We start from the raw sequence: 72,089 nt of genomic DNA, 5'->3' as shown, positions 1-72,089 counted from the left end.
GATCAAAATCTCACCTATCAACCGGAAATCGCCAAAATACTAACTTCGCCAATTCAAGCCTAAACCTTCCAAAACCACTTCCGATCACACTCCTAAGTCGTAAATCACCCAACGAAGCTAACCAAATCATAAAAATTCCGATCCGAACTCATATACAACTAAGTCAACTCTTGGTTAAACCTTTCAAATTCAAAGCTTTTAACTGAGACTGTTCTTTCAAATTCATTCCAAATTTTCCTGAAAACCAAAAACCAATGACCTACATCAGTCATAATACATTACACGGGGCAAGTCATGCCCGAGAACTAGCGATCAAAGTGCAAAAGCTCAAAACGACCGGTCGGGTTGTTACATGACACATCAATACAATCTAAAGCCACAACTCGTGCAATCCGCGCACCAATAAGCAACAATCTGAACGTACTCAAATCATGAAAATGACTCAAATAAGAGAGTTGTACCGCAAGCTCACCAGTACCACCACAACAAAATGCTGAGAACCCGTCACACGTCGTAGAACCAGAACACGCGAATCTAACCCGAAAGGTCATACCTCCACCTAACTTAGCTGCAATGCGCGACCCTATCCAAATACTGGCCCACATGAGACACCTCCAGTCACTATGCTCAAAATCGACAACCACGCGCAATTTGATGTCTAGAACCAAAGCAAATCATCATAACCACGGCGAAGCAATTGACATAACATTACACAGACCCAAAAGGACACAACCGATACGCCATCCGCCGAGCAATACCCAATACTCTTCCCGCTCGAATTCCACTGAGAGACCCTAATAAAACCGCACCACATGTGCCTATAACCAACAAATCCTAACGCCTCGCAACACGGAAAGGTAAATCATAGATCTCCCCAGATCACTAATAAGCTCAATAACAATCGAATCAACACATCCCTCAACACTACAACTCAGATTCAACCAAGCCGACTCGATGTAGAACACACATCCCTATTGGCCTACCAATGACCCCTTATCAAGGAGTTCCTAAAGCTGCTCCTTCAACTCATTTAACTCCGCCAGTGCCATACGGTATGGTGCCCGGCACCAAATTAATACCGAAATTAACAACCCTGTCCGGTGACATGCCCGGAAGCAGGAAACACATCCGGAAAATCCTCACCACCGAAACTGAAACAATGGTTGGAGTCTCTGCACTGACATCTATCACGAAGGCCAAATAAGAAAAACAACCCTTCCCAACCATTCGCTGGGTCTTCCAAATGAAACCACCCTACTGGGAACATAATCCGTTGAACCTCGCCACTCAATCTGTGGCATTCCCGGCCTAGCCAACGTTGCCGTCATAGCGCAACAGTCCAGAACAACACGACACTGAGACAACCAGTCTATACCCAATATCACATCCAAAGTCCAACATACCAAGCCACAAAGATCCACTCGGGTCTCCAAACCTCCAATAGCTACCACACAAGACCGATATACGTGGTCCAAAACCACGACCTAACCTGTTTATGAGAACTCCCAGTCCCCAAATCCATACAGCACGCGAATCACCATATACGATCCCAACTCCACCGTCCAAATATACAACATATCCCTGATACCCGTCCTCCTATGAGAGGTACTCCTATAATTCTTCTGTGCCACCAAGCGAACTCGAATGTCAGCTGTAGATCAAACAAGAGAGTGCCGCAATACTAATGAAGTATCCTCAATTCAAACACATAGCCCTTTCTAAAATGTATATCCCCATCAAGCCACACTAATCAGTGATCTCATTTATCTAGTCGTCTGAAACTGTCCATGCTACCTAGGAATTTGTGACCTTCTTTTCAAAACTGAACTGTGACCTTACACATGCAAATATCAATTCTACCCAACATACCGCATATACCATACCACCTTAGGATAAACATGAGAACTTCATATCCCTTCCGAGCCACAAGCAACTACGTACTCAACTAGCCAAGAACTTTCCAATGATCCCATCTAGAAGAAAATCACTATACATCCCATGCTCCTCACGCTCGTAGAAAATATACATCGCTAATCGTGGTAGAAACCATTAAGAACTCTCCGAATTCCATTTGCACAAAACTAAACCGTCAGGATTGAATCCTTCTAACTCAACCAAGCTACGCAGGCCACTAAAACCCAAGAGCATTGCCGCGAAACACCTGTAGAAACTCATTACCTCGCAAGCACCCAAAGAACTAATCATATCCTTGCCATGCCGATCTGGCCTACTACCAAGCTATCCTATCCATCCGAGTTTCCTTCTGATTTACCTTCAACTTGATACTCCTTCTTGCTATAACACCACAATTCCTCAACCCAGACTCACCATACGAGACCCAAGCATAAAGCCACACCTTCTAAGGCTCATAAGCCGTTGAATACTCTCTTAACCATTCCCAAAAGCACCACATTCAAAATACCTACCCCGAAGGGACTTCCTGCGAATCTAAAGCCATTACCCTTACCTTCCTGACACTGATATATGGAACCCATAATGATATAGAGATACTACTAGTCTTGACACCTTCTAGTGCAACCTTAGTTTCTAGCTAAATGTACAACCTGAGAATCTCCAATTATTACATGTAAAATCCTGAACCCATTAGAGTATTCTCGAGAGCTATCCACTCTACTCAAACCGCAATTAGACCGATCAACGGACCGGACGACCTGTGCTCCAATAGCACTCCGACACCGCAGAGCGTAACCTCACCTTAATGCAGCCAAGAAACTTCCTCTTCTATGCTTCGTATATCCCTTACCAATAACAACTCAAGTCGTTCCATGATTATCATACACCCATAAAGCATAACACAAACCCTATCAAACATTTCCTTTGTTCGGGTCATCCTCGACCTCAACCTCTGTAAGCCGTAACTGATTTGCCAGTATGCCTCAAACTGGAACTAACATAGCACACAACTGTGCAATCAACTAATCAATAACAGACTCCCCCACTTGGCTCAAAGCCATAGATCAAAGCACACAATAACTCATAATGCATATACTCAATTACTGCCATAATACCTTAGTGAGATTAAACTCAATCCTTCATAAGCTCGTGCAACACGGCCATCTAGTACTTTAACTTTCTGCGAATCTCGCGTTCACCCTCGTACAGTCAAGCCCACTTTCTTAAGCGACCCAAATTTATATTGCAACACGTATACTTCACTGGTAAAGGAGATCTTCCAACAACAACATAAGGATCACACAAACTTCAGAACACTCTGTAGGAGATAACCCACCTGCTTCGCCTCAAACTAACATCTCTTTATACCCTTCCACCGTCATAAACATTACGCGGTCATTTAAGCTTCCTGAGTCTGAACTATATCACAACGTGAAATCTACTTCACTTCCTAACAAGGAAACATGAAAGGATCCCTCATAACACCCACAACTAGGGGCTATACATCAAATCACGATGGAAATCAACACCAAACAGTTCTTGCTGACCCAAAGCAGACCCTTCTCATCTCATTCAATTCATATGAACACATCTCGCTGTCACATCACACTCATCACGTAGCTATCCCATCATCATTTCCCTTAATAGGGACACAATCGAACATATAGATCCAGAAACACGTGCTCGCGCAATCAACAGCTCAAGGCTTAAGCTATAGCAAAATTCCGGCCTCAAGTCTTCCAAACTGGCCCAACATCAACACACAGAGATCACATCTTGCCCCACGATTAGGGAATCACAAGCCATCGATGCACATCTGGTACTGAGCGCTCATGCGCGCATACGAATGCGTGGAACGAATTCAAAGAGTTACATTTCAAGTTAAATCAAGGACGCGCGATAAGAATTCAAAAACGTGGAGTTTTTCCTAAAGGTTCTGCAGCCTCCCGAGGATAAGTACAGACGTCTCCGTACCGATCCCCGAGACTCTACTAAACCTGCTCGTGACTTGTGAGACCTATGTAACCTAGGCTCTGATACCAACTTGTCACGACCCTAAAACCAACTCGGTCGTGATGGCGCCTATCGTGAAACTAGGCCAACCGACACAACTCCCTAATTAACCATTTAATCAGTAACAATCACTTTTAAGCCTTTAATTAACCAGATATATTTCGTAATATAAGTCTAAATGAGCAATGCGGAATAAATACACAAGCCCAACATCGGGGTGTCACAAGTCACGAGCATCTACTAAGGTCTGAACACATCTAAGAATCTAAAATGTACTAAATACAGTCAAAGGAAGACAAGAGGGAAAAAAGCAGTGCTGCGAACGTCGGGCAACTACCATGCTAACTCCAATGACTTTGCCACTGAGCAATCAACACCCACTACCGGGTTCAGAAATACCTGAATTTGCACACAAGGTGCAGGGAGTAATGTGAGTACGCCAACTCAGTAAGTAATAAAAGTAAATGAAAGCTGAGCAGTAAGAAAACTCGTAAGCCACGTTATAACACTACAGCAAATACAGTACAGAAATCATTTATTTTGTAAATCAAACTCAGTTTCAGTAAAACCTTTTTAAAACAACTTTCAATAGTTTCAAACGAGTGATAAAAACAGTGAGTAAAAATGATAGAAACGTAAACAGCCCCTCGGGCAAAACATGTACCATAAACCGCCCCTCGGGCATAATATCAACAGGACCATCTTCTCGGGCTACCTATCAATCACTCGTAATCAGCCCCTAGAGCATAACATGAATCAAGAACCGCCCCTCGGCCAACATAGATCAAGAACAGCCCCTCGGGCTTCAATATGAAACAACAACAGCCCCTCGGGCTACAACACATCACTTACACTGGGTACCCGCGCTCACGGGGGGTGTACAGACTCCGGGAGGGGCCCTTACGACCCAAGCGCAATATCAAGACATCTCGTGGCATAATCAAACAGGCTCTCGGCCTCATATCAATCACAAGCTACCTCGTGGCATAATAAATCTGGCCCTCGGCCACTCATATATCATAATCGGTACCACATGCTGCGGCGCGCAGCCCGATCCCATAGTATCCTCACAACACAGGCCCTCGGCCCCACTCAGTCAGATCACACTCAAGCCCCTCGGGCTGACAGTAAAACTAGTACTCGGCTCAAAATTATTTATGAAATCAAAAGGAGTGAATAAAACCGAGTTATGAAAACACTAAGAATATAGCATGACTGAGTGTAAACTTTAAACCAAAACAGTGAGGTAAAAATAGTAGCAAAAGCCCCTAAGGGTCCAAACAATTGGCACAAGGCCCAGACACGGCATTTAGCCCCAAACACAATAATATTTTCCAAAATACAACAATATCAAATAGTTTTCAAGTAAAATACGCGACTTAATAGTCGTACGGGATGGACCAAGTCACAATTCCCAATGGTGCACGACCCCACGCTCGTCATCTAGCGTGTGTGTCACCTCATGTAGCACAACGATGTGAAATTCGGGGTTCCATACCCTCAGAACAGTATTTACAATCATTACATACCTCTATCCGGTCCAAACTCTAGCTCGCGATGCCTTTGCCTTTGGAATCGGCCTCCGGATGCTCCAAATCTATCCAAAACAGGTTTATACCATCAAAATATGCTAAGGAAACAAAGCCCACTCGAAAATACCCGATTTATACCAAAAATCCCGAATTGGCCAAACCCGGGCCCACGTCTCGGAATCCGATAAAAATTAAACCAATAGAATCCTTACACTCTCACGAGTGCGTACATACCAAGAACATCAAAATCGGACCTCAAATGGCCCCTCAAATCCCCAAAAGAAATTCCAAAACTTTTCCTCCATTTTTCCCCAATTTCCACTCTAATTTCTCAAATTAAATGATGAAATTCAAGTCTAAAGCATGGAATTAAACCAAATATGAGTGAACAATACTTACCCCAGTTGCTCCACTGAGAATCTCCTCAAATTTCACCTTCTCCCGAGCTCTCTAATGGTTTTTGTGATATTGGACTTAAACCCTCGATTTTTAAGCATAATCTGACTGCCCAGTTATTCCTTCTATGCGAACGCGACGGACCCCTCGCGTTCACGTAAGCTAAACTCGCCTGCCTCCAAAAATGCTCTTCGCGAATACGTCCACAGCTTCGCAAACGCGAAGCTTCACCAACCCACTCCTTCGCGAATGCGCCACATGACAGCGAACACATAGACCAAAGGGACCTGGGGTCCCCAGTTGCCACTACCTTTCGCGAACGCAGCCCATTGACCGCGAACGCTTAGAACAAATTCCTCAGCTTCCCCATTTACTCTTCGCGAACGCCGGACTCCACCGCGAACGAGATGAACAATAAGTTTCTGCAACAACACCAGAAAATCTGCCAAGTCCAAAGTCCATAAATTGGTCCGTTTAACCACCCGAAACTCACCCGAGGCCCTCGGGACCTCAACCAACCATGCCAACATACCCCATAACATCATTCAAACTTGTTGCAACCTTCGGAACGCTCAAAACAACATCAAAACACCCAATTCACATCGGATTCAAGCCTAAGAATTCCAAAAACCTCCAAATTCCGCTTTCGATCAAAAAGTCTATCTAACCTCGTCCGAATGACCTAAAATTTTGCACACACATCCCAAATGACGCAACGGACCTACTGCAACTTCCGGAATTCCATTCCGACCCCTATATCAAAATCTCACCTATCAACCGAAAATCGCCAAAATTCCAATTTCGCCAATTCAAGCCTAAATATACTCCGGACCTCCAAAACACATTCCGATCACGCCCCTGAGTCCCAAATCACCTAACGGATCTAACCAAATCATAAAAGTTCCAATCCGAGATCATATGCTAACAAGTCAAAACTTGGTCAACCCTTTCAAATTTTAAGCTTCCATCTGAGAACTGTCCTTCCAAAACCATTCTGATTGCCCTGAAAACTAAAACCGACGATTTACACAAGTCATAATACATCACACGGGGCTAGTCATGCCCGAGAACTGGCGAGCGAAGTGTAAAAGCTCAAAACGACCGATCGGATCGTTACAATAATACTTATAAAAGAACTGACTAAAAATTGAGTGGCTTTCTTTCTACTTTAATACATCTCCAAATTTGTGTCCTTGAATTAATACCAAATATTTAACATTTCTGTATATACTATAGTCTGTAAACAAACTCTGCGCAATGACGTTGTTGGTTTATTCTTCTTTTAGCACTTCTCTATCTATTTTTAGGCATGCCCTGGTTTCTAAATTTAGACATTTTGTTTTTATTTCTGTCAAGCACATTTGGACTTTAGTCACTTTACCATAATATCAGGAAGATTTAGAAAATGGATAGCAGTAACTTTAACTTCTTTTGCAGTTCAAACGAGATTTTCAAGATAATAGTTATTTTTTTTCTTGCATTAGTTATGATGTTTTAAAAATTTTAGTATTTGTTCTGCATTATCTATAGTATCGTAGAATCAAAAAATTGGGTTGCTAATTCATATAGAGAAACTTCAAAATCACTTCAGGCTTGTTAAGAATAGTGATGAAAATCTTGTTAAGAATAGTGGTGAAATCCAATGGAGTGCATTTATCAAAACAACGTCAACAACAACCAAAAACCGATGGATTATTTATCTAACCTTGAGTATCTAGAGGACTTGATAATAAACTGAGAACTTTTTTAGTGGAAATGTGGCTTTTTCGTTTTTTGTTCTTTGTAAATTAAACTAATGAAGCAATATGAGCTTCGAATGACTAATATAATTGTATATGAACGTAGGAGACCTTCGGTATGATAAATTTAAACGGACGTTAAAACTTTTTAAATGACCCCCCCCCTCCCCCGCGGCCAAATGCACACGCAAGTATACATGGTCGTCAAGTAATAAAGTGACTAAAAGTCGGATGTCCAACCCACGAGGACTTGTGATTAACTATTAACTAAATTAGACTATCCTAGCTAATTATCTAAATAAGAATTAAACCTAGAAGTATTTGATTCTAATCTAATTAAAATAAAAAGAAAACAATAAAAGAATTCTGAACAAAAGAAGAGCAGATATTTATGTTATCAATGTTATGAAAACAATCTAGGGTTATGGGCTATCTAACATACCTATTGTATTCTTCAATTGAATTGACTAACTAATTTATCTAGTTTATTGGTTAGCAGGGTTAATATTGCTCATAAGAATCTGTCGAGTTCTTACTCACATATTCAAGCTAACCTAACGCCTATATGTCTATGGAATTAGAACTAGCAAGAACGCATTTGTAATTCCTGTAAATCAACCAAACAATGCAATTTAGTATATGTCTACCCTAACCGCGAATCCGTTCCCCGATGCCCAGGTTCAAGAACTTGCTTTACTCAATCCTATATGCAATCTAGAATTCTCACATTCGAGTTCAATTCTAGATTCGTAGATAGTATTCAATTGGTGATCAAGAAATTAAATAATTAAGCGCAAGATGAATAAATAAGCTAAAATTATAAATCAAGAAATCAAAATCAATATCCGAATAACAATAGTCATGAAAGAACTATAATCCTAGAACGTGAAGATTAGCTCCACATAGACATGGTAGCAAAACAACAAATCATACAAAGAAACGCAAAAATTACTAAGTTTGGTGGAAGAAAAGATGAAACCCGGCCTCCACGGCGACTTTGTACTCTCCCTTCGTCAAAAGTTACTCTAAAAAACATTCACTCCCCTTAAAATAGGTTTAGGTCGGCTTTTATATGAGTTGGGGACATCTTGGGGTCGAAATAACCAAGTCCCGATCGAAATAGGACATGTTCACGTTTTGAGCGCCCAGGGCAGCGTGGGGCGCTGGCCCTGGCGCTCAACTTTTTAGCATTCTGTTTTGAGCGCCACAGGTAGCGCCCCATTTCCTGTGGCCCTCAAATGTGCACTTTTGCCTTTTCTTCCCATTTCGCTCCAATTCACGCGCTTTTGTCCCAAATCACATTCGAATGATTCCTACACATAGAAATACCACAAATTAGCACAAATCATTATATTATACATCCGAGATCTACGAGACATGAGCACAATGTGAGTCAATATATGTAAAAGTATGCATACTTTAAGCAAAACATCAACACCCCACACTTTAACGTTGCTCGTCCTCGAGTCGACCAACAAATAACTCTATCTTTGAGCACTCTACACCAATAACCATAGTTGATAGCAACAATTCAACTCTAGCATATGCAATCACCATACATTTCCCTTTTACTTATGCCATACTTCAAGAATACTCAAACAAAGACAACATGCTCATAACAATCCTAGCCTCACAAACTGACTCAATGTCGTCACGCACTCATGTGAACACCCAACATCATAGAGAAATCTAATAACATTACCTATTCCTCGTGAAACCATGTGCCCTCACAACAAGAACAAGAGAGTCGAATCTCATGATCAAATTTAGTTTAAGGACTCACCTGTATATAAAAGAAATCTCTCACCCTCACAAAGAAGTCACATGCACACAATTGGTACCATAGGCTTGCCTTTAATGTAAATCTCTACTAATGTAAGCTCGCTCGATCAAAAATCAATTAGGACTTTTTCATGGTTGTAATTGATAAGTCGGGATTTTAACATGTTTTATGCCCCTACTTGCCTATGCTTTGTTTATAAATTGCTACAAAATAGTCCCAAAATGCTCACAAGTTGTACTTGATTGCAGGTTTGATCGACAAAGTGACGACTGTCAAAGATCGGCTCAAAAAGGAGTGAAACCTGCTCAAGTGTCAAAGACTAAGTAAATTGAGGAAAAGAGAACCTAGTGCAGACCGCGCAAATGTGAATGCGGCCGCACTAGGAGGTTCAGAGAGTTGGCATTTTCAAGATGGAGGCAACGCGGCCACGCTACTCTTTTGTGCGGTCCGCGGCCGCGCTACTCTTTTACGCGGTCCGCGGAGCAGAGATTCAGAGAGCTCACATTTTGCCAACGCCAAGCAATGCGGCCCGCGCTCGTTTTTGCGCGGCCGCGCTAACTTCCACCGCGGTGGCGGTACACTTTTACGCGGTCCGCGGTCCTCAAGTTTAGAGAAGCATAAATTGAAGTCCAAGAGCCAGTGCGGCCCCGGTCCATTTTGCGCGGCCCGCACTGACCCCGCAGGGTATTTTTGTCCAATTTTTTCAGTCTAGTATAAATAGGACATTTTACCACTTTTAGGTCAAGTTTTATATCCCAGACATAGCTGCGCTCGTGAGACTCAATTTTGTAGCCATTTTCGGCACTTTTGCTCTTCATTAACGATATATTATTGTAGTTTCTTCTTAGTAATCAATTAATATGCTTAGTTCTTCATCTATTTCTTCAATTTCTGTATCTAGCATGAGTAGCTAAACCCATTAGCTAGGGTTGTGGCTCAACCCTAGTATGGGTAATTGATGGGTGTTGCCATCTAGGGTTAGATTGATTATGGGTGTTTGCTATTTGGGTTGATTTTATGTTTTTATTTAAGAATTGGTGGTTGCAAACACTGATTCAAGCTTTGTGGGTTTGACTCTTCTTGAGAAAGAGAGTCTATGACCCCAAAATTGACCCAACAAGGAATTGGGATGGACTCATGAGAAATGATAGTCCCAATTAACGGGTTAAATCTCGAGAGAGTAATCACCCTACTTGAACCCTAGTTGCTTGATCTAATTGGCCTACCCTATTGGTCTTGAGAGAGTCAATTGGGCAAAATCACTCTCTCTACCGAGAGGTGTGAGAGTGGATACAATTGTGCAACAGTTATAGCATAAGCCCCAAATATGTCAATCTATCCTTAGTAACATCTACCCGTCAATTAGCCACCTAGGTAATGCCACGACCCTAGTGTCCTTCTTCCCATTAGATACAACTTAGCAATATTCTAGTAGCATAATTTAGCGTTAATCATTAGTTTTATCATAGTAGTTATAAAAGGAGCACAAACACATCTCTAGACTAGACAGAAAATCCAACTCCACTACTAGCTCCCTGTGGAAATCGATCCCGACCACTATTCGGGTAAAAGCTATTGCGACCCGCTCTTCCTACCTTGGTGTAGTGTCGAGTTGGCAGCTATCAGTAATGTGGGCTAAGGGACGGGTAGGATATATATAGGAATAGTGGTTCACCCTCCTAAGCACTTTAACACATCATCAAATAACTTAAGCACAAATTCTTCAACACCACTTCAATTTCACAAATAATATCACTCCCAAAAACATTCCCTTCTTCTTTAAGTACTACTTTAATTCATACCCACTAGCAAGAACAAGACAACAATTTATTCATCTATATTGTTCTTTCTTTTTTTTCCAGATTTTTCTCTTTTTTTTTCTTTTTCAATTTCCGCTAGTGGTGTATTATTTTACAAAATAAGTGCATCCTTCTTTCTTTCATTGGTTCCACTCAAAAGCCACCCCACACTTAGTCCCTTCTTACTTCTTTTAGTGCTTATTTTACAATTAAAGTGCTTTAAGAGGTAAAAGGATCTAAACAATGTCAATTAAGAACAAAAAAGGGCATAGGCTTGTAACGTGGGTGCCAAATAAAAGTCTATAGGCTCAAAAGGGTAACTATGGATAAATTTTATTTATGGTAAGCAATAAGCTCAAAAAGATCGAAGAAAGCCTAAAATTATTTCTCAAACCGAGCATCACCTAAAATTTCGCTTCAACTCACATACCAGTCAAGTTCTAGACACAAGTACAAAACATGGACTACACAAAAACCTCACCACACATGGCACATGACTCACTAAGGACGGTCCCATTCTGGCTCTCAACTAATGCGAATATTCACAAAGTCATGAGATATTAAGCATTAAGCACAAAGTGAACGTAAGTCAAATAAATGAGATGTAGGCGTCACAAACCGACTATCCAATATATAAAGGCATCAAGATCAATTTCAAAATATATGGAAGATACTACACATGCCAAAGCCTAAATATGTTACTATCAAACAAGTCAAGGCGCCTAGGAATCTCATCTTTCTTCCTCTATTTATCTCCTAAATTCTAATCTACTCTAAAAATAAAAAAAGTTACCCAGTTCAAATTACATCCAATGGAAAAGAATCAAGGCACAAAGAAAAACCACGGGGGATTATTACTACCTAAAGAAATTAAAAGACGTACTTTTGGACTTTTTCTATTTTCTAATTTTTTTGTGTGTTTTTTGTTAGACATTAATCCTTCAAGAAAACTGTCTAGGAAATCCATTATTCGGAAAAGTATAATTTTTTTTAATTTTTGATTTTTTTGATTTTTATTTTATTTTTTTAATTAAGCTGCCAAAACTATTACTACTATACTACACCATTAATTCTACTAGCTATGCAAATTAAAACAAGAAGCTAGCTAACAATAAAAAGATAAGAAACTAATGGTATACTAATATAATACTTTACAAACTATAGAGAATCTTCCACCCAAACTTAAAAGAGTGTAGTGTCCCAAATGTACAAATAAAGCAAAAATAACAAGGGTGGACAAAAAAACTCCCAGAAAGGTCAAAGGCCGAAGCAATAGCAGCTCACGGGGTACTCAGACTTCCCCTAGGTATGGTCCATTGTTATGGGCACCCCACACTTAGTTCCAACCATCTGGCTCGCTTTTGCACTCTTCCAATGGCTTTGTTCCCTATGCTCAAAATCCTACAAAATAAAACAACACTACAAAAATAATACAATAAGAAAAAAAAATCAAAAATAAAAGAAAGCAGTAAAGTTGGGTTGCTCCCAACAAGCGCCTAATTTAACGTTGCGGCACGACGTGAACCACTATTTGCTCCACCTCGAACTTATGAATTGTACCCCTAGTTTGGCTTCAAGTTCTCTGCTATGCTCTTTTAGTGGGGCTACAAGGATAACCAGGCCAAGTAATAAATTTTTCACTCTGTACTTCTCGGCCTTTAAATGAGGAATATACTTTTTGCTTTTTGACACAACAAATTCAAGAATATAGGCACTCCCATCCTCACCCTTTGAATCCCGCATAGGCTTAGATGGCTCGATTACTAACTTACTATCTAAACATAATGTGAAAAAATGGTTCGAATGAGGTCTAATGCGCCCTAAATCATGAAATTTACTACTATTTACATCCTCATTTATACACACACTCAATTCTCCAAAAGTAATGTTATCTACTCCCTCACATGACTCTTGAGCACTCTTCTCAACATTGGCATCCTCAAGAAAAACATGGTCTAATGATTGGTATTCTCGTTTTAGCTCCTCAATTTGGTCTAGAAGATTTTTTTCAGCTTCACACAACTCATCATTAAATTGTTGGGTGTTACACGCATCAACTTTTGCACTCAAATCTGCATCCAAGCTATGCACAACCAAGCCAAAAATGTCAATTTCATTTGCAAGATCAACTCTCTCCTTAGACCAATCATTCACCAACGTTGTTAAAAGACAACGTCGTTCTGTATATTCGCTTAATCGAGAATATCCGTCTCAATACCAAGCCTTGCTCCCATATTCAAATTTCAGACCTCCCAAAGTTCAGGGCATGACAAGACCAAAAAAGGTGGGCCATAAAAGTCTTCCGTCAACCAAGCATCTTCATCAATAACCTTACCTCCGGATACTTCATCCCCATATGTCATGTTGAGAGAACTAGAAACATACTAAGAGAAAAGAATAGATATAAAATTAAAAAAATTTACAAAAAGAAAAAAAAACAAGACCTGTAATGATAAAAGTAAAAGTCTAATATAGAAAAGTAGCTAATTTCAAAGTCCCCGGCAATGGCGCCAAAAACTTGTTGCGGCCAAATGCACACGCAAGTATACGCGGTCGTCAAGTAATAAAGTGACTAAAAGTCAGATGTCGAACCCACGAGGACTTGCGATTAACTATTAACTAAATTAGACTATCCTAGCTAATTATCTAAATAAGAATTAAACCTAGAAGTATTTGATTCTAATCTAATGAAAATAAAAAGAATAATAAAAGAACTCTGAACAAAAGAAGAGCAGATATTTATGTTATCAATGTTATGAAAACGATCTAGGGTTATTGGCTATCTAACATTCCTATTGTATTCTTCAATTGAATTGATTAACTAATTTATCTAGTTTGTTGGTTAACAAGGTTAATATTGCTCATAAGAATCTGTCGAGTTCTTACTTGCCTTTTCAAGCCAACCTAACGCCTTTATGTCGTTTAGTATAGTGGTGAGTATTCCCACCTGTCACGCGGATGACCCAGGTTTGATCCCCGGCAACGGCGCCAAAAACTTGTTTCGGCCAAATGCACACGCAAGTATCGCGGTCGTCAAGTAATAAAGTGACTAAAAGTCGGATGTCGAACCCACGAGAACTTGTGATTAACTATTAACTAAACTAGACTATCCTAATTATCTAAATAAGAATTAAACCTATAAGTATTTGATTCTAATCTAATTAAAATAAAAAGAAAACAATAAAAGAACTCTGAACAAAAGAAGAGTAGATATTTATGTTATCAATGTTATGAAAACGATGTAGGGTTATGGGCTATCTAACATTCCTATTGTATTCTTCAATTGAATTGACTAGCTAATTTATCTAGTTTATTGGTTAACAGGGTTAATATTGCTCATAAGCATCTGTCGAGTTCTTACTCACCTATTCAAGCTGACCTAACGCCTATATGTCTATGGAATTAGAACTAGCAAGAAAGCATTTGTAATTCCTGTAAATCACCCAACAAGGCAATTAGGTATATGTCTATCCTAACCGCGAATCCGTTCCCCGATGCCCAGGTTCAAGAACTTGCTCTACTCAATCCTATATGCAATCTAGAATTCCTACTTTCGAGTTCAATTCTAGATTCGTAGATAGTATTCAATTGGTGATCAAGAAATTAAATAATTAAGCGTAGGATTGAATAAATAAACTAATACGATAAATCAAGAAATCAAAATCAATATCCGAATAACAATAGTCATGAAAGAGCTACAACCCTAGAACGTGAAGTTTAGCTCCACATAGACATGGTAGCAAAACAACAAATCATACAAAGAAACATAAAAATTACTAAGTTTGGTGGAAGAAAAGATGAAACACGGCCTCCACGGCGGCTCTATGCTCTCTCTTCGTCAAAGTTACTCTAAAGCACGTTCTCTCCCCTCAAAATAGGTTTAGGTTGGCTTTTATATGAGTTGGGAACGTCTTGGGTCGAAATAACCGAGTCCAGATCGAAATAGGACATGTTCATGTTTTAAGCGTCCAGGGTAGCTTGGGGCGCTGGCCCTGGCGCTCAACTTTTTAGCATTCTGTTTTGAGCGCCACCGGTAGCGCCCCACGCTGCCTGTGGCCCTCAAATGTGCACTTTTGCCTTTTCTTCCCATTTTCGCTCCAATTCGCGCGCTTTCGTCCCAATTCGCATCCGAATAATTCCTACACATAGAAATACCACAAATTAGCACAAATCATTATATTATACATCCGAAATCTACAAGACAAGAGCACAATGTGAGGCATATGTAAAAATATGCATACTTTAAGCAAAACATCACCCCTCCTCTTCCAAAAGAAAAGAAAAGAAAAACAAACAAACAAACTACGATTTCTAAGGAATTAGGCGTGATGATTAAATCAAGAAGTTACTACATGGAGAATGGCATTTTTTCCTATTTGTCCACGACTTGTGTAACTATTTTATCTATACTATATTAAAAGCACGAAGACCCTTAGCGGAATCTCGTTCACAATTTTTACACTTGAAAAATAGAGATCACTCTAGTAAAATAGTCTTTTTGATTATTTTCCTAATTTAGGAATAGTCATTTAATTAATTTCCTACTATTTAGGAATAATTATTTAATTAATTCATACTTTTTAGGAATAGTCACTTTGTTATTCTCTTTCTATTTATAATATTTATTATTCAATTCCTTTCAACTCTAAAATTTCAAACGCTTTCAATTTACACTAATAAAGTTCCCTTCACTTTCAACTCACTTTATACGTAGGAGTATATGTAGGAAAGTTTCGTTCAGTTTTCGGATTAGGAGGTTTTCAGTACTACTTTATTAGTATATGCAGGAGCTAAATTGGTTTTTAGTTAGTTTTGTATCTATATATATATAACTATACTATTGTAAAATTTTCCTATTACTTATGTTAATTCCAACAGAATATAAAGGATTTTTTCATAATTCCAATCAAATTATAAACGGTAAAGGGTCAAAAATGCCCCTCTACTATGCGAAAAGGATCATGTATACCCTCCGTTATACTATTGATCCACCATTATCCCCGACGTTATAAAAATGGTGTAAAAATATCCCTCTTGTATTGGGAAAAATTAAGTTCATATATAGAATTGATTGAAAAGTGACATGTCACGACACGTAGACTGGTCAAAGGATGACAATTGGCAAAGAATAGTCAAAGAGGCACGAGCTACAACAGGCACAGGCAGGAATTCAAGAGATTCAAGAAAGATAAATGCTCGGATCTCTTTATGATCGAAGGTCGAGCTAAGAGAATGAACCTGATAGCAAAAAAGGAAATAGATACGTATTGTCAATAATCAATAGGCATTAATTACAAAAAACGTTAGGGAATCTGTACTAAATCAAAATATGATTACCATTTATAACGTTACATTAAATGCCATTGATTGTCAATAATGGCTCTATTATGACAGAAACAAAACGTATTACCTAGAGATAGCTATAAAAAGGAAAGCTGATCATTTGTAAGGACACGAAATACTATTGCAATATACTGATCTATTTTGATTTCTTCAGCTTTTTAAAAGTCAATTTCTTTTTTATTTAATTATCAGTAACCCAAGTTCTTCTAAAATAAAGCTTTGACCGAAATTTCAATTTTTGGTTAAACAAATTGGTTCCGTTACCGGGAATCTGATAATTTACTCCTTCCTACATTTATCTTTTTATCAATCATGTCAAATGTCAACGACAACAACAATCAAAGAGACCATCAACTCCAGGAGAATCTGCAAGGTGTTGGGACCCCTATCCCTTCTCCACAAAGTTCTCCTCGATAATCTCGAGAAGGAACCCCTGATGGATCTCAATCAAATGCAAAGGATCAATTGGAAAACGATGAGGCTATCAACGAAGCTTTGCAAAAGTTAATCGCTCAACAGGTTAGCAAAGGTCTTGAGGCTTTCGCCAGCTAGTTGCCGGTTGCACCACCAACACCAACTCCGAACAATAATACTTTGAAAAACCTAAGTTCTGGGCTCATTAATTCAGGCAGTGGTGGAACTACCAGCGAAACTCGTGATGGCGAGCCAGGTAACACAGTTAATTCTGATTTGCAAAATTTAGTATTAACCTTGCAGAAACAGCTTAAGGAGCAAAGTGATCGCATAGAGCAAATACCTGGTGTACCGCCCGTAATCAAGGGAATAGATATGGATAAATATTCGCAACAACCTTGGAAACCCAGTGCTGCTCCTTTACCGATTCCGAAGAAGTTCAAGATGCCTGACATCCCAAAATATGATGGCATAACTGATCCACGAGACCACGTGACTGCATTAACCACTAGCGTAAAGGGCAACGATTTAACCAAACAGGAAATTGAATCAGTGCTGGTCAAAAAATTTGGTGAAACACTCACTAAGGGAGCACTAACATGGTATTCTGTTTTGCCCAAAAATTCTATAAATTCTTTTGCTGAGCTTGCAGATTCATTTATTAAAGCACACTCGGGAGCTCAAAAAGTCGAAAAAAGAATGGAAGATATTTTTAAAATAAAGCAAGGAGATTCGGAGCTGCTCAGAGAATTCGTAGACAGATTCCACCGGGAACGAATGACGTTGCCACGCGTACCTGATAACTGGGCAGTTATGGCATTCACCAGCAATCTAAATGAGAAATGTTCGGAGGCCACGAGATGACTCAAAGAAAGCCTGCGAGAATTTCCAACCACAACCTGGAATGATGTTTACCACAGATACAGCACAAAGATGCGGATAGAAGAAGATACTATTATCCAGTTTCAAAAAGAAGAGAGAGTAAGTTCAAGACGTGTTGAAACTGAAAAAAGGTCCGGGAAAAACAGATACGAGCCTTACATGGGACCAGCGGGAAAAGACTCACGATCGAAACAGGATAACTCAAGGTACGATCATAGGTCGAGAGATAGAGAATCAGATTCATCTTCAAGGTTCAGAAAAGAGCGGGACACGCGGGAGATACGCGGTGATGATAGAAGCTCTAAGGTGATGATTGGCGGTTACAGTTTCAATGTAAGCATTTCAGAATTAGTAGCGGTATTAAGAAACATGGGTGATAAGGTGCGGTGGCCAAAAGAAATGAGATCAAATCCAAATAGGCGTAACCCTGATCACTGGTGTGAATTTCACAACAATCATGGTCATAAAACGGCAGATTGTAGATTGCTACAAGAGGTGAGGTAGACCATTTATTAAAGAAAGGATATCTTACAGAACTATTTAGCAAAAAAGGTAAGCAAGCGTACATGAAGAACAGGCAGGAGCCCCCTAAACCTCNATCCCAAACTATGATGGCACAACTGATCCACGAGACCACGTGACTGCATTCACCACTAGCGTAAAGGGCAACGATTTAACCAAACAGGAAATTGAATCAGTGCTGGTCAAAAAATTTGGTGAAACACTCACTAAGGGAGCACTAACATGGTATTCTCTTTTGCCCGAAAATTCTATAAATTCTTTTGCTGAGCTTGCAGATTCATTTATTAAAGCACACTCGGGCGCTCAAAAAGTCGAAAAAATAATGGAGGATATTATCAAAATAAAGCAAGGAGATTCGGAGCTGCTCAGAGAATTCGTAGACAGATTCCAGCGGGAACGGATGGCGTTGCCATGCGTACCTGATAACTGGGTAGCTATGGCATTCACCAGCAATCTAAATGAGAAAAGTTCGGAGGCCACGAGATGACTCAAAGAAAGCCTGCGAGAATTTCAGCCACAACCTGGAATGATGTTTACCACAGATACAACACAAAGATGCGGATACAAGAAAAACTCTCACGCACTTCGCAAAAAAGCTGCTCGCTACTGTTTAAAGCAAGGCAATCTTTATCGTAAAATGTTTGGTGGTCCTTTAGCAAGATACCTCGGACCTTCTCAAACAGATTATGTGATGAGAGAAATACACGAGGGACAATGTGGAATTCATGCGGGAGGAAGATCTTTAGTGAAAACCATGATTAGAGCAGGCTATTATTGGCCCAAAATGGAAGAAGAAGCGGAAAACTTTGTAGTTAAATATGACAAGTACCAAAGATACAGTAACAATATGCATAAACCCGCGGAATTGTTACATCCAGTCATTGCACCGTGACCTTTTATGAAGTGGGGGATGGATATCGTGGGTCCACTACCACAAGCAAAGGGCAAGGTAAGATTTTTTCTAGTACTCACTGATTACTTTACTAAGTGGGTAGAAGCAGGTGCTTTTAAACAGGTACGAGAAAAAGAGGTCAGAGATTTTATTTGACGAAATATCATATGCCGATTCGGCGTACCAAAGGGAATCGTATGTGACAACGGCCCACAATTTATAGGCGCGCAAATCATGGAGTTTTTTCAAAGTTGGCAAAACAAAAGGATTACCTCAACACCTTATCATCCGGTGGGTAATGGACAAGCTGAATTGTCGAATAAAGTCATTATCAACAATATGAAGAAACGATTGGAGGAATCTAAAGGCAATTGGCCAGAGGTGTTACCTGGTGTTTTATGGGCTCATCGCACAACAGCAAAAATAAGTACGGGAGAAACACCATTTTCACTGGTATATGGAGCTGAAGCCTTGATCCCAGTCGAGATAGGGGAGCCGAGCACGAGATATACACAAGCAACTGAGGAATCCAATGAAGAAGAAATGCGAATAAACTTAGATTTACTTGAGGAAAGGAGGGAAGCTGCGTTAATAAGAATGGCAGCACAAAAACAGGCTATGGAACGATATTATAATCGGAAAGCTCGCCTTAGATACTTCAAGATTGGGGACTTCGTACTCAAAAAGGTTTTTCAATCCACGAGAGCGGCTAACACGGGAAAGTTAAGTCCAACTTGGGAAGGACCTTATAAGATTCACGGTATTGCAAGGAAAGGGAGCATACGAGCTGGAAATAATGGATGGTAAGATTTTACCTTCACATTGGAATGTCGTTCATCTGAAGAGATATTACTTCTAAGGAAAAGAAGTATCCACGAGCAGGTACCCTCATTTTTGAATTTTATTTTTTGAATTATTAAAATTTTACTAACGATTTTAGATGATAGGCAAAAAGCTAACTCGTACCTAATGATGAGTCACGACCTGCAAGACATGCGAAAAAATATAAATTCCCGGTCTAGGGTTACAATTTATTCTGATAGAAATTCAAACGGGTTTAGCAGTCTTCATCTATAATCGCACCTCCGAGTCCCGTATATTTTTTCCTTTTTAGGAAAAGGACCAAATAAGAGGAGTAAACAAGTGCTCGAGATTTCATACTTCAAAGCTCAGACACTTGGGGGACTATATAATACACGGCATACGTATAAAGAAGGAAAAGAAGACTAAGAAGATAGTCGAAAGTACAATTCAAAGCCTCAAAGTCTACTCATCGAATGAGTCAAGTTCAGAGCAAAGTTACGAGCCAAATAACACAAAGCCATTCGAAAAACCTTGTAGATTTCAAAAATTAGGTTAAAGGCAATGTATAGAAGCAGGTTGTAAAGGAAAACCTTGAGTTTTATTTTCTCTTTTAAAATCTGTTGTAAAAGAAAACAGTTACGACAAAAGTTATAGAAGTTACTTAAACACATGTAAGATGTTATTTGAACTTGACAAAGTTTAAATGAAACTTTATCAAAGTTATTTCAAGAAACATGTGTGTTCCTATTTCTTTTATCGTATATTTACACAATTATGAAGTTGAGACGTCTTCTTCATTAAGTGTCGAAAATAAAAAGGGCCCTCTTTTATAAAAATCATGTGTGATTTAAACATCCACGAAGTTAATAAAGCATTTCATGAAACAAAAATGCAAAAAAGGGTAAAACATAAACCCACGAATTAATTAACAAGTCCATAAGTATAAAGGCAAAGTCGAGCAAAACAAAAGTTTAAAATAACTAAGTTTAAGCAGAAAAACTTCTTAAATATTAAAAAATTTAGGCTAAGTATGAACTTAGTCATCAATTACGTGTCATTTATACAAAAAATGCCCCGAAAAGGTCTGGGTACTTATTGATCGCTGCCAACTCGATGCTACACCAAGGTAGGAAGAGCGGGTCGCAATAGCTTTTACCCGAATAGAGGTCGGGATTGATTTCCTCAGGGAGCTAGTAGTGGAGTTGGATTTTCTGTCTAGTCTAGAGATGCGTTTGTACTCATAATGTCAGTTCAAACATTCTTGGTTTTTGATTTTATAACTACTATGATAAAATTAATGATTAACGCTAAATTATGCTACTAAAATATTGCTAAGTTGTATCTAATGGGAAGAAAGGCACTAGGGTCGTGACACTACCTAGGTGGCTAATTGACGGGTAGATGTTACTAAGGATAGATTGACATATTTGGGGCTTATGCTATAACCGTTGCACAATTGTACCCACTCTCGCACCTCTCAGTAGAGAGAGTGATTTTGCCCAATTGACTCTCTCGAGACCAATTGGGTAGGCCAATAAGATCGAGCAACTAGGGCTCAAGTAGGGGATTACTCTCTCGAGATTTAACCCGTTAATTTGGACTATCATTTCTCATGAGTCCATCCCAATTCCTTATTGGGTCAATTTTGGGGTCATAAACTCTCTTTCTCAAGAAGAGTCAAACCCACAAAGCTTGAATCAGTGTTTGCAACCACCAATTCTTAAGTAAAAACATAAAATCAACCCAAATAACAAACACCCATAATCAATCTAACCCTAGATGGCAACACCCATCAATTACCCACACTAGGGTTGAGCCACAACCCTAGCTAATGGGTTTAGCTACTCATGCATGAAAGAGAAAATGAAGGAATAGATGAAGGACTAAGCATATTAATTAATTACTAAAAAGAAATCACAAGAATCTATGGTAAAATTAAAGCTAAAGTGCCAAAAATGGCTACAAAACCGAGTCTCACGAGCGCAGCTCAATTCTTAAGATAACAGATAACCTAAAAATGGTAAAAGTCCTATTTATACTAGGCTGGAAAAACTGGACAAAAATACCCCTGCGGGGTCAGCGCGGGCCGCACAAAAAGGACCGCGGCCGCACTGGCTCTTGGACTTCACATTACTGCTTCTCTGAAGTTGGACTCCGCGGACCGCGTAAAATTGCGGCCGCGGAGGGAGTTGGCGCGGTCTGCACAATAACGATCGCGGACCGCATGGCATTATCTTGGCAAAAATAGTAGCTCTCTGAATCTCTTGACCGCGGACCGCACAAAAGGGCAGTGCGGCCGCGGAGCCCTGATCGCGGACGTGTAAAATGTACCGCGGCCGCGTTGCCCTTGAGCCCAGATTGCCAACTCTCTGAATCTCCTAGTGCGGCCACATGTCCATTTTGTGCGGTCCACACTAGGCCTTCTTCCCTTAGATTTCTTGGTCTTTGATACTTGAGTAGGTTTCACTCCTTTTTGAGCCAATCTTTGACATTTCGTCACTTTGCCGATCAAACCTGCAAACAAGCACAACCTGTGAGCATTTTGGGACTATTTTGTAGCGATTTATAACCAAAGCACAGGCAAGTAGGGGCATATAACATGTTAAAATCCTAACTTATCAACTCCCCCAAACTTAAACCTTTGCTTGTCCTCAAGCAAACAAGATAAGACCCACCCCCTAAAGGATAATCCAAGTAGTTCCAGCTATCCTAATGTAACCTCAACAAGCATCAATTGGGACTAGCAATTGCCCTCAATTCAAATGGATCATTAACAACATTTAAACCTTGAGAACTATGGATCAAGTGTGACACAAGAGCATCAATAATTGACTCATTACATCAAAGAACTCTCTCAATTACTTTGGTCGATGTGGAACCCAAACTCATACATCCTCAACTCTCCCTAAGCAAATCTCAGCTTTTAGAGTATAAGCACACAAAATGAGGTTAATGGGAGTTCACTCGTCTCTCTCAAGGAAAGGTCACAAGTCCGGCTCTAAGTACCATATGCTTGACCCTCATGTAAGTATCCACTAATGCGAGCGTCATCTAACTCAAGATCATATAGGGCTTTTGTGGAGTCAATGTAAAGGCTTTTGGGTAAGGGTAGGATATGTTTTTATTCAACCCTGTTCAATCTTCCCTTAAGCAACTCTTTTGATTCATTTGGCACAATTCACTTGACTATTTGAGTCATTTAACCTCTTCCAAGGGTTTAGAGAGACACATTGTCACTCTTTCTTATGCAATTCAAAATATTTCCCCTTTTTTCTACTTTTTCCACACCCTTTTTTTTCACTTTTGTTTTTCTTGAATCCCTTTTTATTCTTTTTCACATTGGGCTTTCTTTTGTCTTTTTCTTTTCTTTCTTTTTCATTGCCTTCCTTTTCTTTTGCTTTGTACCTTTTACCCCTTCGTTTCCTTTCTTGTCTCTCCCCCCAAACTTAGATTTTGCCATTACTCAAGGGAAGATGTGGGTGCCAAGAGAGGGTAGGATTTAGAATGGGTATAGGCTTGTAGCATTGGTTCTTGAAAGAAGAAGGTCTAAGGCTCAAAAGGGATTAGCTAGGGATTATCTTATTGGTAGGCTATGGAATTGTTCAACTTACCATTTGGATCAAGGAGAGCCTATAATCACTTCTCAAGTCGAATTTCACTCAAAATTTTGCCTCAACAAACATTCAGGGCATGTTCTAGACTATTGACTCGAGACTTGGACTCATAATTCAATTTCTCACCACACACACTCAAGGATTGATAAAGACGTAGAGTCGATGGCCCACCACAACCTTAGGTACGATTGAGCACACAATAGTCCCGAAAGACCACATGATGTTTGTTTGGTCAACACAAGAGTCTCAAGGTTTTGTTTGGTCAACACAAGAGTCTCAAGGTCACTACTTTCACCATCCTAAACACAACCACTTGTCTTTGACCATGGGATCAAAGGCAAAGGTGTTAGGCCCAATTGAAGCTATGCTTGAAGTACCCTTAACTAAAAACTGCTAAAAACAAAAGAAAAATCAAAAACGGACTCAAACCCTTAAGATGGTTGTCACGCCATCCATCATTGGGAAGAGCCACCCGGTTCACACAATACCCCACCCTTGGAAAGAACCGTGACATTAGAAAACCAAGGGCTTACTGAAAGCGCCAAAAACAAGATAAAGAGGCTGCGAGCCTATCTACTAAGCTAAAAATGAAAGTGAAAAATTTGTACGAAAATAGAAAATAGAATGAATATTTACAATAGGGGATTAGAATATACAACGGGGGGTGAATATATACAGAAATGTAACTTTATATACAGACCAAATAGAAGGTAAAAAGTATGATAAAGATACCGAATGTAAAGTTATATACAGCCCAAAATAGAAAATCAACAGAAACATAAACTAAGTCACCTAATATATATAGTCATCCAGAGAAACAAAAAAGTAGGGCGCACCCCCACGAATAAAAGCTGGCATTGTCCCCAATGCCAACTATCAAATAAGCATCAAAAATCATAAAGAAAGGATATAGGAGCTCCCTAGGCTTGGTCTGTCTGCATGGGATCATCAGTGGTCCTCGGGTCCTCTGTATGTGTGGGAACCTCAGACTGGTTCCTGGTCGCCTGCTGCTCAGCTTCGGGGACTGGGGCCTGTTCCTGGACTGGCTGGATATCAGGTGCATCATGTGGCAAACTGGAGGAGACCTCCTATGGGTCTGCCAACTGGATGACAGCATCGACTGCACTAGGGATCTTCCTGTTCTTCCTGGGAAGCCTCTGAGACTGCTCCTGCTCTGGCTCTGCTACTGGTGCTGCTGCTGGGGCTGGATCCCCGAATAGCAAGTCTAGAGGCATCTGGTCCGCCAATAACTTGTCCACATTTGCTCTGAGCTCCTTCACAGACTCCTTGGAAGCCCGTGATTTCCTCATCTCCTTGTGCTCCCGGGCAAGCTGCTTCAAAGCCTTGCCCTGTGACTCCACTGCCTTAGAAAAGGAATCCTGTGTCTTCATCATCTTCTCCTGGTTCTCCAGGATCTTCTTCAGTGTGTCCTCAATAGACTGAGGAATCTAAGCTATCTGTGGTGCAAACTGAGCCTCAATAGTGGAAGATAGAGTAGACAACTTGGATGTCGCAGCTGACATCCAGTTGTTCATGCTATAAAATGCCTGGCTCAGCTGATAGGCAGTGATGGGATGCTTCCTGGAAGATGGGATCCCTGGGCCAGCTGAAGTATCAGGTCCTGGAGGCAAGTCAGCTGAAGTATCAGGTCCTGGAGGCAAGTCAGGGGTAGGCTCAGCAGGGGCCTCTGTCACAACTGGCTCTTCAGACTGGCCAGTTGGAGCAGAAGCAGAAGTATTGGTAGGAGGCTTGTAGGACTTGTCCTTGGGGTTGTCTGGTCCCCTCAAACTGTACCATGAAAACGGAGCAACCGACTTTGCCTTAACATCATACCGCTTCTTTTCCACATGTATGTCTCGGAAATACATCGAGAGAGTGTTGGGGAAAGGATAGTTCCGGTTAGCTTCTGCACCGACGAGAGAGATGATGCGGGACATCACATTCCCCACAATGATGGGGTAGCCTGCCATGATCGATGCAACCAATACCGCCCGGGTGAGAGGGAGTGTCTGATCATGTGAAGTCGGGTCCAACCTACTGCAAACGAAAGTCTCCCAACCCCTAGCCTCAAAATTTAGGGTCCCCCTCAGTATTTTAACCCCAACAGTCAACCACGTAGGAGTGGTACCTGGGATTGCCAGGTATGAAGCCAACCATGGACGGACTGCCTCCCCCATTTCCAACTTGGCCAAATAGAAAGACTCGTCTTCGTCTCTGAAGCCCAAATAGTCATTAAGGGACTTCCCATCAAACAACACCTTTTTGTCTCGGACCTTGGTCACCTTGGACCCCTTGACAATGTGAGCCACATTACAATAGAATTCCCTTACCATGTGCTCATTAGCATCAATACACTTTTCCAGAAATATCTCCCAGCCCGATCTAGTTTGGAATTGTCTTAGCACATTAGGGTTGTGGGGTAGCAAATCTTTGATGATAAAACTTCTCTCCGGTATCAAATGCCTCACGGGCCACCACTCCCTAAATTTATGGTAAGCCACTTGGCTCACAAATCTATCTTCCCATTCTTCAGCTTTCCTAGTTCGGGCTATTCCCCAACCTGAGGCTCACCACCCTCATCTCCGCCTGCACTCTCCCCAGATAATGAAGCTGTGGGGGAGGTGGAGTAGTTCCCACTACCGGCTTCAGACTCATCAGATGAATCAGAAATTACATTTATCGGCCTCTTGATAGTAGGTGATGCTAGAGGGGTATCGGTTAGCTGGAAGGGGTTGGTTATGTGAGTCGGGACTGAGTCTGAGGAGATGTCCTTGGATGGCACATACTCACTCCCGGAGGAATGAGAAGCAGCCCTATCAGTAGCTTTTATCAGTTTTCGGGTCTTCTTTATGTTCCCTCGAGCCTGGGGAGTGAGTTTTTCTACTCTCTTGCCTTTACCCCCTCGGGAGGAACCACCTCTCTCGGGTTGTTGTGACCCCTTGCTGCCTCTTTGTTTAACCATTATCTGCAGACACACACATCTAACATTGTTAGTTTAAGCACAAGCAGTGAAACAAATGTATGAATTAGATTGCAGACAACCAATGTAGGATTGCAGAACACAGTTGCAGAATACAGTTGTAGAACACAGCACCGCGGCTCGCACAAAAGAGAGTGCGGCCGCGTTGGAGGCACTGCAGACCGCTCAAAGGCGACTGTGGTCCGCGCTGGGCAAAGGCCCAGGATAACAGCTCTCTGAATCTCTCCACCGCGGTCCGCACAAAATGGGGTCACGGCTGCGGTGGGCCAGCACGGACCGCATAAAGCGCAATGCGGCCGCTCTGGGCATCAATCAAGTTTCAGAACACAAGCATCGCGGACCGCACATATGTGATCGCGGTTCGCGAAGGGTGCTAAGTTAGGGCACCAACTTAGGGTTTCCAATTTTTGCATTTTTGTTCATGTGTTCATCCTACGGTGTCCCTACTCAATTTATCCAACCATTATTAAAGCCCACACACAAACTCAGCACGTAAATTACCCTAAGTTAACAGATGAATGAAAAAGAAAAAGCTACGAGAAGAAAGAAGAAGCTAAAAACTACTGGTCAAGCAAATAAAATGAAAATATAAAAGTAATTAATGAGAGATGCATGAAATGTTACCAGATTTTCGAAGAATGTATGCAATTAATCCAAGCAAGCAAGAATTATTGGTCTCAGAAAGGAATGAACAGTAACTTTTAGGCTCTGAGAGTTTAGGGGTCGAAAAGGGTAAAAGGTGACCCATGGGGTCTATTTATAGACAAACCGTGGGACCCATACTCACCTACCAGCGCGGCCGCACAAAAGCGACCGCGGACCGCACTGGATTTGTTTAAGTGAAGTTTCAGTAGGCAGCCTCTGCGGGTTGCATAAAAGTCAACCGCGGCTGCGGTGGCCCACCGCGGACCGCACTAAATGGAATGCGACCGCAGTGGAAAACATCAGAGAGTACCACATTAGGACCATGCCAGTGCAGACCGCACAAAGTGCACCGCGGCCGCACTGGCAAACTTCAGAGACTGTTCAATTTGTTCCAACTTGTTTTACACTGCATAAACACAATCCCTGTAACATCTCACAACCAATTAGCTCAAAAATCCTAAACTACAAGGAAAATCAAATAGAAAGAAAAAGACATGGGTTGCCTCCCAAGAAGAGCCTAATTTAACGTCGCGGCACGACGTGGGTTACCATCATATCATTTGAAATGAACCACAGCCACCACATGGCTATCATCAATCTTCCTAAGATAATGCTTGACACGGTGCCCATTCACCCTAAAGACTTCACCATTTTTGTTCTTCAAATCTAGAGCACCAAATGGGGTTACACATACAACTTCAAATGGCCCACTCCACTTCGATTTCAGCTTTCCAGGAAACAACCGTAGACGGGAGTTGGACAAGAGGACCAAATCACTAACCTTGAACTCCTTTCCACGAGCATATTTGTCATGTAAGTACTTCGTCTTGTCCTTATACAAGGACGAACTAAAGTATGCATGGAACTGGAATTCATCAAGTTCATTTAGTTGTTCAACACGAAGATTGGCCGCAACATCCCATTCAAGATTAAGCTTCCTCAAGGCCCACATAGCCTTATGCTCCAATTCCACCAGTAGGTGACATGCTTTCCCAAATACCAACCGGTATAGAGACATACCAATTGGGGTCTTGTACGCGGTCCGGTAGGCCCATAGAGCATCATCTAACTTTTTGGACCAATCGGTCTGATTTGCATTAACAGTTTTGGACAAGATACTCTTGATTTCTCTATTTGATACTTCAACTTGGCCACTTGATTGCGGATGGTAAGGTGTAGAGACTTTATGGTTGACACCATACTTGGAGATCGAGGTATCAAAAGCCCTATTACAAAAGTGCGAACCACCATCACTAATGATTGCCCGCGGTGTACCAAACCTTGTGAAGATACTCTTTTCATGAAATGCCACTACACTCCTAGCCTCATTGTTGGGCAAGGCCACGGCCTCAACCCATTTTGACACATAATCCACTGCCACTAGAATGTAAGTGTTCCCACACGAGCTAACAAAAGGACCCATAAAATCAATACCCCAAACATCGAAGATATCAACTTAAAGAATCGTGTTAAGAGGCATCTCGTCTTTCTTGGAAATCCCTCCCGCTCGTTGGCATTGATCACATCTCTTTACCAAATCACTAGCATCTTTAAATAAAGTCGGCCAATAGAAACCGCAACTCAAAACCTTCAAAGCCGTTCTCACCCCTCCATGATGGCCACCATAGGGGGAGGAGTGACAAGCCTCCAAAATGCTCAATTGTTTACCTTCCGGGACACACCTTCTAATCACACTATCCGTGCAAATCTTAAACAAGTACGGATCATCCCAGTAAAAATCCAAACTATCCCGTTTGAGTTTCTTCCTTTGGTTGGAAGAGAGCTGACACGGGACAATTCCACTCACAATGAAGTTGGCAATATCCGCGAACCATGGCATGTCACACATTGACGCGGAAAGAAGTTGCTCGTCGGGGAATGTATCATTTATCTTAAGGCCGTCACATGGCCTTCCTTCTTCCTCCAACCGGGACAAATGGTCCGCAACTTGGTTCTCACTTCCCTTCCGGTCCACTATTTCTAAGTCAAATTCTTGAAGAAGTAACACCCATCTCATCAATCTTGCCTTGGAATCCTTCTTGGTCATCAAATACCTAAGGGCGGCATGGTCCGTGTGCACAATCACCTTGGCCCCCATAAGATATGGTCTAAATTTCTGCATGGCAAATACAATGGCCAATAACTCCTTCTCCATCACCGTGTAATTTCGTTGAGCTTCATTCATAGTCTTACTTGCATAACACACGGGGTAGAACATTTTGTTAACCCGTTGACCCAACACCGCCCCCACTGCAACGTCAATAGCATCACACATTAGTTCAAAGGGTAAACTCCAATTAGGTGCGGTTATGATAGGGGTAGTGGTCAACTTGTGCTTTAAAAGTTCAAAGGCCTCCATGCATTTTTCATCAAAAACAAACTTGGCATCTTTCTCTAGCAACTTGCAAAGGGGATTCACAACCTTCGAGAAGTCTTTGATAAACCGCCGGTAGAACCCGGCATGCCCAAGAAAACTCCTCACCCCTTTGACAGAAGTGGGGGGAGGGAGCCTTGAAATCACCTCGATCTTAGCCTTGTCTACCTCAATCCCATGCTTAGAAATCTTGTGACCCAACACTATACCTTCTTCAACCATAAAATGACATTTTTCCCAATTGAGAACGAAGTTAGTTTCTTCACATCGGGCCAAGACTCTATCCAAATTTACCAAGCATTCTTCAAAGGAGTCACCAACCATACTAAAGTCATCCATAAAGACCTCCAATATGTCTTCCACCATGTCGGTGAAAATAGCCATCATACAACGTTGGAAGGTCGCCGGAGCATTGCACAACCCGAATGGCATCCGGGAGAAAGCAAATGTACCATAGGGGCATGTAAAAGTGGTCTTCTCTTGGTCCATTGGGGCAATTAAGATTTGATTGTAGCCCGAGTACCCATCCAAAAAACAATACAACGCTCGCCCCGCAAGGCAATCAAGCATTTGATCGAGGAATGGCAAGGGAAAAAGATCCTTGCAGGTCACCTTGTTGAGTTTTTGGTAGTCCATACAAACTCTCCACCCGGTAATGGTTCGAGTGGGAATAAGCTCATCGTTGTCATTGGTGACCACCGTCATCCCTCCTTTCTTTGGCACACATTGGACCGGAGAAGTCCATGAGCTATCGGAAATTGGATACAGCACACCCGCATCAAGCCACTTGATCACTACTTTCTTCACCACCTCTTGCATTGCTTCATTTAGCCTCCTTTGATGTTCTAGGGAAGGCCTTGCATCATCCTCCAAGATAATTTTATGCATGAAAAATGCGGGGCTTATTCCCCGAAAGTCCGCCAGAGTCCATCCTATTGCCGTTTTTCGCCTTTGAAGCACCTCCAAAGTGGCCTCAACCTGCAAGTTAGTAAGGCAAGAAGAAAGAATAACTGGAAGAGTTGAATTAGAGCCCAAAAATTCATACCGGAGGTGTGGAGGAAGTGGCTTCAACTCCAACACCGGTGGCTCCTCAATTGATGGTTTTGTTGGTGGAGTTTTCCGGTTTTCAAGATCCAAAGACAATTTTCTCGGCTCATAGGAATAAGAGCCCATCCATGTAGTGCATTGACACACTCCACTCTGCTTGCATCATCATCGACATCAAGATTTAATAGCACGGTCTCAAGGGGATCCACGTTGATTATAGCACTTGTGTCATCCACTATCACAACTGTGACAATGTCCACAAAAGAGCACACCTCGGTGCTATTGGGTTGCTTCATGGATTTGCAAACATGGAAGACCACCTTTTCATCTCCCACTCGAAAGTTAGCTCACCCGCTTAACATCAACCAATGCCTTCCCCGTTGCTAGGAAAGTCTCCCAAGAATAATCGGGACTTCAAAGTGCACTTCACAATCCAATATGACAAAGTCGGCCGGCAATATGAATTTTTCCACCCGGACAAGTACGTCATCAATAATACCCAAAGGCCGCTTCATCGACCTGTGTGCCATTTGAAGTCTCATTGACGTTGGCCTAGGTTTCCCAATTCCCAAAGTCATGAAGACTGAATAAGGCATCAAATTAATGCTAGCCCCTAAGTCACAAAGGGCCTTAGCAAACTCCCCACTACCGATAGTGCAAGGGATAGTAAAAGCTCTAGGGTCTTCAAGTTTCGTGGCCATAGAATGCACTATTGCACTGACGTGGTGAGTCATCTTTATTGTTTCACAATCCATGGAACGCTTCTTTGTGACCAAATCCTTTATGAACTTTGCATAGCCCGGCATTTGTTCAAGTTCCTCCACCAAAGGCACATTGATTGTAAGGCTTTTCACCATATCTATGAATTTTTTGAATTGATTGTCACTCTTTTGCTTTGCTAATCGCTGAGGATAAGGTGGAGGTGGTCTAGGCAAAGGTGCCTTGGCTTTTGGCACCACCGGCTCCGGCATGTCAATTATGTGCTCCCTAGACGGGTTCACGACCTCTTGAGTTTCCACCTCGGCCTCATCAATATCTATCCTCACCTCATTGTTCACATTTGTCTCAACCACATCTTCAACTATCAAAGGAATATCATTTTCTTGTAACCCAACATTATCACCCACAACTTGATTTTCTTTCGAGGCATGCACATCACCGCCTCTCCCACTTCTTGTTGTAACCGCCATCACATGATTGTTACCTCCCTTCGGGTTCACTACCGTATCACTTGGTAGAGCACCCTTAGGTCGAGTATTCAACGATTGAGAGATTTGGCCTAATTGCACCTCCACATTTCGAATAGAGGTATTGTGGGAAGCCAATTGAGCATCGGAGTCTTGGTTCTTCTTCATCATTTATTCGAACATCATTTCTATTCTTCCCATATCACTACCCGAAGAACTAGACCCTTGAGATTGAAACGGAGGCGGATTGTTCGGTTTTTGGTACATCGGGGGCCTTTGAAAACCTTGCCCCCGGTTGCCTTGATTTCCATTGTTATTCCACCCGCCTTGACCATTGTTGTTATTCCAATTATTATTGTTCCCGTTCCAATTGCCTTGATTGTTACCTTGGTTACCCCAATTGTTGTTCTGATTGTTGTTGTTCCAATTGCCGCCACCTTGTTGTTGGTTGTTATTATTCCAATTACCGCCGCCTTGTTGATTGCCCCAATTTCCTTGGGGGTGCCACTGTTGATTCCCTTGGTTTCCTCTATTCCGTTGGTAGTTATTGACATATTGACATTCCTCGCTTTGATCATCATAGCACTCATTTGAATAACCACCACAATCATTGTTGTTGTCAAATTGCTCACAATTACCTTGAGGTTATTGTTGCCCTCTTTGCCCCCTTTTTAACATAGAAACACCTTCCATTACGTTGACTTGGCGCGGGTTTTGGACTTGTTGCAATTGCACCTTCGCCAATTGATTCATAGTTGTTGTAAGCTCGGCAATAGCTTGGCCATGATCGTTCAATTCCTTGTTCAATTGGATGACCGTGGGGTCACCTTGGGGCATATCTGCTCGGCTTTTCCATGCCGAAGAGGTGTCGGCCATTTCATCAAGTACATCACATGCCTCTTGGTAAGAATGTTTCATAAAGTTCCCTCCGGCCAATTGGTTCACAATGCACTGATTCGTGGTGTTGATGCCCCGATAAAAAGTTTGTTGTATCATTGCCTCGGTCATGTCGTTATTAGGGCACTCCTTCACCATTGTCCTATATCTTTCCCATATCTCGTGCAAAGGTTCCGTTGGCATTTGCTTGAAAGCTAGAATCTCATCCCGAAGAGCCGCCATATGACTTGGAGAAAAGAACTTGGCAATAAATTTGTCCGTCAATTCATCCCATGTGGTGATAGAATGATTGGGGGAGCCTTTCTAACCAATCCAACGCTTTACCTCGAAGAGAAAACGGGAAAAGCCTCAATCTCAACGCATCCTCTGACACATTTGTTTGCTTGCTGCCCCAGCATGTATCTACGAACCCCTTCAAGTGCTTGTATGCTTTTTGATCGGAGGCGCCCGTAAAATATCCTCGTTGCTCGAGCAAGGTCAACATAACATTTGTGATTTGAAAGTTTCCCACCCGGATTCGGGGAGGAACGATGGCACTCGCATATCCTTGATTTGGTAGCACTCTTGGGACTACTCTTGGCGGTGGCGGAGGAGGGTCTGGAATAGGATTGTTGTCATTGGCATGACGGCCTCTACGTGGAGCTTGAGGTACGGGAAGCTCATCATGATCAATATCTTCTACCTCCTCCCCCTCCATGGCATTGCCAATAGGGTCGTTAGCATTTAAAGCCATAGTACCTGAGTGATCGACACAAACAAAATTAGTAAACAAGAAGGAAAGAGAAGCAAAACACAAAATGAACTAAACAGATAGTCAACACCATAAGCTCCCCGGCAACGGCGCCAAAAAGTGATCGCTGCCAACTCGACGCTACACCAAGGTAGGAAGAGCGGGTCGCAATAGCTTATACCCGAATAGAGGTCGGGATCGATTTCCTCAGGGAGCTAGTAGTGGAGTTGGATTTTCTGTCTAGTCTAGAGATGCGTTTGTACTCCTAATGTCACTTCAAACATTCTTGGTTTTTGATTTTATAACTACTATGATAAAACTAATGATTAACGCTAAATTATGCTACTAAGATATTGCTAAGTTGTATATAATGGGAAAAAAGGCACTAGGGTCGTGACACTACCTAGGTGGCTAATTGACGGGTAGATGTTACTAAGGATAGATTGACATATTTGGGGCTTATGCTATAACCGTTGCACAATTGTACCCACTCTCGCACCTCTCGGTAGAGAGAGTGATTTTGCCCAATTGACTCTCTCGAGACCAATTGGGTGGGCCAATAAGATCAAGCAACTAGGGTTCAAGTAGGGTGATTACTCTCTCGAGATTTAACCCGTTAATTGGGACTATCATTTCTCATGAGTCCATCCCAATTCCTTGTTGGGTCAATTTTGGGGTCATAAACTCTCTTTCTCAAGAAGAGTCAAACCCACAAAGCTTGAATCAGTGTTTGCAACCACTAATTCTTAAATAAAAACATAAAATCAACCCAAATAACAAACACCCATAATCAATCTAACCCTAAATGGAAACACCCATCAATTACCCATACTAGGGTTGAGCCACAAACCTAGCTAATGGGTTTACTCATGCTTGAAAGAGAAAATGAAGGAATAGATGAAGGACTAAGCATATTAATTAATTACTAAACAGAAATCATAAGAATCTATGGTAAAATTGAAGCTAAAGTGCCAAAAATGGCTACAAAATCGAGTCTCACGAGCGCAGCTCAATTCTGAAGATAACAAATGACCTAAAAATGGTAAAATGTCCTATTTATACTAGGCTGGAAAAACTGGACAAAAATACCCCTGCGGGGTCAGCGCGGGCCGCACAAAAAGGACCGCGGCCGCACTGGCTCTTGGACTTCACATTTCTACTTCTCTGAAGTTGGACTCCGCGGATCGCGTAAAATGGACTGCGGCCGCAGAGGGAGTTGGCGCGGTCCGCACAATAACGACCGCGGACCGCATGGCATTGTCTTGGCAAAAATAGTAGCTCTCTGAATCTCTTGACCGCGGACCGCACAAAAGGGTAGTGCGGCCGCGGAGCCCTGATTGCGGACCGCGTAAAATGTACCGCGGCCGCGTTGCCCTTGAGCCCAAATTGCCAACTCTCTGAATCTACTAGTGCGGCCGCATGTCCATTTTGTGCGGTCCGCACTAGGCCTTCTTCCCTTAGATTTCTTGGTCTTTGATACTTGAGCAGGTTTCACTCCTTTTTGAGCCGATCTTTGACATTTCGTCACTTTGTCGATAAACCTGCAAACAAGCACAACCTGTGAGCATTTTGGGACTATTTTGTAGCGATTTATAACCAAAGCATAGGCAAGTAGAGGCATATAACATGTTAAAATCCTAATTTATCAGAGCCCAGGCGCTTGATACGCCTACTGCTACTACTACTCCAGCACTTCAGGAGACCTTAATACAGTTCCTTAGTATGTTCGGTACATTGGTTCAGGCGGGATTGATTCAGGTGGTACCAACTACTTCACAGGTCGGGGGAGGGACCCAGACTCTTGTCGCCCCCACTCTAGAGCAGCGAGTTCGCATAGGTCAGGTTCCAGGTGTCATGGCGACACAGCCTGTGGTCCCGGTTCAGCGGGTGGTGAGGATCTCTCACCGAGTAGAGGGCAGGCGAGGTCAGGAGAGAGAGTATAGGGAGGCGAGGAGACCTTGTAGACTGGAGAGATCTACGACCCTTATTTTGGAGGAAGAGTTCGGCAGGGTAGAGGTTTTATGGGTCAGCCAGCTCAGTTTGCGTTTCAGACTTCGCACAGTGTTTTAGGTGTTCAGGGGTCTCAAAGTACCCGTACTGCACAGTTCCCACTGCCACGTCAGGCACGAGGTTGCTTTGAGTGTGGTGACATACACCATGTGGTGAGGCACTGCCCTAGACTACAAAGGGGTGCACCTCCACAGACTTCTCCGCCACAGCGTGCTCCGCAAAGTTTTCAGGCTATGATTCCAACACCAGTTTCTACCCTACCTGCCCCGCTAGCTAGAGGTGGAGGTCGGGGAGGTAGAGGTCACCTTAGAGGGGGAGACTAGGCTGGATACTATGCCCTTCCTGCCCGTACCGAGGCTATCGCCTCCGATTCTGTCATCACAGGTATTATCATGGTCTGTCATAGAGATGCATCGGTTCTATTCGATCCAGGCCCCACTTATTCTTATGTGTCCTCTTATTTTGCCCCGTATTTGGGCGTATCTCAGGATTCCTTGAGTTCTCTTGCTTATGCTTGTACTCCTATGGGAGATTCTCTTGTTGTGGACCGCATTTGTCGGTGGTGTTTCGTTGCTCTTAGTGGTTTGAGACCTGAGCCGATTTGTTATTGCTCAACATGGTAGATTTTGATGTTATTCTGGGCATGGACTGGTTGTCGCCCCATTATACTATTCTTGATTGTCACGCGAAAACCGTGATGCTGGCTATGCCAGGTTTACCGCGAATAGAGTGGAGGGGTACCTTAGATCATACTTCCAGTAGAGTTATTTCATTCCTTTAGGCTCAGCGTATGGTTGAGAAGGGGTGTAACGCATATCTAGCTTATGTGAGAGATGTCAGTATTGATACCCCTACAGTTGATTCAGTCCCAGTAGTACGGGATTTCTCTGATGTGTTTCCAGCTGATCTTCTGGGCATGTCGCCTGATTGAGATATTGATTTTGGCATTGATCTGTTGCCGGGCACTCGGCCCATTTCTGTTCCTCCGTACCGTATGGCTCCTCCTGAGTTGAAGGAGCTGAAGGAGCAGTTACAGGAATTGCTTGATAAGGGTTTCATTCAGCCCAGTGTATCACCTTGGGGTGCTCCTATCTTGTTTGTGAAGAAAAAGGATGGTTCTATGCATATGTGTATTGATTATCGCCAGTTGAACAAGGTTACAATGAAGAACCGTTATCCTTTGCCTCGTATTGATGACCTGTTTGATCAGTTACAGGGTGCATGTGTGTTTTCTAAGATTGACTTGCGTTCAAGCTATCATCAGGTTAAGATACGGGAGCCAGATATAACGAAGACCGCCGTTAGGACTCGGTATGGTCATTACGAGTTCCTTGTTATGTCATTTGGGCTGACCAATGCCCCAGCAGCCTTCATGCACTTGATGCACAGTGTATTAGAGACATATCTTGATTCATTCGTCATTGTCTTTATTGACGACATTCTGGTATATTCCCGGAGTCGGGAAGATCATGAGCAGCACCTGAGGACAGTGCTCCAGACATTGAGAGAGAAGAAACTCTATGCTAAGTTCTTGAAATGTGTGTTTTGGTTGGATTTCGTAGCATTCTTGGGTCACGTGGTTTCGAGTGAGGGTATAAAGGTGGATCCGAAGAAAGTGGAAGTAGTGCACAGTTGGCCCAGACCATCCTCAGCTATAGAGATCCGTAGTTTTCTTGGCTTGGCGGGTTATTACCGTCGATTTGTTGAGGGATTTTCATCCATTGCAGCACCTATGACCAGACTGACCTAGAAGGGTGCTCCGTTCCAGTGGACGGAAGAGTGGGAGGAGAGCTTTCAGAAGCTCAAGACAGCTTTAACTACAGCTCTAGTTCTGATATTGCCCACCGGTTCGGGGTCTTATAGTGTATATTGTGATGCCTCGAGGGTTGGCCTTGCAGCGATATTGATGCTAGACAGTAGGGTGATTGCCTACGTGTCCAGATAGTTGAAGGTACATGAGAAGAATTATCCTGTCCATGATCTCGAGTTAGCTGCTATAGTTCACGCCTTGAAGATCTGGCGTCAATATTTGTACGGTGTGCCTTGTGAGATTTATACTGATCACCGGAGTTTGCAGCATCTGTTCAAGCAGAAGGATCTTAATTTACGTCAGAGGAGGTGGTTAGAGCTGCTGAAGGACTATGATATCACTATTTTGTATCACCCGGGCAAGGCCAATGTGGTGGCCGATGCTTTGAGCCGCCGGGCAGAGAGTTTGGGGAGTTTAGCTTATTTACCAGTAGCAGAGAGGCCCATGGCGATGGATGTTCAGGCCTTAGCCAGCCAGTTTGTGAGATTAGATGTTTCGGAGCCCAGTCGGGTTGTAGCTTGCGTGGTCTATCGATCTTCCTTGTTTGATCGTATCCGGGAGCATCAGTTTGATGACCCTCATTTGCTTGTCCTCAAGGACAAGGTTTTGCATGGCGATGCCAGAGATGTGACCATTGGTGATGACGGGGTATTGAGGATGCAGGGTCGAGTTTGTGTACCTAATGTTGATGGGCTTCAAGAGTTGATTCTAGAGGAGGCCTACAGTTCGCGGTACTCCATCCATCCGGGTGCCGCGAAGATGTACCAGGATTTGAGACAACATTATTGGTGGAGGCGGATCAAGAAAGATATAGTTGGGTTTGTAGCTCGGTGCCTTAATTGTCAGCAGGTGAAGTATGAGCACCAGAGACCGGGTAGATTGCTTCAGCAGATAGAGATTCCGGAGTGGAAGTGAGAGCGGATCACCATGGACTTCGTAATTGGGCTCCCACGAACTTTGAGGAAGTTTGATGCCATTTGGGTTATTGTGGATCGGCTGACCAAGTCTGCACATTTCATTCCTGCGGCTGACCAAGTCTGCACATTTCATTCCTGTGTGTACCACCAATTCTTCAGAGCGGTTGGTGGAGATTTATATCCGGGAGATTATCCATCTGCATGGTATTCCAGTTTCTATTATTTCAGATAGAGGTACTCAGTTCACATCATGATTCTGGAGGGCCGTACAACATGAGTTAGGTACTCGGGTGGAGTTGAGTACATCATTTCACCCTTAGACGGACGGACAGTCCGAGCGCACTATTCAAATTCTTGAGGATATGCTCCGTGTGTGTGTGATTGAGTTTGGAGGGTCTTGGGATCAGTTCTTGCCACTGGCGGAGTTTTCTTACAACAACAGCTATCAGTCCAGCATTCAGATGGCACCGTATGAGGCCTTGTATGGTAGGCGGTGTAGATCCCCGGTGGGTTGGTTTGAGCCGGGTGAGGCTAGATTATTGGGCACAGACTTGGTTTAGGATGCTTTGGAGAAGGTTAAGGTGATTCAGGATAGACTCCGTATAGCCCAGTCCAGACAGACGAATTACGCGGACCGGAAGGTTCGTGATGTTTCCTATATGGTTGGAGAGCGGGTTCTGCTTCGGGTTTCGCCTATGAAGGGTGTTGTGAGATTTGGGAAGAAAGGGAAATTGAGTCCGAGGTCTATTGGCCCTTTTGAGATATTGAGACGTATTGGGGAGGTTGCTTATGAGCTTGCCCTACCTCCTAGCTTGGCAGGAGTTCATCCGGTATTTCATGTTTCGATGCTCCAGAGGTATCACGGTGATCCGCCGCACGTGTTGGATTTCAGTTCAGTCCAGTTGGACAAGGATCTATCTTATGTTGAGGAGCCAGTTGCGATATTGGATAGGCAGGTTCGAAAGCTGAGGTCAAAGAACATTGCATCAGTGAAGGTTCAGTGGCGAAGTCAGCCGGTCGAGGAGGCCGCTTGGGAGACCGAGCAGGATATGCGCAGCCGTTACCCTACTCTTTTCACTACTTCAGATATGCCTTTATGCTCGTTCGAGGACGAACGAATGTTTTAAGAGGGGGAGGATGTAACAACCCGGCCGGTCATTTTAAGAATTAACGCCCCGATCCCCTAATAACTGCGTTCCCCGTGTTTGTTTCTACTATTGTGAGTCGCTGGGAGGATTTAATTTGAATTTCGGAGTGTTTTGGGACACTTAGTCCCTAAATGAGAGTTTAACTTTAGAATTTGGACCGTAGTCGGAGCAGTGTGAATACGGCCTCGGAATGGAATTCCGTTGGTTCCGTTAGCTCCTTTGGATGATTTTGGGCTTAGGGGCGTGTTCGGATTGTGTTTTGGAGATCCGTAGCTTAATGAGACTTGAAATACCGAAAATTGAATTATTGAAGTTTCTGGTTCGGTAGTGAGATTTTTGATATCGGCGTCGGAATGGAATTCCGGAATGATAGGTTCTCAAATGTCTTTGCCTTATGTTTTGATGATCTAACAAACTTAATGTTAAGGACCAGATAGGAACCTGACTCACTTAGACTACACTGTATTTAACGGATTCCAGCTAAGTGTGAACTGCTACAGCTTCAGGAGCTAGGAAACCAAAACTAGGACCTGATACCCTTGTGGTTCCCTCATAGCAATACAAAGTCAATTGGACACAGCTGGAAACGAAGTGACCGCCTGTACTCTTTCTGCCGCACTGCACAGCGCCCACTCATTCCTTGACCAACTAAAGTGCTCACATCATTTCAAGTGATGTGATCAAGGTGTACCAAAAATGAGTTTATATTAAAACATCACTTGAATGTTTCAGTTTCTCATTCAAGCCTTTTGCAATACAGAAAAATCAATTCTCACGAGCTTTTAGAACAAAGTTGAACGCCACTACGGACCAATTCCTAAAGTTAGTATTTTGTTGTCCTTAGTTGAGTTGTAACTTTGTTATTGTACTTATTGTATCTCCTAATTTTCTTGGCTAGAAGCGTTGATTAGGAGTCCTCTTGTAAAATCCGTTAACTCTTTTGAGTTTATGTTGTGACTAGGTTTAGTCATAAGCAAAAGCCTTTATAACTGTAGAGTGACAAAGTGACTTGTGGTGAGAGCATCAGAAGTTAGTGAAAGTCTTTGTAACTAGGGAGTCACAAAGTGGCTTGTGGTAACAGTACCACAAGTTAGTTGAGTTAAATTCTTTGTAATGGAGTCATTATGAACTGGCTTGTAATAGGTATTTTACAAGTTAGTGAAGTTGAAAGCCTACAGGTGTAGGTCGTGGTTTTTGTCCCCTTGTGTGGGATTTTTCCACGTAAAAATTCTGTGTGTTATTTACTTACAGTTTTATTAACATTCTCAGCAGAATAACATAGAGAACCAGGTACTCTACAGTTTGGTGGACTCATACAAACTAACAATTGGTATCAGAGCAGGTTCCTCCTATCAGGCTAACACCTAGGAAGGATCTTTATGGCTGCTCCACCAAAATTTGAAGAAGGTCAATCTACATACCGACCACCCAGGTTCAATGGACAATACTATGGGTGGTGGAAAACAAGAATGCATGATTTTATCATGACTGAGGATTCTAAGTTATGGGATATCATATGCGATGGTCCTTATGTTACAACAAAGGTACTGGAAGAACTTCCATATTCGATGGCAAAAACCAGTAAAGAATACACTGACGCAGACAAGAAAGCTGTGGAGAAGAATTTTCATGCCAAGAAGATTCTAGTATGCAGAATAGTACCTGAAGAATATAATAGAATCTCCACCTGCGACACTGCCAAGGAGATATGGGAAGCTTTGCAAACAGCTCATGAGGGAACCACACAAGTAAAACAGTCTAAGATCGATATGCTCACTACCGAGTATGAACTCTTCAAAATGAAGGACGATAAATCCATTCAAGAAATGCACACAAGATTCACTTCCATCATAAATGAGTTACACTCACTTGGTGAAACTATTTCCAGAAACAAGCTAGTGAGGAAGATCCTCAGCATTCTGCCTAGCCCGTGGGAAAGCAAGGTGAATGCTATTACTGAATCAAAAGACTTACAGGAGCTGACCATAGAAGAGCTGGTCGGAAATTTGAAGATCTACGAGATGAAGAAAAAGATAGACAGTGAAAGAAGAGAACCAAAGAAGGAAAAGAATCTGATACATAAAGCTATAATGACTCAAGTGAGGAAGACAGTGACATGGCTTACTTAACCAAAAGATTTCAGAAGATGGTCAAAAGAAATGGAGAAATGCTAAAAAGGGGCAGCTCTAACAAATCAAAAAACTATGATCTTTGTCATATGTGTGGGAAGCCTGGACACTTCATGAAAGACTGTCCTCTCTTGAAGCAAGAATTATCCGAGAACTATAATGAGAAAGCAGCTAAGAGGAACCCGGTTCCTTTCAAGGACTTCAAAAGAAAAAGATCCGGTGACCATATGGTGAAACAGGCTCTTGCTGCATGGGGGGAATCCTCCAGTGAGTCTGAAGATGAATATGATGTGGGTGATAGTTCCATGATGGCAGTAGAAGGCGAGAAAATTGAATATGACTCAACGTTTGCTTTGATGGCCCAATCAGATGATGATGAAGACGATGGCAACAAAGATGTAAATTTCAGGGATGTTCAGAGAAATCTGAAATCCTATTCTCCAAAAAAACTCATATCTTTAGCTAATATATTAATTGTTGCCTATCATAGTCTTGTGGCGGATAGGGATTCTTTGACCTTAGAACTAGGAGAATCTGAACAAACTAGAAACGACTTAGTGGCTGTAGTTATTGACCATAAGGAAACCATTGAAATCTTCAGAAAAGAAAAAAATGATCTTTTGGCAGTAATTGCTGACCTAAGGGTAACAATAGTGAGACCAGGGACTAAGTCAAATCCTGAAAATTCTGGAAAGGGAAAGGAGATAGCTAGTGAGGAACACATTAGGCTTGAAAATGAAGTGAAAGCTATGAGAACTAGGATGTGTGTTGAAATTGAGAAAACCAAGCTCCTTCAAACTGATCTAGAAAGAGTAAAGAATGATCTTGAAAAGTCCCTAAAGTGAACCTGGTCCTCAGAAGCTATCGCTGCCATGCACACTAATAATGATGGCAACAGGCAGGGAATAGGGTTCCAAAGGGAGAAAACTCCTTACAACCCACACAGCAAGTACGTCAGTGTCTCTGATAAATGGCTTTGTACCCAATGTGGGAACAATGGGCACTTCAAAGAAAATTGCCAGGCCAGGGATCAAGCTGTTTAGAAAAACAAAGTATTTGCTAAAAAAGTGACTACAACTAGGGGACCAGGTTCTACTCCCAAAAAATGAGCATTACCTGCATGGACTCAGAGAGCTCTTATTTATCCTCTTGCCTACTACAAGGGACCCAAACTTGCTTGGGTTCCTAAAACTAACTCCTAATCTCCTTGTGCAGGGAACAGTGAAAGGAAGCGGTCAACAATGGTTCATGGATAGTGGGTCTTCAAAGCACATTGTGAGCACGTGATTTTTGCCCTAAGTGAATTATTCCCAAAAATTCAAACAAAATTATCTTCTTTCATTATTTTACAAGTTGTGAATTTTATGTTATTTTCTGTTAATTGTTTGCATTTTATTTGTGCATTTTAATTCATATGAAAACATAGAAAATACGCTTGACATTTGCATTTAGGATCTAATTTCATATTTTAGGATTAATTAGTGGTTAAGTTATTTTTAGAACAAAATATGAAGAAAATAACAAAAATAGTCCACTTTTGCATTTTTAATTGTTGAATTTGTCACGAGATAGATTTTAAATAATTTTAGGAATTAATTAGCTTAACTTTGAAAATATATTGTCTTTATTTTAATTTTTAAATTTTTTTTTTTGCATTTTTATAAAGTCAGAAAAATATAAAAAGTACAAAATGAAAACAAAAATAAGTAAAAGAAATAAAAGAAAACTTGTTTTTTTAAAAAAAAAAGAGAGAGAAAGTGGACTGCTCTTAAAAGACCCGAATTTGGGCCAAAATGGCTGAGCCCAAACGAAATAACCCTGAAAGACCCAGGCCCAACCCCGGTAACCCGGTCCGTCTCCCCTGCCTCACCAAACGATGTCTTTTGGTCATAGTTTAATCCCAGCCGTCGAGGATCTTTGATCCAACGGCTGGGAAATAACCAAAACTTGATATAAAATTGTCCTAAGACCCCTACCCCCCCCTTCATCGTCCCCCTCACATCATCTCTCTAAGACCGATCCCCAAAACCCTAATCCAGCCGCCACCAAATTCTCACCAGCTCCGGTGGCGGCGCCGGCTCCAAACCACTCCAAATTAACACCCCAATCTCCCCTCGTCCTCCTCTTTCCATATCTAGTATTGGTTTTCCTCGAATCATAGTCAAACGACTCGAATATTGAATCTAAACTCTCCGGCCAAAACCTTACCTTGTCCAAACGGCCCCAAATTCATACCCTACACTCCCCTGACCTCCCTCATCCCTAATCCCTAACCAAAACCCCTCAAATCCCGCCGGAACTCGCCGAATTTCAAATCTAGGGTTCATGGGTTCGAACCTGTTTTGGGAGGTTTTGAAGTCAGCTGATTTTTGGTTAATGTTATATGTCTATTTCTGACGAAGTAGACAAATAACATTAACCGGAAATCAATTTCGACGGTTTAATCATATCAAGTCTGAAATCAGTGAGTTTCTCTTCTCTTTTTATTTTTTTTCTTTGGTTCTGGTTCTTATTAATTCGATTCGTGTTTTTGAAATGTTGTTTTAAGTTCTGCATAGTTTTAATTGATAGCCTAGTTTAATATCAATCTAATTCTGTCTGTTACTGTTAGCTAAATGTTTAGGTATAATGTTTAGGTATTAAATGTGTAGGTATAATCTCGATGAGTCGGTTTGTTCCCGTAGTGTTTATTGTTTAGGTTAATTCCCATTTTTGTTTGATTCTGTTCTGATTTGGTGATTTAATTTGTGCTTAATTGTTCAGCCATATAGATTTTAGTTCATTTGATTCTTGGTTTTAGTTGAGTGATGAGTTTGATTTGGTTAGATTAGTATTTGGATATTAGTTTAATCTTGTGTCTCAATAGTTGTTAATCGACTTTGTTTGGGCTTGATTAGTCTTAATTTGTTTATTGCCGAGTTTAATAGATAATTAGATAGTAGTGAATTAGGATTACATTTTTCAGTCGAAGTTGAATTCAGAACTTAGGAAGTTGTTTGGTTATAGCTACAATTTTAGTGTAAGTTCAGGGATAATTTGGGTATTTGGGATTGGGTAGAACATGGTAGTTAAGACTAGAGTTTTCCAGGATCTTCTAGAGAAGGACTTTAGTGCATATTTCAGTAAACTTAGGGTACTAACATGAGGAACAAGTTAATAAGTAAAGGACCAGTTTGAAAATAAAAAGGGACTGAAAAAGAAAATAGAAAATAGAGGGATGCCCTCCCTTATGCCTATAACAAGCAGTCCTCAATGCCTTAAGGAACAAGTTTGAAACCCCAAAATTCCCCCCAAAACCCTCTCTGCAAATCTGAGCCTAAAATTTGAACTTCAAATCCTTAGAAGTTCAAAATCCTCTCTTAGATCTGAGATCCTGCCCCAAAAATCCAAAAACAAACAGAAAATACTATAGAAAAACCAAAAAATACTGTTATATTGCATTTATGGATTGATTTCGAGTGTTAATTGTTGATTTTCATCTCTTAGCTCAATTTCTAGTTGCTGGAATTTTCAGAAGTTCTTCCTGGGTTTAATTTTGGTCGACTTGGGATTTATCCGAGTCTATTTGGTTGACATTAGTGCTGTGTTTTCACATTTCGATTCCGACTGATTTTGATATTGGTTGCTGGGTTGTGAGCTTAGATCTGAATTGCTGCTTTGTCATTTGCTGCTGCTGATTCTTATTCTTCTTCTCCTTGTGACTTAATTCCAGGTGCATGTCGTGTAATCTCCAAGTTGGACATGAAATGAAGTGCACTATTTTTCATTTCTGCTGAAGTTGCATTTGTATTGCAACTAGTTTCAGGATTTTTTTGAATCTGCATTTGTATACTAAACTGGATTGTGTGGACTGTACTGCCTAATTATGGATTGTTGAATTCATGAATTGCCTTATCTGTTTCATTCTATTTCAGTAGTCTAATGCTCGAGTAGTTTGATCTCATGCAATTAATAAATAACTTTGAGTTTGTTTACTAGTATTTATACTCCACAACAGGATAGTCGTAAGCATGAATGCTGTTGAAGAGCTTGGGTTCAATTAATGAATTCATAGCTTGATAAACTCAAAACAAAGGTCTCGTGTGTTATCTGTTATCAATGAACTTTAATATGAATTTCGAGTGTTATCCAATATGCTACAGATGCTCAGATGCACGTTTCCTTTATTAGGCAAGTTCAGCAGTTATTTTTTATTTCAGATAATTAGTCCATAGCAGTTGTTTTTTTGGGGTCAAAAATACATGCCAAATAAAATGAATTGATTCAGGTAATCAGTGTAAAAGTAAATGATAATTTGAAACTGTTAATCAACTCTCTGTTCCGCATTGAGTGCATGTTTGCCATTGTAATTTGTGCTGTGAGTACATCATTGGGCTTAATTTCATTCGAAGCCCATTTATATCTCCATATTGCATCCAAGGCTGGATTGTACCCAGTCAATAGTCGGACTCTGATTTACTAATGTTGGGCCCAAACGCTTGGCCCAAAGTCTGGCTACATTTGATTGTAGTTAAGACTTTTAATTCATTACCTGACGTTTAAACACCTGAAGTCCAGTATAAAATTGGGCTTTCGAGTTAAGTAGCGGGTTCAAATTAAAAGGTTTTCCCTATTGTTTGAATCCGGACTTGAACTTGAGGCCCAAATTTTACAACATCAATTAATTAGGGCCCTTTTAGAGACAATATTAAGTAGAAAACCGTAGTTACCTTAGGACTGGCCTTTAAATAAAAAGTGAGACGAGCCTCGCCGAACAAAACATATAAATTGCGGGGCCCTCATTAAATGCTTATATAAAAAAACTTAGAATCTGGGCGTTCCGTTTAGCGAATTTCACGGCCTCCCGCAATGATAATAGCGTGTTAGCCTCTTTAAGCGCGTCTTTTAATAACATTACCTTCCTAAACTCGGGTACGCATTTATGTGACCCAAATCCAAATCTCAACGAAGTCAAAATGTGTCAAAAATCGCGGGTGCATTTATGTGACGCGGTTCGAGACATTTTCACGACGTTGCAATTCTCTTTAAAATAAGAATAATAAAAGCGGTTAAAAAGCACATAGACTAAAACATGTTGTAAAATCAGATAAATAAGCCAAATATGACAGTTGAGCGACCGTGCTAGAACCACGGAACCCGGGAATGCCTAACACCTTCTCCCAGGTTAACAGAATTCCTCACTCAGATTTTTGGTTCGCAGACTGTTAACAGAGTCATAATTTCCTCGGTTCGGGATTCAACCGGTGACTTGGGACACCATTAATCTCCCAAGTGGCGACTCTGAAATCTTAATAATAAATCCCGTTTCAATTGTTCTTTAATTGGAAAAACTCCTTTACGCCCTTTCCCGGGTGTAGTAAGAAAAAGGAGGTGTGACACACATGACTGGGAACACATGGACTTTCGTTTACTAAAAGCCCTGCAAGGAGGGAGTGTATCCTTTGGGAATGGGAAAAAGGGGTACATTCTTGGAGTTGGAAAAGTCGGGAAGTCACTCACTCATTCCATTGAAAATGTGTACTATCTCAATGGCCTTATGTATAGTCTCTTGAGTGTCTCTCAAATCTGTGATAAAGGAAATAAGGTGGAATTCTTGTCCAAAATATGTACAGTCACTGATCTGGTAACTGGGGAAGTGGTACTTATGGCCAAAAGATACAAGAACATCTATGTTGCTAATTTCGAGTCCTTACAAAGTGGTGATCTGAGTTGTCTGAAAGCTGTTGATGATGATGCGGAACTATGGCATAGAAGACTGGGCCACGCAAGTTTTTCTCTTCTGAACAAACTAATTTAGAAGGTTCTGGTCCATGGTCTGTCCGTATCAAAATTCAAGGTGCAAAAGGTCTGTGATGCTTGTGCTAGAGGAAAACATGTGAAGTCCTCCTTTAAGTCTAATAGAGATGTGAGCACCTCAAAGCCACTAGAGCTTCTACATATGGATCTATGTGGCCCTATGAGAGTGCAAAGTAGAGGAGGAAAAAGATACATTTTTGTGATAGCGGATGATTACTCCAGATTCACATGGACTCTGTTTCTCAGAGCTAAAGATGAAACCGTTGAAGTGTTTGTGGCCTTTGTGAAGAAAATCCAAGTGAAGATGGAATCTAGAGTCGCATGCATTAGATCAGATCATGGGACAGAATTTGACAATGTCAAATTTGATGAGTTCTACAATGAAAATGGCATCACTCACAACTTCTCAGCTCCTAGAACTCCTCAGCAAAATGGAGTAGTAGAAAGGAAGAACAGAACTTTGGAAGAGATGCCAAGAACAATACTAATCGACACTGGAATTGCAAAGAACTTCTGGGCTGAAGCTGTCAACACTGCCTTCTACTTGGTGAACATGTGCATGATCAGATCATTTCTGAACAAAACCCCCTATGAATTGTTGAATAGAAGGAAACTCAAGCTGACTCACCTAAGAACATTTGGGTGCAAATGCTATGTTCTCAACAATGGAAAGGATCATCTTGGTAAATTCGATGCCAAGAGTGATGAAGGAATATTTCTGGGCTACTCTTCTCAAAGCAAGGCTTACAAGATATATAATAAGCAGACTCAATGTGTTGAGGAAAGTGTTCATGTTATTTTTTATGAGTCTTATCCATCCTGTCAGAAGAGTGCTGAAGAAGATCAAGATGGAGAACCCTTACTAGTCCCTGGTGAATTCATTGACATGACGAACGAAAAGTCAGATATGATGAGTCAAATAAAAGAGATGAGTGAAGACAGTACTACCTCATCACCAATGGAACCAAGCACTTCAATTACAACCACTGAAGCTGAAGAAAGAGTGGTTGATGCAGTTCAGGGAACTCCACTAGAATCTGAGAGAAGAACGCAGGAGAACCAGCCCAACTTACCCACATCCTCTCAAAATGAACCTCAGACGTCTAACTGGAGACACCAAAGATCTCATCCGATGGACAACATTATTACTCCTCTAGATTCCGGAGTACAAACCAGGTCAAGAGCCAGAAATTCACTTTCCTTCTTAGCTTTTCTCTCCCAGATAGAAACCCAAGAATATTAAGGAAGCCTTGAAAGTTGCAGATTGGATTACAGCCATGCAAGACGAGTTACATCAGTTTGATAGAAATAATGTTTGGCACCTGGTACCTAGACCCTCAGACCAAACCATTATAGGAACTAGGTGGTTATTCAGAAACAAGCTCAATAAACATGGAATTACCACAAGGAACAAGTCCAGGCTGGTGGTTCAAGGTTACAATCAGGACGAAGGGATTGATTATGATGAAACGTTTGCTCCGGTGGCTCGTACGGAAGCTATTAGAATTCTAATCGCCTTTGCATCTCATATGGAATTCACCTTGTTCCAAATGGATGTCAAAAGTGCATTTTTGAATGGACTTCTTAAGGAAGAAGCCTATGCGAAGCAACCCCCAGGGTTTGAATGTCATGAACACCCTGGATACGTTTTTAAACTGGCTAAAGCATTGTACGGGATGAAGCAGGCTCCTCGAGCTTGGTATGAAAGACTGTCAAAGTTCCTCTTGGAAAATGGCTTTAAAAGAGGGAAAATTGACAACACTCTGTTCTTGAAGAAACGGGGAAGGAACGTGCTCATTGTTCAGGTCTATGTTGATGATATTATTTTTGGGGCAATAGCTGATTCTCTGTGTGAAGAATTTGCAAAACTCATGGGAAGTGAATTAGAAATGAGCATGATGGGGGAACTGAACTTCTTCTTGGGTCTTCAAGTAAAACAGTCTCCAAAAGGTATATTCATTTGTCAGCAAAAATACATCAGGGAGCTCCTGAAAAGGTTTAACATGGAAGCATCAAAGGTGATAGACACTCCCATTTCTACGGCCACTCGACTGGACATGGATGAAACTGGGTCTCCTGTGAATCCAACCATGTATAGAGGCATTATTGGGTCTCTTCTCTATGTAACTACCAGCAGACCTGTTATTGTCTTTAATGTGGGTCTATGTGCAAGGTTTCAATCAAATCCCAAGGAATCTCATTTGAAGGCTGCCAAAAGAACACTGAGATATCTTAAAAGAACACAGGACCTGGTCTTGTATTATCCCTCAGGTGACAATTTTAGTCTCATTGGCTATACTGATGCAGACTATGCAGGTTATCTTGTGGACAGGAAAAACACCTCTGGAATGGCTCGCTTCCTAGGTTCATGTCTTATCTCTTGGGGCACAAGGAAGCAAAACTCAGTGGCTCTTTCAACAGCTGAAGCAGAATATGTAGCCGCAGCCTCCTGCTGTGCTCAACTTTTATGGATTAAGCAGCTACTGGAGGACTTTGGGGTAATCACTGAGAGTGTTCCTCTTATATGTGATAACACCAGTGCACTCAACATGGCCAAGAATCCAGTTCAACACAAAAGGACAAAGCATATTGATGTGAGGCATCACTTTCTGAGGGACAATGTGGAGAAAGGGCTGATATGTATGAAGTTCTGCAACACAAAAGACCAAGTTGCAGACATATTCACCAAGGCATTAAGTAGGGAACAATTTGAAAGAAACAGAGTGAATTTGGGGCTTTTAAAGCCCAATGAGAACCTAATTCCTCTTTATCTGGCTATGAAAATCACCTTCAAGAAATAACTGGCTAAAAGTGCTTTCTGGCCATGTCTAACTCACTTTAATACCGTTGAAGGTAAACACGCATGATGAGTATGGAAGCTGTAGATGCAGTGCATTAATGATAAAAGAGGATTGATACTTTCAAATAAAAGTTATCTTGTACCAAAGGTTAGTGGTTCTGTGCATCCTTTAATACACGTCTTAAAAAGGGTACAAAACACAACTGCCATGTCATCCAACTTTTCAGACTCTGTTGTCACGTCTCTTCACTTCAAATCATTCCATCTCCCTCTGATATGTTGCACTTCTCCACGCTCAACCGCCATTTCCGATCCGGTCCCTATCTCTCTCTTCATAATTATTCACTCTTAAATAAATCCCATCCGTTCTCCACAAACCATAAGTCCTTTCTCAAAATCTCCCAAAGCACCTTTGCTTCATCTTTCCATGGCTGATACAACCTCCGACCACCCTGTCTCGGTCGTACCTATCACTGAAAAGCATATGGAGTCCTCCATTCTTTCTGAGTCTTGTATAACCACTCCTACTCTCCCTACTGAAACCTCACCTCAGCCAATTTCTCCGTCTCTTTCCATTTCAGAAATCCCCAAAAGTGCTGATCCGTCCTTTCTATCCTCTGAGATGCCTACTAATCTAGGAATAAGTGGAGAAGAAAGTCATGAGTGTGCAAAGGGCTCTCACATTATTACTACAAATTTCGTGGTGGCAGTAGTGCCGATTGAGAAAGAAAGTGTTGTATCCATCTTCTTGGTATCTGCTGACGGTGTTCTTCAAGAGATAATAACTCAGGAAAACGAGATACATGGTACGGGGGAAAATGGAGCTATGGTGCCAGTTGAAAACGCTGCACTGGCAGAGACGACTGGGCTTTCACATGAGGAGCCTGATCCCTCTCCGGAGGATCCAGGTCAGGGCTCTCACTCCCAAGACAGTTTTTTCCCTGCATTTAATGTTGTACCTCTGGACATTTAAGTCCCTGAGATGAAGTCCAGTGACGAGAAGGATCAAGATCACTTAGCTCTCGATGGGTTCATAGTTAAGCGAAGGGTTGTGTCCACTCTTGAATCTTCAACCAAACAACCTACTACCAGGCTACAAGCTAAGGTGGCTTACGACTATGCCCTTCAGAAGAGTAAGAAAAGCAGTAAGAAGAAAAGGAGGAAGTTGGTGAAAGATAGTGTACCCGTAAGTGATAAGGCGGTCCCTGTGGTAGAGTTGGAAGAAGAAACACCAGATGAACCTGATTCACTGGTTAGACGGTCTCAGAAAAAGAAGCAGCCTGCTTCAATAGAAAAGGGGTCAACCTCAAGTTCAAAATTGAATGCGGTTGTGAGTGAGTTCTCGATGTCCGATGAGGATGTGCTAGTCAAGTCCAAGGGAAAAGGGAAATTATGTGGTGAAAAGTCCGGAAAATGCAAGTCTGAAATTATTCAGGAACCTGGTTCTGTGAAGAGGATAAGGAGTGAAGTCACTCTTGGCTCAGAACGCTTGAGGCACCAAAAGCTTCTGCTGTGTCGTACGTTTGACCCCGCAATCTCTGAGATGGCTGGTATGCGCCATGTTCTTGAAATGGTTGTGTTTCAATGATGGGGGCATCTATTTCAAATAGATGGTCCTAAAGCTTATGAGGATGAAGTGCAAAGCTTCTTTGCTAGCCTTTTCCCGTTGAGATTGACCACATCTGTGCGTTGGTAAATGGAGTTGATATCGTGTTTGATGTAAAGTTGCTTGGTGAAATTCTTAAGGTTCCTATAGCCGGTGTGTCCAGTGTAAGGGATGTTTGTCAGTTCAATTCCAGAAATGCCATAGTAAAGTAAAATGCAAATCAGAAGGGGGACCAGATCCATAAGAAGGCGTTACTCCCTGTCTATCAGCTGCTTTTTGAATTGGTCAACAAAGTTCTATTGCCTCGAGCAGAGAGGAGGTCCGTAACCTCTAAGTCTGACATGTTCTTATGGAGCAACTAGATAGCTTTAGTCTTGTAAGCCTGCCTGCTATAATGATTGAGCACATGCAAAAGGTACCTCCTTCAAAGATGGCAATCATGGCCTTCACTACGGGTTTCTGCTTACAAGAGTGTTCAAATTCTTTGAGGTGCCATTGGGGAAAGGGAAGGTGGGGACAAAGAAGCAGACCTTCTCACAGACGACACTGGAAGAATGCGAGTGCCTAGAGAAGAATAGGGCAGTAGGAAGTACATCGACTGTCTCACAGCTGATTAATGCTCAGAATAGTGCATTTGAGGAGATTCGTCGATTAAAGGCTATGAATGCTATCCTGGAAGGTCAGCAAGCCCAAGGGGTTCCGGCGTCAAATGATGAAATAGCCCTTTTGGCAAAGGAGAATGCTGATCCCAGGTACTCTACAGTTTGGTGGACTCATACAAACTAACACGGAAGTTGGAGTAGCTCAGTAGTGTTGAATGTGACGTGCTTGCAAAATTTCAGGTCATTCGGACGAGGTTTGATAGACTTTTTGATCGAAAGCGTAATTTGAGAGTTTTTGGAGTTCTTAGGCTTGAATCCGATGTTAAATTGGTGTTTTGATGTTGTTTTGAGCGTTCCGAAGGTTGGAACAAGTTTGAATGATGTTTTAGGATTCGTTGGCATGTTTGGTTGAGGTCCCGGTGGCCTCGGGTGAGTTTCGGGTGCTTAACGGAAGTGAATTGAACTTAGGCAAAAATCTCAAGTTGCTAAAGTTTGCTAAGATCTTTCATAACCGCACCTGCGGTTGGGGGACCGCAGGTGCGGCACTGCAGAAGCGGCTGGGTGACCGTAAAAGCAGATTTGGTCCAGGCTCCAGAAGCCGCAGGTGCGAAAAGTCGAATGCACCTGCATGAGCGCAGTTACGGTAAGGGAGTCGCACGTGCGAAAACTCCTGTTTAATGAAAATTCGCATGTGCGACTTGGTCTACACAGAAGCGGCGCCGCAGGTGCGGTCCTAGAGCCGCAGATGCTGTTTCACTGGGCAGAAAAAGGGCAGAATCGAGGGTTAACTTCAAAACATGGAAAAATCGATTTGGAGCTCGTTTGAGGGAGATTTTGGGAGGATTTTGAAGAGGAAATCAGTGGGTCAAAATTCCTTATCCCGTTCTAGTTGTATTCCATTAATCTATTGTTAGTTTTATCATTTAATTTCGGATTTTGGGGGAAAATTTTGGAAAAGTTCTTAGGCCTAAGTTTCGAGTTTTGATTGGGGATTTGACATCGGACTTGGATAATTTTGGTATGCATGAACTCGTGAGAGTGTGAGGATTCTGAATTTGTAAATTTTACCCGATTCCGAGACGTGGGCCCGGGGGGGCATTTTGGTCATTTTTCCTAATTTCGCATATTAGCTTAGAATTTAATTAGTGGAATCAGTTACTTGAAGTTATGTTTATATTATGCAATTGAATTGAATAGATTTGGGCAATTTGGAGTCGAGTACTCGTGGGAAGAGCATGGTTTCGGGTTGATTTTGAGTTGGTTCGAGGTAAGTGACTTGCCTAACCTTGTGTGGGGGAACTCCCATTAGGATTTGGTATTGTTGATATTTGAAATGCCTTTTACGTGAGGTGACAAGTGCGTACTTGTGCTAATTATTGAAAATCCGATTTTCATTATGTAACTAAAGTTTGTGTTTCCATTCCTGCTTATACTACTTGCAATTTTAGCCTGCTGTTAGCTTAGGGAAGCATGTCTAATTGACTTAATTGCTTATTTGCTCAACTGCCTTATGTGGATTATGTGATGCATGCTAGGTTAGAAATACTTGTTTACCCTGGTATGAAATTTGAATTGAATTGAGTATTCTTCGTGTTGCTGCTGTGTATTTACTTTGGTACTACGGGACGGTATCCCGGGAGATCCCCCTGTATGTTTACTTTGGGACTACGAATTTGTATTCCGGAAGATCCCCCTGCACTTTTACATGGGAACTACGAGACTGCACCCGATAGATTCCCCCAGTATTGAGTATTTACATTTGGGACTACGGATCGGGATTCTTGTAGATCCCCGCGCACTATGAGTTGGACTACGGGACGATATCCGGGAGATCCATAGGATATTTATATTTGGGACTACAGGACGGTATCCTGGGAGATCCCCGATTGTTATCTCTATGCTGAGATGTATTCTTTCCGTGATTTCTTCTGTCTCTATAATTGTTGTTGTTATTCTTATCATCCTGTGTTAGTTCATGCTGTTAGCATTTAATTATATTGTCATATTCTATACTGCTTTATCTCATTTTTTTTGCTATAACCAGTAGGGCCCTGACCTTCCTCGTCACTACCCGACCGAGGTTAGTCTTGGCACTTACTGAGTACCGTTGTGGTGTACTCATGCCCTTCCTGCGCATGTTTTTCATGTGCAGATCCAGGTACTTCGACTCAGCCCTACTATCCTTGAGGCGGGGTGATCCATCAGAGACTTCGAGGTATGTCTGCCGCGTCCGCAGACCAAGGAGTCCCTTTCCATTCTCTCTCATAGCATTAGCCCTTCTGTATTTCCTTTTGTTTAGACACTCTTGAGTTAGAACACTATAGTTATTCCACAGCTTGTGATTTCATGAGATCCCGAGTTTTGGAAAATGTAGTTTCATTTTGAGAGTTGTATTGTATATGCCGAGCGGCATCTTTAAACCCCCACTATGTTTATTCTTCAAGTTTTATTTATTTTATCCTGTTGTTTCTTTTTTCGCAGTTTGTTAGGCTTACCTAGTCGTAGAGACTAGGTGCCGTCACGATAGTTCACGGAGGGCGAACTGGGGTCGTGACAGTGTGCCTTGTGAGATTTATATGGATCACCGGAGTTCGCAACATCTGTTCAAGCAGAATGATCTAAATTTGTGCCAGAGGAGGTGGTTAGAGCTGCTGAAGTACTATGATATCACTATTTTGTATCACCCGCCGGGTAAGGCCAATATGGTGGCCGATGCCTTGAGTCGTTGGGTGGAGAGTTTGGGGAATTTAGCTTATTTACCAGCAGTGGAGAGGCCCTTGGCGATGGATGTTCAGGCCTCACCCAGTCAGTTTGTGAGATTGGATCATTCGGAGCCCAGTCGGGTTCTAGCTTGTGTGGTCTCTCGGTCTTCCTTGTTTGATCGTATCCGGGAGCGTCAGTTTGATGACCCTCATTTGCATTCCCTCAAGGACAAGGTTTTAAATGGCGATGCCAGAGATGTGACCATTGGTGATGACGGGGTATTGAGGATGCAGGGTCGAGTTTGTGTACCCAATGTTGATGGGCTTCGAGAGTTTATTCTAGAGGAGGCCCACAGATCGCGGTATCCTATCCATCCTGGTGCCGCGAAGATGTACCAGGATTTGAGACAACCCTATTGGTGGAGGCGGATGAAGGAAGATATAGTTGGGTTTGTAGCTCGGTGCCTCAATTGTCAGCAAGTGAAGTATGAGCACCAGAGACCGGGTGGATTGCTTCACCAGATAGAGATTCTGGAGTGGAAGTGGGAGCGGATCACCATGGACTTTGTAATTGGGCTCCCACGAACTTTGAGGAAGTTCGATGCCATTTGGGTGATTATGGATCGGCTGACCAAGTCTGCGCATTTCATTCCTGTGTGTACTACCTATTCTTCAGAGCGGCTGGCAGAGATTTATATCTGGGAGATTGTTCGTCTGCATGGTATTCCAGTTTCCATCATTTCAGATAGAGGTACTCAGTTCACATCACAGTTCTGGAGGGACGTACAGCATGAGTTGGGTACTCGGGTGGAGTTGAGTACAACATTTCACCCTCAGACGGACGGACAGTTCGAGCGCACTATTCAGATTCTTGAGGATATGCTCCGTGCGTGTGTGATTGAGTTTGGAGGGTCTTGGGACCAGTCCTTGCCATTGGCGGAGTTTGCCTACAACAACAGCTATCAGTCCAGCATTTAGATGGCACCGTATGAGGCTTTATATGGTAGGGGTGTAGGTCCCCGGTGGGTTAGTTTGAGCCGGGTGAGGCTAGATTATTGGGCACAGACTTGGTTCAGGATGCCTTGGAGAAGGTTAAAGTGATTCAAGATAGATTTCGCACAGCCCAGTCCATACAGAAGAGTTACGCGGACCGGAAGGCTCGTGATGTTTCCTACATGGTTGGAGAGTGGGTCCTACTTTGGGTTTCGCCTATGAAGGGCGTTATGAGGTTTGGGAAGAAAGGGAAGTTGAGTCCGAGGTTTATTGGTCCTTTTGAGATATTGAGGCGTGTTGGGGAGGTTGCTTATGAGCTTGCCTTACCTCCCAGCTTGGCAGGAGTTCATCCGGTATTTCATAGTTTGATGCTCCGGAGGTATCACGTTGATCTGTCGCACGTGTTGGATTTTAGTTCAGTCCAGTTGGACAAGGACCCATCTTACGTTGAGGAGCCAGTGGAGATATTGGACAGGCAGGTTCAAAAGCTAAGGTCAAAGAACATTGCATCAGTGAAGGTTCAGTGGTGGGGTCAGCCGGTCGAGGAGGCAACTTGGGAGACCAAGCAGGATATGCGCAGCCGTTACCCTCATCTTTTCACTACTTCACATATGTCTCTATGCTCGTTCGAGGACGAACGAATGTTTAAGTGCTGGAGGATGTAATGACCCGGCCGGTCGTTTTAAGAATTAATGCCCCGATCCCCTATTAACTGCATTCCCCGTGTTTGTTTCTGATATTGTGAGTTGCCGGGAGGATTTATTTGTAGTTCCGGAGAGTTTTGGGACACTAAGTCCCTAAATGAGAGCTTATGTTTTAGAATTTGGACCGTAGTCTAAACAATGTGAAGACGGCCTCGGAATGGAATTCTGTTGGTTCCTTTAGCTTCGTTGGGTGATTTCGGGTGTAGGAGCGTGTTCGGATTGTGTTTTGGAGGTCCGTAGCTCATTTAGGCTTGAAATGCCAAAAGTTAAATTTTTGAAGTTTCCGGTTCGATAGTGAGATTTTGATATCAGAGTCGGAATGGAATTCCGGGAGTTGGAGTAGCTCCGTAGCGTTGAATGTGATGTGTGTGCAAAATTTCAGGTCATTCGGACGAGGTTTGATCGAAAGCGTAGTTTGAGAGTTTTGAAGTTCTTAGGCTTGAGTCGGATGTTAATTGGTTGATTTGATGTTGTTTGAGATGTTTTAAAGATTTGTATAAGTTTGGATAGTGGCATATGACTTGTTCGTGCTTTTGGTTGAGGTCCCGGGGGCCTCGGGGTGGTTTTAGATGGTTAACGGGAAGTTTGGAGTTGGGAATTTGCAGCTGAAGCTGCTAAGTTTGCTGTCATAACCGCACTTGCGGATTGGGGACTGCAGGTGCGAGCCCGCAGAAGCGAAAGGAAAGCCGCAAATGCGACCAAGAGGAAGAAATGCTGGAGCCGCAGATGTGGGTGCATCTGCGAAGGCGCAGGTGCGAGAAATTCTTCGCAGGTGCAGTGGCTGGCGGATAAGTAAAGAACCGCAGATGTGCACCTGGGACCGCAGGTGCGGTAATTGGACCGCAGATGCGGTTTTGCTGGGTCAGAACATATATATTTCGCCCTTCGCGAATTTGAGCTATTTTTCATCTCTTTTCAAGCGGGAAGAAGCTTTGGGGAGCAGTTTTCAAGGGGGTTTTTCAGAGGGATTCATTGAGGTAAGGTCCTTGGTTCCTAAACTCATTATTATGGTGATTTTTATCATTCTAAGCATGAAATTTTCTAGGAAATCAGTGGTAAATTAGGGGTTAGGGCTTGATTAATTGGAGAGCTTTGAGTGGTGATTTGAGGGACCAATTGAGGTCTGATTTTAGTACTTTTGGTATGACTAAACTCGTGAGAGTGTGAGGATTCCGAATTTGTAAATTTTACCCGATTCCGAGACGTGGGCCCGGGGAGCATTTTGGTAATTTTTACTAATTTCGCATATTAGCTTAAAATTAATTAGTGGAATCGGTTACTTGAAGCTTTATTTACATTATGCAATTGATTTGAATAGATTTGGGCCATTTAGAGTCGAGTACTCGTGGCAAGAGCATTGTTTCGGGTTGATTTTGAGCCGCTTTGAGGTAAGTGGCTTGCCTAACCTTGTGTGGGGGAACTTCCCTTAGGATTTGGTATTGTTGATAATTGAAATGCCTTGTACGTGAGGTGATGAGTGCGTACTTGTGCTAATTGTTGAAAATCCGGTTTTCATTTAGTAACTAAAATTGTGTTTCCTTTCCTGTTTATACTACTTGCAATTTAAGCCTGGCGTTAGCTTAGGGAAGCATGTTTAATTGACTTAATTGTTTATTTGCTCAACTGCCTTATTTAGATTATGTGCAGCATGCTAGGTTAGAAATACCTATTTTACCTTGTTATTATATTTGAATTGAATTGAGTATTCTTCGTGTGGCTGCTGTGTATTTACTTTGGGACTACGGGATGGTATCCCGGGAGATCCCCTGTATGTTTACTTTGGGACTACGGATTTGTATTCCGGGAGATCCCCCTGCACTTTTATATTGGAACTACGGGACTACACCCGTTAGATTCTCCCAGTATTGGGTATTTACATTTGGGACTACGGATCGGGATTCCGGTAGATCCCCGCGCACTATGAGTTGGACTACAGGAAGGTATCCCAGGAGATCCACTGGATATTTGTATTTGGGACTACAGGACGGTATCCTGGGAGATTCCCAGTTGTTTTCTCTATGCTGAGCTGTGTTCTTTCCGTGATTACTTCTGTCTCTATATTAGTTGTTGTCATTCTTATTATCCTGTGTTAGTTCATACTATTAGCATTTAATTACATTGTCGTATTCTATATTGTTTTATCTTGTTTTTCAGCTATAATCAGTAGGGCCCTGACCTTCCTCATCACTACTCGACCGAGGTTAGGTTTGGCACTTATTGAGTACCGCTGTGGTGTACTCAAGCCCTTTCTACGCATGTTTTTCATGTGCAGATCCAGGTATTTCGACTCAGCCCTACTACTCTTGAGGCGAGGCGATTCACCAGAGACTTCGAGGTATATCTGCCGCGTCCGCAGATCGAGGAGTCCCATTCCATTCTCTCTTACAGTATTAGCCCTTATGTATTTACTTTTGTTTAGACATTCTGGAGTTGGAGCACAATGTAGTATTTGTAGCTTGTGATTTCATGAGATTCCGAGTTTTGGAAATTCTTCAGTTTTTGATATCTTGTATTGGTATATGCCGAGCGACATCTTAAACACTTCTATATTTGTTTATCTTCAGTTTCTATTAGTTTTTCCGCATTTTGGTTCTCTTTCCGCAGACCCGGACTTAAGCATAATAGTAGCTATGCACGGACTCTCGTCGCCTTGTGCGTGCGTAGCCCCCACAAATAGAAGTACATATCCAATTAGTTTACCTATGGGAACAATTCTCTCTTACAAGGTTAGAAAGGAGACTCACCTCACTCCGAAGCCTATATCCTTGTAACGACCCGACTGGTCATTTTGAGCAATTGCGTCCGGTTCGGCAGTTTGAGGTCACGAGCAGCTTCATATTATGTGTATTGATTTGCGTGCATGGTTGGATTCTATTTCCGAATGAATCGGAGTTAAATTGGAAGAAGGAATCTAGTTTTGGAAGCTTAAGCGATGAGAATTTAACCGGAATTTGACTTCTGAATAAACGGCTCCAGAATGAGTTTTGGATGATGCCAGTAGCTTCGTATGGTGATTTTGGACTTAGGCGTGCGTTCGGATTCTGATTTGGAGGCACGTAGGGTAATTTGAGGCATTTCGGCGAAAGTTGGAAAAGTTGAAGTTTGGAAAATGGAGAGGTTTGACCCATAGTTGACTTTTGTGTTATCGAGTTCGGAATGCAATTCCGAAAGTTGGAACAGCTCCATTATGTCATTTGGGACTTGCCAGCAAAATTTGGTATCGTTTGGAGTTGATTTGCTATGATTCAGACGCTTGGTTGCAATTCTAGAAGTTCTTGAAGTTCATAGTGATTTTCATGCGTTTTGGCATCCGATTCGTGGTTCTATAGGTTATTTTGGTGTTCCGATCATGCAAGTGAGTTCGTGTTATGTGTTCAGACCTGTGGGGGTGTTTGGTTTGAAGCCTCAGGGGCTCGAGTGAGTTTCAGATTAGCTTCGGATTGTTTTGTTAATATTTATGTGTGCTGGTTCTGGTTTTCTCGCATTTGTGAGGTTTTGGTCGCAATTGCGACTACCGCAATTGCGAGGTAGTCATTGCAATTGCGAACCTGGGCTGCTGGGAACTGGGTCGCATTTGCGAAGAAATTACTCCATTTGCGAAACCTTCAGAGTTCGCATCTGCGAACTTCTTATCGCATTTGCGATGAAGGCAGAACTATTCCGTTATCGCATTTGCGAAGCTTTCTTCGCTTTTACAAATTCGCATTTGCGAACCCAGTATCGCAAATGCAACATCTGCAGCCTGCTAAAAGCTGAGTATTCCGAGTTTTTGCTTCATTTTTCATATTTTTGAACCCTAGAGTCGAGGTGAGGCAATTTTGTGAAGAGATTTTCATACCAAGTCATTGGGTAAGTGTCTCTAATCAATTTCCAACTATATGTTGTGATTATATCTTAGATTTAACATCAAATTCATGAGAATCTAAAGGGAAATTTGGGAAAAATTGTGAAATCTTTCAAAAAAGTAAAATGATGATTTGAAGGACCAAATGGAATCGGAATTTGATAAATTTTGTATGGGTGAACTTGTATTGGAATGTGTATTCGGTTTTTGTAAATTTTGTCAGGTTCCGAGGTGCGGGCTCAGGGAGTTCACTTTTGTTGACTTTTTGAAAATTATATAAGAATCATAGCTCTATTAATTAAAATTATTTTCTCTTGCATTGTTTGATGCATTCAAGTCGTTTTTGGCTAGAATGAGCCGAGCGTCGATGAATAGCTAAAGGAAAAGCTAAATTGAGTATTGAATTGGCCGAATTGAGGTAAGTAACTTGCCTAACCTTGTGTGGGGGTCTCCCCTTTAGGATTTGAGTCTTCTATGCTAATTGTAGTCCGTGCACGCGAGGTGACGAGTGTGAGCTCGGACTTATTTGTGGAAAATTTGCCTTTAGGGTTCTTAGGTCCTTATGTTCATTAAGTGGGAAGTTTTCTGATGTGATTGGGTTTCCAAATTTCTTATTTTACCTCTATATGCTCCATACGACGTTGTTAGCTTTCCTCTAACTCTTACTTGTTACTTGGCCCTTATTTGCCTTAATTGAAGTGATTGTCCTCCTTATTGTTTCGTTATTTCTTAATTGTGAATTCCTCTATGACCCCGTGTATATACGCTATGTGTCCAAATTGTTGTGGTTGCCGGTATAGTTATCACGTGCCTTATATGTCTTATTGTTTTTGTAAAGCTTGTTGTGCTTCTTGGTTTTTGTTTACCATGAAAATGGTAATAACAATTAAATTTGTTGATGAGACTCTAAAAATACGTGATCTATTTTTATGCTAGGTGTTTAAGCAGATGATGCTGTATGTATGAAGTTTAGAGACGAAATGCAAGCTAAAATAGAGTTGCAGTCAAACCGATGAGCTAGCCAATCGGGGCCTCGGACTGACCGATACGGGGCCTCGAAGTCAATTCCTTGGCTCGAGCTCGAGCTATTAAGGGTAATCGGGGAAGGGCTAACAGTTATAAAATAATCAGCGAAGGCTCTTTATGACCAATGATAAGCAATAAATGAAGAACAAGTATGAAAGTTATAAGTAAGAGCAATAATACGAGAGAGTATGTTAGAGAGAAAAAAGAGAGAGTTCTTGTATATTTCATGTGAAGTAGTTGGAGCAATAGCCGCCGATGCCGTATAAAATGACAGGGAACCCCTTTATACAGTAGGAGAAATCCCAATGTAGTACAAATGTATTAGTTAAAAAGATATGGAGATGGGACAGCTAGATACTGCCGTGATGCGGGCTCAGACTAGCCTGACGGACTCTGTCAGCTCTAGCTGCACGCCTTGGGAACTCCCCATCTCTACCATAGTCGGGGTCATCATTGTCGCAAAGTCGAGCATCGACGAACCTCAAGGGAGGAAACTTGACCGTAGCCTTGTAGCCTCGACCCTTCGAGATGATCCTTTGAGGTGCCTCAATTACGAGGAATTGGACCTTCCGATTTCACCGTATACAGATAGTCCCCGCGTTTCTTGGAGAGGAACGATAAGAAACTATTTTGACATCCATTTCTTCGGACTTCCTGTGACGATATCATACTAATGATATCATACCTATGACTCGGGCCATCTGGAAACTTGTTTTGAACTTGATGTAGATAGCCTTAAAGGCGTTGTAGATAGATTCTGAATGAGGGTTTACCCTGATTTAGATGGCATCTCAGGCCCATACAAGTCTTGCAATGATATCAATGGCCCTTTGGAGAGGTCCCCAAGATCGGGTACCATCTCGGGACTGACGATGATGCCAATGATTTCTTGGAGCCTGACTTCTTTTTGATGGAGATCCTCGAGGTCGGGTACCACCTCGGGACTTGCACTGATGCTAATGGCTTCCTAGAGCCTATCTTCTTTTCTGATAGATAGCGTTGATAGTGAGGAAGACGAAGGTCGGGAGTGGATGGGTCGATCCGTCCGAGTACGGACTGTCGATATTATTCCTGTGGAGTTTATGCCATTCCTTGAGGAGTGGAATTTTTCGCGTAAGTGGTATATTCGTACCTTCGTAGTTTTGCTCATGGCAAAAACAGGCTCTGTAGATGCGCCTTTCTTTCCTTTTCTCCAGCAATTTCATGGACGCCGTGTGAGGTCCCCGACCTGACGGACTGGGCTCGGAAGCTGGTGACTTGCTCGACTTACAATGAGCGTAAGTGGTGAATTTTGTCAAAGGACAGATGGGAGGCCAAACATCATGGTAGGTGCTGCGCAATTTATTCCCTTCCCCTCTTTCAGTTGGAAAAGCACTTCCTCTTTCTGCGTGCTAAACCTACTATTGTTGGCATCGGGGAGCCTTCTGAGGCGAGGTCGTGCCCCTTTGGAGAGGGAGAATGGTTGCTAGCTTTTGGGCTAAAGAATGATAACAATAAGCAAGAGATACCTTTGCTGCGCGACGGTGCTCAAAGCGAGGTGAACCTGGACCTGGGGCCCAAAGTGGGAGTATTGGCTGAGCTCGTCATGCCCGTGAGTTTTGGCTTTGGAAGGGCAGTTTCTCCTCCGCTGTCGTCCTTTTTTTCCGTTGGAGGTACTTCGAGGGATGTTCGGAACCCGGGATCATATGCAAAGAGCGACCGTGCCCCGACCGGAGTCGGCTCTTTCGGAGCTGAGGGAGCCAAGGCGAGTTTTTTGCCGTCCGTGTTGATTTTGCAATTTTACTTTCTTGTCGAGCTTTTCTTTCATAGGCTTTTGACAAGTTCCAGTCCGAGCTGCTACGCTGTGAAGCCAGGCTGCAGAAAGCTTTGGATAGGGAGAAATCCCTTAGGCTCCTTTGTGCAAAAAAAGGTGGGTGAGCTGGTATACTTGCAGAGCGAGGCGGGTCGAAGTCGGATTTTCGAAAGCCGTCTCTAAAGACAGTTATTCCTGTAATTCGTGTCAATGTGTGCTCCCCCTTCCATTTTCGGAGATTAATACTTCGATATTTCAGTCGGAGAGCAAATTGTGGAGCCGGAACGACTTTTGGGGCGAAGTTGGCCGGGTCAAACGTGAGTTTAACGATTTGAAGGCTCAGGTAGATGCCAAGTTGCGACAAGGAGGGTGCTTTGGCTAAGGCTTCTTCCCTCGAGGTGCAAATCCGGAACGCTCGTGCAAAGGATTTTGTATGAGCGAATATGACCACAAGGCTTGAGTCTGAGCATTAGAGGCGAAGGCTTAGGTTGTGAATGCCCGATCTGAGGTTGTAACGTGACGCGCTAAGGCTGACCAGAAAGTGGCGGCCTATTTGAAGGGCGCTGCTGATGCTCGAGCTGAGCTGAGGAAGGCTCTCGACCGGGAGAGCAGTAATAAAGAGTACGTGAGGTGTAGATCTCGGAGGGAAACCCTTGAGGAATTTAATGCCAGGGGCTTCGATCTCTCGGAAGAGATCAAGTAGGCGAAGGCGAAAGAGAATGATTCTAAATTCTGTCTATCCGATGCCGAGGATGCCGAGGATGGGGCCGTCAGGCCATAGTCCCAAAGGGGGCATAGATTTCCTTTTCTGATTCTTTACGTGGTACTTTCAGAGTATGTTGTAAATGGAGCTTGTATATTTTTGCATGTTTGTATTAAGGGGAGACCTCGCAGTTTTGTTTCTCCTGTATTTCTTTTTGCCTTGATTTGAGTCAGATGAACTGGTCTTTGAGTAGAGGGGAATCCTTAGATTCGTGGTATGGCCTTGAGGCTCGTTAGGCTGGCGACTATGGCTCTTACGCTTCGGGTCGATTCGGCCTTTTATTGTAAGCTGGCGACAATAACGCTTCGGGTCGATTCGGCCCTTTATTGTAAGTTGGCGACAATGGCTCTTACGCTTTGGGCCGATTCGGCCTTTTATTGTAAGCTGGCGACAATGGCTCTTATGCTTCGGGCCGATTTGGCCTTTTATTGTAAGCTGGCGACAATGGCTCTTACGCTTTGGGCTGATTCGGCCTTTTATTGTAAGCTGGCGAGAATGGCTCTTACGTTTTGGGCCGATTCGGCCTTTTATTGTAAGCTGGCGATAATGGCTCTTACGCTTTATTCGGCCTTTTATTGTAAGCTCGCGACAATGGCTCTAACGCTTTGGGCCGATTCGGCCTTTTATTGTAAGCTAGCGACAATGGCTCTTACGCTTTGGCTCGAAGCGACCTTTTATTGGCTTTTTTTTCCCCTCGTTAAGGACTTTTTTAAGTAATTTTCGTCTGACCCGTCGTCGGTTCGAGAAGAACCTCAATTTCAAGTCATTTCGTGGTGATGATCGAGCATCTCATCAGGTTTGGCTCAGAGGCTGAGTATCTCAAAGCCAATGATGTGGAGCTGACGTGGTCGAAGCTCTTTTGCCTATGTCGAGGGTAGCCTGTTTAACCGGTTCTTTTCGAAGTAGATTCGAAGTAATGGCCTGTGATATTGTAGCGACAGTCGGGCGTCCCCGAGTCGCGTTAGTTCGGCTGGTACAACCGTATGACTATAGTCATTTATGCTTGGCGGGAGCCATTTTGGTCCCGAGTGAAGTAGTTTAGGTGTCTATATCGAGGGTATGCCTTTTTAGGGGTCTTATAAGTTCGATATATAGTCTAAACTTCGGGATCGAGTTTATGCCTGTAGTAAGGTCTTACAAATTTTTCATGCCTTTGAGGTCTTACAGTTTTTGATACTTGGTACCAAGTATTGTCCATGCCTTGCTTGAGGTCTAACAGTTTTGTTGTTGCCTTATGTAGGTCTTACGAGACCGAGTCTGCCCGCTTGGGGTCTTATGGACTCGGGTTTTTTGATAAGTGGCGATTGGCGATGGCGATTGACGGTAGTCCCCGAGCTATCGAGGATTTCTTGGCTCGGGAGCCATTACGACGGAGATGGTGATTGACGGCAGTCCCCGAGCTATCAAGGATTTCACGGCTCAGGAGCCGTTACGATGGAGATGGCGATTGACGGCATTCCCCGAGCTACCGAGGATTTCTTGGCTCGGGAGCCATCACTTGCAAACTTGGTGTTTCCTGATTGAGGATTTACGATTTTGGAGTTTCTGACCCGGAGGTCGCGTAGCTTTGAAGATGCCGGTCTCTGAGTGTTCGGGACATTTTGGCTCTGGAGCTTGTTTTGTGATCTAGATGTCACCTCATTAAGGGCATACGAGTTAGGAGTTCCGACCCGGAGGCCGTGCGATTTTTGTGATTTTGACGCCAGTCCCCGAGTGCTCGGGGCGTTTTTGACAGAGGAGCCATTTTTCAAAAATACCGAGTCTCTTTTGAAGCGTGAAATGCTTTTATTCTTCGATTGCTTGAGCATACATGTCTTTGCAATTGAGGTTCGGTTATTCTATGCGGGCATGGTCTGTTCGACCATTTGGCCCGGTACATTGTTTTTCCCAACGAGACCCCATTCGGCGTATCTTGGCTTCTCCGAGTAGGTGACCTTCCAGGGGGATGCCCCCCAGTATTCGAGGTTGTTTGCAAAAGAAACCTTGAATACTTTTTGATTCCTCCTTAGGTAGTATGTAGATGTAACCTTGCTGGTAAACCCTTTTAGGAATAAAAACCCGGTCAAAGGAAAAGGGTGCAACGCATGCTTTTGAAACCTAAGGCTTCCGAGTTAGAGAGTGCTTTAGCCATTTTGACCGGATACCTGCACTCAGGTCAGTGTAGAATGTAATTGAGAGAGAAAGGAGGCGATCATACCTTGGTGTGGAATGTGCCGATGATGCTTAGAGCCCTGATGTGTTTCAGTCGCTCGCGATGAGGAAGCGGCATGGTCCCCTGCTTTGTTTAGTCGGGAGAAATCGAGAGTATAGCTTGCTATCAATTTTTTATCGTTTGATAATCCTTTGGCTCCTTCAAGGGTGGAGATACTGGTGTTTCGGGCCGCGCCGGCCATATTGGCTGGTATGGCGGTTTCCACTTTCGCTGTTTTGTTCGCCCAGTTGGGTCCGTTCGGGACTTCGAAACGCGGGAGTAATTTGGTTAGACAGTCCGAGTTGCTCTGTCACCTTTGACTTGATAATATTGGCCGAACTAACTGGATCCACAAGCATATGTCTGATTTGAAATATGTTTACAAGAAAAGAAGTTACCAGCGCATCGTAGCGGAGCCGAGACAGGGCCTCGGGTTGGCCTTTCCATATTGAGGAATGTTTTTGCTTTCCTGGCTGGGGGTTCCTGCAGGGTGCCAATACCTCAAAAGATCGTATGGATGATATGTGCTCTACGAACATCGTGCACTGCGAACATTTCCCTTGCCGCATGCTGTTCTCCGTAGATGGTTTTAATTCCTTCTTTTGTCGGGAATTTCATCATTTGATGGAGGGTGGAAGGTACTGCTCCCATGGAGCGCATTCATGACCTTCCGAGCAAGGCATCGTACCTCAAGTCTGCCTTGATAACATGGCATTTGGCATTTCGAGTTGCTCCTGCTATGTTGACTAGGGGTGGGTGACTTCCCCTTTCTTTGTTTCTTTTGCCATGTTGAATCCGTTGAGGACTCGAGAGGCCGGTGCGATTTGGCTAGGCAGTCTGAGCTACTCTATTACCCTCGACCTGATAATGTTGGCCGCGAGTACATGTTTAATTTGAAATGTATTTACAGGGAAAGAGATTACCAGTGTGTCGTTGTGAGGCTGAGACAAGGTCTCGATGTCCTCGTCGCTGGTACGTAGCCCCGAGTTTGCTTTTGTCTGGTGATGGATATTTTTGTCCTTCTCATCATGGGTTCTTGTGGGTCACTAATGCCTCCCAAGATGACATGTTGTGGCTCATTCGTTTCATTCTTCTTGGCCGCCTCTCTTTCCCAGAACTGATTTTTGGCTCGGTCGCTTAGGAACAATTCGAGCTTCGTGATCGTATCCACTTGAACCAAAGCATCATCACGAACTAAGTGGAGTAGGACCTCGAAGGTCAGGGCTGAGATCGTTGATACCCGGACCGGAGCAGCACTGAGCCGAACTAAGGTTGATCAGGAGATGGCGATTTATTTGAAGGACGCTACTGCTGCTCGAGCCGAGTTGAGGAGGATCCTCGATTGCGAGGAGAGGATCAAAAAATATGCTTGTTGCAAGTCTCGAAGAAAGATTCTCGAGGAAATCGGCGCTAGGGGTTTTGTCCTCTCGGAAGAGTTGGCACGAGCGAGGGCGAACGAGCGCGATGCTCGGTTGCTTCTGTCTGGCACCGAGGAGAGTGAAGATGAGGCCGGTAGGCCGTGGCTCTCAGGGATAGGGCATAGATTTTGCCATTTTGTATGTAGCATTTTCAGAGCATGTTTGTAGATGGAGAATGTGTCTTAGGAATTCTCGGAGGTGACCTTTACTGAGCAGTCTGGCTACTTCTTCTCGGAGCTGGTGGCAATCCTCGATCCTGTGGCCGTGCGTGTTGTGAAATTCGCACACTAAGTTACGATTCCTTTGCGAAAGATCTGATTGTACAGGCCTGGGCCACCCCTGATTTTATTGATGGCGAACACGATGTCTGATACATCGACGTTGAAGATGTATTCTGATAAGCGAGGTGCCTCCGTCGGCCCTGTGGGCCTATCAATCCCGGCTCTGTTGAAGAGTCCCCGAGGATTCTATCCTCGGTCCATCCTTCGGTCATTGCGGGGTATGTCGCGCCTCAGGACGTTCCTTCTTTCACCGGCATATGGCTGATATCTTTCTTTGTTTGGCTTTGGCTCTTTCGTCAGAAGCCTACTCGGGTATACGGAGCCCGAAGGGGCTCCTAGTTTATCATTCTCGAACCTGATCTTTGACTGATACCGATTGTGGACGTCCAGCCAGGTTACAACGGGATACTCGATCAGTTTCTCTTTCAGCTGCCTTGAAGCTACTGAGCTCCGCTCATTCAGGCCTTGAGTAAAGCCCTGTACCACCCAGTCGTCGGAGACCGGTGGTAGTTCCATTCATTCGGTTTGGAAGCGAGATACGAACTCTCGCAGTATTTCGTTCTCTCTCCACATGATCTTGAACACGTCAGACTTCCTCGTTGCTACTTTGATGGCGCCGGCATGTGCCTTTATGAAGGAGTCTGCCATCATGGCAAATGAGTCTATGGAGTTGGGAGCTAAGTTGTGATACCACATCATGGCCCCCTTGGAGAGTGTTTCCCCGAACTTCTTCTGTAAGACGGACTCGATCTCGTCGTCTTTTAGGTCGATGCCCTTCACTGCGCACGTGTAGGCAGTAACGTGCTCATTGGGGTCTGAGGTCCCGTTGTATTTTGGGAGTTCTAACATTCTGAACTTCTTTGGAATTGGTTTTGGAGTCGCTTCCTCAGGGAACGGCCTTTGCACGAACTTCTTCGAATCCACACCTTTCAGGATCGGAGGTGCGCCCGGGATTTGGTCGACCCTAGAGTTGTAAGTCTCGACCTTCTTGTCGCTGGCTGCTATTATTTTCTCGCTCGATTCGATCCTTTTGGTGAGTTCCTCGAGCATTTTTATGATGGCAGGATCTGCTGTCGACCCTTTATTGCTTGACCTCTCCGGTACCTGTTCGGCCGGGGGAGCTGGCTCCGGAGCTTCCGTGCTAGGAGTCTTTTGGTGACTTTGCAGCAGAGCAATGGCCAGCTGTTGTGCCTGCAACATTTCAAAAATAACATGAAGGCTAACTTCCTGTTCTTCCCGAGCTGGGGTTTTTTGGGCTTCCTGTTGGTCGACTTGGTGTGTGCTCCTATTAGTGTAGGAGCTTGTTTCGACGTGTCGAGCGTCACATGAGATTCCGTCCACCGGAATCGGTCCTGGCGCGTTCTCAAGATTTTGTGGCGGCTCACCAACACCTTTAACAGCCACACCATTTTCTCCGTGGTTCTCAATATTGTTGTTTACTGAATCAGACACTTTAACCTGAAATCGAAGATCTTGGACAAGAAAAAGTGTGAAAGATAACTTGCGTTGTGAAATAAAACCAGCAAGAAAATAATCACTATTATTTTTAGCCCCACGGTGGGCACCAAACTGTTTACCGTGAAAATGGTAATAACAATTAAATTTGTTGATGGGACTCTAAAAATACGTGATCTATTTTTATGCTAGTTGTTTAAGCAGATGATGTTTTATGTATGAAGTTTAGAGACGAAATGCAAGCTAAAATAGAGTTGCAGTCAAACCAATGAGCTAGCCAATCGGGGCCTCCGACTGACCGATACGGGGCCTCGAAGTCAATTCCTGGGCTCGGGCTCGAGCTATTAAGGGTAATCGGAGAAGGGCTAACAGTTATAAAATAATCAGCTAAGGCTCTTTATGACCAATGATAAGCAATAAATGAAGAAAAAGCATGAAAGTTATAAGTAAGAGCAATAATATCGAGAGAGTATGTTAGAGAGAAAATGAGAGAGTTCTTGTATATTTCATGTGAAGTAGTTGGAGCAACAGCCGCCGATGCCGTATAAAATGACAGGGATTCCCTTTATATAGTAGGAGAAATCCCAATATAGTACAAACGTATTAATTAAAAAGATATGGAGATGGGACAGCTAGATACTGCCGTGATGCGGGCTCAGACTAGCCTGACGGACTCTGTCAGCTCTAGCTGTACGCCTTGGGAACTCCCCATATCTACCATAGTCGGGGTCATCATTTTCCCAGGTCGAGCGTCGACGAACCTCGAGGGAGGAAACTTGACCGTAGCCTTGTAGCCTCGACCCTTCGAGATGATCCTCTGAGGTGCCTCGATGTGAGGAATTGGACTTTCTGATTTCACCGTATACAGTTTTCCATGGTTCTCTTGTTGTCGTGTACTCATACTCTTGGTGGTAGAAATCCTTATGATTGGGTTGTTGGATTGTTGTTGTTGTTGATTGTAAACTATGTCTGGTTGTTGATATGTCGAGGAGGAATAAAGGAGAATTGATATTGTCCGGTGGGATCGGGTTGCACGCTACAACAAGAAGTAATAAGGGTGGACAGGTGGGATCGGGTTGCACGCCACAACTGGAGGAATAAGCATGATATATATATATATATATATATATTGAGGAGTAATAAGGGTGGACTGGTGGGATCGGGTTGCACGCCGCAACAAGGAGTAATAAGGGTGAATGATCATGTTGTTAATGATATGGTAATATATATACTATTTACTCTTATTGTAATTGTTAAGGAGGAATAAGGGAAGACCGGTGGGATCGGGTTGCACGCCTCAACAAAAATATATACTATTTACTTTTACTGAAGTTGTTTTGGAGGAATAAGGGAGGATTGGTGGGATCGGGATGTGCGCCGCATCAATATATATATGCTTATGTATTCCTCTTTGACTGTACAAGTTATTCGGTGGTTTTACATTTCATTTAGTATTTGGTTATAGCTGAATACTGAGAAGACCCTGGTTCATTTGTTTAAAACTTTGACAATTTATATTTCGGGTTTCACCGAGTTGTGAGGATTGGGTTATTGGCATTGAGTTGTTGACTTGCCGTTGTTCCTTAAATTCTTTCCCTGAAACTATTACTCTTGTGAATCAATTTTTAAAGTAAATTTACTACGTTGAATCATTTCCTCCTATCTTGTTAAGTTATTAGTAATATCGTAATTTTAAATAAGGAATTAGTATTACGGTGCTATATATGACTTTTAAATTTGAACCCGCCGTGTATATATACACCTTTCAATAATTCAAATTCCTATAAATGTTATGTTTTATTTCAATTAGTTTCTCAATTTAATTAATTTAACCCGATGATATTGAATCTTACTTAAAAAGGAATTTCTACTAAGTTCTAATTTATTAAATCCTATATGAAAGGTAATAATTCATTCGATGTTGTATTATATGCATTTTCTTTATTTAAATAATTTCTAAAAATAACTTCGTCTTTTCTTGCTGATTTCCTAATTGGTTTAGAAGCTGATATCTACCTTATGTATATAAATGAGACTCCTTGAATATCTTAATTGCATTGGTTATGGACCCTATGTACTGAGTAGCATGAGGATGACGTTGTGCAAAGTGAGATAGAAATATGTGGGCACAAGGTTCCATGTGTGTTAAATGTTTGAAAATTGAGGTTATGACGTGAAGCACCGAGGATTGTGATGGTCGGGATTGTGTATTAGAAATGATGTGATTGATTGAGTTGACATCGCCTTCCTTGTTTGAACATAATCTTACTTGTATGTGTCCCAGTTATGTTGGTGTTAATTTACTTGGTTATCGTACGTTACTATCTGTGTTCCCCTTTATTGTCTCTATTGTTTGTGGCTTGATTTTCCCCTGCTATTGATATTATTTTGTTACCTTTATCTTGGAAGTTCATTATCATATCATGTTCAATTTATTTGACTAGTAGGTGTCTTGACTGTTCCTCATCACTACCCCACCGAGGTTAGTCTTGATACTTACTGGGCACCATTGTGGTGTGCTCATACTACACTTTTGTACATTTTTTTGTACAGATCCAGGTATTTGATCGATAGTAGCTGTGCGGATCACCGCGG

General features: G+C 42.5%; 1 protein-coding gene across 1 annotated transcript; it reads left to right on the top strand.

Moving 5' to 3' along the window:
- The first annotated feature begins 40,876 nt into the window (after window positions 1-40,876).
- Window positions 40,877-42,366, top strand: LOC109207796. Its single transcript, XM_019370788.1, has 4 exons — window positions 40,877-41,175; window positions 41,281-41,503; window positions 41,623-41,867; window positions 42,012-42,366. Exons 1-4 carry the CDS (start codon window positions 40,877-40,879, stop codon window positions 42,364-42,366), a joined length of 1,122 nt encoding a protein of 373 aa, XP_019226333.1.
- The last annotated feature ends 29,723 nt before the right edge of the window (window positions 42,367-72,089 follow it).

The sequence above is a fragment of the Nicotiana attenuata genome, unplaced genomic scaffold, assembly GCF_001879085.1.
Source record: "Nicotiana attenuata strain UT unplaced genomic scaffold, NIATTr2, whole genome shotgun sequence".
NCBI lineage: Eukaryota > Viridiplantae > Streptophyta > Magnoliopsida > Solanales > Solanaceae > Nicotiana > Nicotiana attenuata.
The sequence above is the reverse complement of the archived record's forward strand: the minus strand, read 5'-3'. Positions and strand labels throughout refer to the sequence as shown.

Excerpts from the sequence above, each read along its gene's own strand:
- LOC109207796 (XM_019370788.1), top strand. The coding sequence starts at position 40,877 with ATGACTGAGGATTCTAAGTTATGGGATATCATATGCGATGGTCCTTAT. Across the intron at positions 41,176-41,280 it reads ATCGATATGCTCACTACCGA|AAACAAGCTAGTGAGGAAGA; the intron begins GTATGAACTCTT and ends AACTATTTCCAG. Across the intron at positions 41,868-42,011 it reads AAAATTGAATATGACTCAAC|TCTTGTGGCGGATAGGGATT; the intron begins GTTTGCTTTGAT and ends TGCCTATCATAG.